This window comes from Zea mays, chromosome 8, assembly GCF_902167145.1.
Source record: "Zea mays cultivar B73 chromosome 8, Zm-B73-REFERENCE-NAM-5.0, whole genome shotgun sequence".
NCBI classification, from domain to species: Eukaryota; Viridiplantae; Streptophyta; class Magnoliopsida; order Poales; family Poaceae; genus Zea; species Zea mays.
This window is the reverse complement of record NC_050103.1, coordinates 127,952,629-128,023,751: the sequence shown is the minus strand read 5'-3', so window position 1 is coordinate 128,023,751 and position 71,123 is coordinate 127,952,629. Positions and strand designations below refer to the sequence as shown.

General features: G+C 48.1%; 4 protein-coding genes across 14 annotated transcripts; 2 read left to right on the top strand and 2 right to left on the bottom strand.

Moving 5' to 3' along the window:
- The first annotated feature begins 25,725 nt into the window (after positions 1-25,725).
- LOC100281266 (uncharacterized) lies at positions 25,726-26,614 on the top strand. The gene is given in 1 exon segment (NM_001154185.2): positions 25,726-26,614. A coding segment is annotated over 1 exon segment (765 nt). The 5' UTR covers positions 25,726-25,809; the 3' UTR covers positions 26,575-26,614.
- A 1,414-nt stretch (positions 26,615-28,028) lies between these two features.
- On the top strand, positions 28,029-29,085 carry LOC100280678 (uncharacterized). The gene has a single exon (NM_001159256.2). The coding sequence runs from the start codon at positions 28,156-28,158 to the stop codon at positions 28,942-28,944; it is 789 nt and encodes a 262-aa protein (NP_001152728.1). The 5' UTR covers positions 28,029-28,155; the 3' UTR covers positions 28,945-29,085.
- A 2,770-nt stretch (positions 29,086-31,855) lies between these two features.
- On the bottom strand, positions 31,856-44,537 carry LOC100194108 (uncharacterized). 11 transcript variants are annotated; one of them, XM_023300728.1, is made up of 12 exons: positions 44,163-44,537; positions 43,994-44,073; positions 43,409-43,526; positions 36,577-36,675; positions 36,406-36,471; positions 36,219-36,332; positions 33,211-33,285; positions 33,004-33,106; positions 32,855-32,902; positions 32,602-32,723; positions 32,292-32,499; positions 31,856-32,208 (listed from the first exon to the last, which is right to left on the bottom strand). In XM_023300728.1, exons 1-11 carry the CDS (start codon positions 44,226-44,228, stop codon positions 32,398-32,400), a joined length of 993 nt encoding a protein of 330 aa, XP_023156496.1. In that variant the 5' UTR covers positions 44,229-44,537; the 3' UTR covers positions 31,856-32,208; positions 32,292-32,397. The 11 variants fall into 11 exon arrangements, 10 of the variants coding, with proteins under 10 accessions (XP_023156496.1, XP_020397488.1, XP_035817193.1 ...); XM_020541899.2 differs by having other exon boundaries at positions 31,856-32,176; XM_035961300.1 differs by having other exon boundaries at positions 43,421-43,526.
- Positions 44,538-46,002: 1,465 nt separating this feature from the next.
- LOC100381528 (oxidative stress 3) lies at positions 46,003-46,908 on the bottom strand. Its single transcript, NM_001174357.1, has 2 exons — positions 46,597-46,908; positions 46,003-46,503 (listed from the first exon to the last, which is right to left on the bottom strand). The coding sequence occupies exons 1-2, from the start codon at positions 46,788-46,790 to the stop codon at positions 46,242-46,244; spliced, it is 456 nt and encodes a 151-aa protein (NP_001167828.1). The 5' UTR covers positions 46,791-46,908; the 3' UTR covers positions 46,003-46,241.
- Positions 46,909-71,123: the final 24,215 nt, after the last annotated feature.

Sequence of the window (71,123 nt, the reverse complement as noted above, 5' to 3'; positions counted from 1 at the left end):
TCGGGGGCTAAAAGGGGGGAGACCCCCTCTGCGTCGAATTTTCCCTCGAAAAAGGATCTCTTTTTAGCAGGATTTCTTTCGTGCTTCCTGACTACTTCGGAAAAGCGGGTCCTGGAAACGACGAGGTACACGTAAGCAGCCAAGGCTGACCGAGCCGAGGGACTCCTACGCCTCCGGGATACGGATACCTCACTCATCACCTTCTGCGATAAGTAACTTGCGCTCGGATAAAGCGACTCCGTGGACCGAACGAGTCATCACGCTCGGAAGCTCTCCTACCGAAGCAGTCCTTCAAGCTTTCTCGACTAAGTCGGCGACAGGGCCTCATGGACGGGTGAAAGTACGCGTAAGCCGCAAGGCCGACCGAGCCGAGGGATTCCCACGCCTCTGGGATACGGATACCTCACTCGTCCCTTCCGCGAAAAGCAGCTCTCGCTCACACAAACATCCCTGTTACCGACAGAGTCCAGATGCTCGAAACAAGAGGAAAAAAGACGCAGCTTTGCAAGCGCAGCGAGGGTGTGTTCTTCTGGCCTCGGCGGCCGCAGAAAGCACACGCTACAAGATGATCTAATCCTGCAGGCTCGGGTCTTCACGCTGAAGGGAGCCGTAGCACCCTCGGCATCGACGACGTCTTCAGCAAAGCCCGACCCAGCCTCGGGCGGCGCTGCGGTCCAGGGACTCCTCCGGGAATCCGGCCCGAGCAGGCGGCTCAACCGGTTACCCCTGGGGCCTCGGTCAACCGGCTTCCAAGGGCGCCAGCCCGACCCGAGGCCTCGACTGATCGACTTCGACGTCGGCTCCGCTGACGGACAACACGGCTAGGCTCCGGCCAGACAGGTTCCCATTTTCGAGCCAACTCCGCCTCTGTTCATACTGATATCGCTACCCCTGGCCTCGGTCCACCAAAGGGCGGCCGAGGGGTCTCTTCAACTAAGCTAGAGGAGCCCCATACAACAAGGCCGAATGGGCCGAGGGATTCCTACGCCTCCAGGATACGGATACCTCACCCGTCACCTTGACATGGGGCAACTCATGCTTGGTAAAGCGGTTCAGATAATCAACAGGCGAGACTTAATGCTCGAAAATGAGGAAAAAACACGGCTCCGTGCCAAAATTACATACACGTTCAGGCCTCGACAGCCACAATGAATGAAGAACACTGGCATTCGAAGTGCCATTACAAACGGAACTCCGGTTCCCCCTCCGCAGGTACGAACAACCCCACTCCGAGGGGGAAGGCCTGCGGAGCAACGGAAGGCCGACGAACGGCGCGCCGTCACCTGCTCCAGCAGCGGCGACGACGACGACTTCTGCTCCGGGGGGCCGAACAGCGGCAACGCTGACCTCAGGGTGGATGCCGCTGCCAGGAGGCCCCCGCCCATGCCAAAACTCGTGAGGCAAGGACGGGCAGAAGGCCGTAGAAGTTGGAGGTCAGCCCGTGGCCGGTCCCGGCCGCCGCGCCGGCGGAAGAACCTCTTCCAGCTGTCGTGGCAGACGCCGGCGCCGCAAGTGGCCCCGAAGCCACTCGCGACTGAAGACCAGGCACGCTGCAGCTGCCGGACGCCACGGGCAATGCCCGCCTCTCCCCCATCACTGAGTGAAGGAGCGGGCCACCGCCCACGCAGGGGCCGACCCCAACTCGGCACTCTCCCCTCCCCAGCCTTGGTGATGAAAATCCTTGAGGCTGAGGAAGGGGCAGAGGCCGCAGCCCGGCTCGCTTTCCCCCACCATCAAGCTGGAGGTCGCCATCTCGGGTGACCGCCGGTGAAGGGGCGCGACCGGGCTGCGTGATGAAAATCCTTGAAGCCGAACGATGGCTGAGAGGTACCAACTCCCATGGAGTTGCGTTCCTCCAACGAGGAGGCGGAAAGGCGGCGGATCCCCCCCATCCGGGGGCTTGGAAGATGGGAAGACACGACGCTTAAGGGAGAAAGAAGACATGGTTGCCTTACGAAAGGAGTCTCCCTCCTTTTAAAGGCAACTCTCCCTACGTGCGCCCCCAGACGCCGCGGGCTGAGTCTTCTCCAACACGCTCCAAGGCCCTCCCCTGCGACTCGGGGGCTGGGTCCCGCATGTCATGCAAGCCGGCTCAGGGCAGGAGAAGCCAAACCGCCGCTCGTGGTGCGCACGACCGTCCGGCGGTTACAGGCGACCCCCCATTTTCGCCCAGACCAACGGGCAGAAGGGGCGGGCAGCCATGCAGGCGGCATGCAACCGCGCCAGATGGACGCGCTTCTCCGACTTCTAACACGCCAGCTTGGGAACCCAGGCCCACGCGTCGAGCAACCGGTGCGTCAGTTGCTGCATGCAAGCAACCGCACCGCCACTTGTGCCACCATCACGCCTCTTCGGTTGCGGAGCCTATGCCGCGACTCGAGGCGACCCAACAGCGCCAGCCTGGCGCGTCGGTCAAAGCGACCGAAAGTGGGCCGGCAGTAATAGCGGTGGCAGACGGGCGGGCGCAGCGGTCACGTCGTCAGCCAGGCTCACGTCCCATCCTGAGACAGCAAGAGAGCCTCCTCTCACGGCGTGGAGACGGTGCACCCGTGACCCGTTCCTCGAACGGATCGCACGCGCGCAACGGCCGCCTCGCCAACCACTCGCCCCGTCGCATTAACTCCGCGGCGGGACACGCGGCGCCTCTGGCAGGAGGAGCGCGCGACGCTTCACCTTCGCTGTAATAACCGCGTCAGAAAAGGTACGCCACGTCGTCCGATTTCGTATCCTTTTCTGTTTTCCTCTTTCTCTATCTCTTGCAACAGGGACCGGGAAAGGGGGATACCCCGAAAGGGATCCTTCTCCGCGAAGGAACCGGGCTCCGAGCCCCCCATTACTGATCAGGGGTTCGAAGGCTGGCCCTCCTAAGGGTTCAACAGTCGCCTCAGATCGCGTGGGCCCGACACCCACTACTGGTCAGGGGTTCGAAGGCCAGCCCCCCGAAGGGCTCCATGGCCGCCTCAGGCTACTCGGGCTCCGCGCCCATTACTGATCAGGGGTTCGAAGGCTGGCCCCCGAAGGGTTCACAGTCGCCTCAGACACCGAGCGAGGGATGACCAGGGGTACGTTCGATACATAACCAAGGCTCGGGCTGCGCTCCCGAGGTACCCTAGGACATTTCCGAGACCAGCGGGAACGATCTTGTAACGGAATCCCATCGGAGGGAGGCATCGAGCCCTCGGACCCCGTCGCCAGGGGACCGGGTCCGGCAAATCACCCGCAGGTACTTTTGGGCGTGCCTCTGGGCCCCTAGCCGACCCCCAACGAACGGGGCACGGACGTCCACTCGGATTACCCGCTTGCAGCTCACCGGAGACACCATGTTCGGTGCCCATCGAGGGTAACATGGCGCACTCCCCCCCTCCTCCTTGCGGAAAGGCGACGTAGGGGCGTATGTAAAAAGTCGAGTCTGTCCCTGATCGTCCTCTCGCCCTGTGCAGAGGCTCGGGGGCTGCTCTCACAAAAACCGGCTCCGGCCAAATCGTTGACAGCGTCAACATACCAGCCCGAGAGCTTGGGCCCCGACCGTGCACCCGGGCTACGGCCAGTTCGCATGAGGGAACGACCAGACCAGCCGAAGCGTTAAGCGAAGTATTAAGACCTCGAAGGAGTGTAACCACTCCTCCGAGGCCTCGGGGGCTACACCCGGCGGGTGCGCTCGCGCGCACCCACCGGAACAAAATGCAACCGAGAAAGGCTGGTCCCCTTGCAAAAAAGTGCGACAAAAGCCTCCAAGCGAGTGCTAACACTCCCTTCGAGGCTCGGGGGCTACTGTTGGGGACCATAATTAGGGGTACCCTCAAGACGCCTAATTCTCAGCTGGTAACCCCCATCAGCATAAAGCTGCAAAGGCCTGATGGGTACGATTAAGTCAGGGATCAGTCCACACGAGTGACTCGATCACGCTTCACCCGAGCCTAGCCTCGGCCAAAGGCAGCCGACCTCGAGAGACTTCCGTCTCGCCCGAGGCCCCCTTTTTATGGCGGACACATCACCGGCTTGCCCGAGGCCTTGGCTTCGCTCAGAAGCAACCTTGACTAAATCGCCGCACCGACTGACCAAATTGCAGGGGCATTTAACGCAAAGGTGGCCTGACACCTCTATCCTGACACGCGCCCCCGGCAGAGCCGAAGTGACCGTCGTCACTCCACTGCTCCACTGGCCAGTCTGACAGAAGGACAGCGCCGCCTGCGCCACTCCGACTGCAGTGCCACTCGACAGAGTGAGTCTGACAGGCAGTCAGGCCTTGCCAAAGGCGCCACGGCGAACTCCGCTCCGCCCGACCCCAGGGCTCGGACTCGGGCTAAGACCCGAAAGACGGCGAACTCCGCTCCGCCCGACCCCAGGGCTCGGACTCGGGCTAAGACCCGGAAGACGGCGAACTCCGCTCCGCCCGACCCCAGGGCTCGGACTCGGGCTAAGACCCGGAAGACGGCGAACTCCGCTCCGCCCGACCCCAGGGCTCGGACTCGGGCTAAGACCCGGAAGACGGCGAACTCCGCTCCGCCCGACCCCAGGGCTCGGACTCGGGCTAAGACCCGGAAGACGGCGAACTCCGCTCCGCCCGACCCCAGGGCTCGGACTCGGGCTAAGACCCGGAAGACGGCGAACTCCGCTCCGCCCGACCCCAGGGCTCGGACTCCGCCCTGGCCTCGGCCGAACGACTTCCGCCTCGCCCGACCCCTTGGCTTAGGCTCGGCCACGGCAACAAAAGGCAAACTCAACCTTGGCTTCGGAGGAACCCCCACGTCGCCCTGCCTAGGGCATAGACCGCCACGCCAACAGGAGGCGCCATCATCATCCTACCCCGAATCGACTCGGGTCACGGAGAACAAGACCGGCGTCCCATCCGGCCAGCTCCGCCGGAGGGGCAATGATGGCGCTCCGCAAGCTCTGTGACGACGGCGGCCCCGGCTCTCTTACGGAAGCAGGACAACGTCAGCAGGGACTCGACCGCTCCAACAGCTGTCCCTCCATCAGGCTCCGCCGCACCTCCGACAGCCACGACATCACGCCAGCAGGGTGCCCAGATCTCTCCGACTGCCACATTGGCATGTACCTAGGGCGCTAGCTCTCCCTCCGCTAGACACGTAGCACTCTGCTACATCCCCGTTGTACACCTGGATCCTCTCCTTACGACTATAAAAGGAAGGACCAGGGCCTTCTCAGAGGAGGTTGGCCGCGCGGGACCGAGGACGGGACAGGCGCTCTCTTGGGGCCGCTCGCTTCCCTCACCCGCGTGGACGCTTGTAACCCCCCTACTGCAAGCGCACCTGACCTGGGCGCGGGACGAACACGAAGGCCGCGGGACTTACACCTCTCTCACGCTCGACTCCGGCCACCTCGCCTCTCCCCCCTTCGCGCTCGCCCACGCGCTCGACCCATCTGGGCTGGGGCACGCAGCACACTCACTCGTCGGCTTAGGGACCCCCCTGTCTCGAAACGCCGACAGGTCTGATCCAGTCAAGCTACTGTACCATGGCGAGCTCGGTTCAGACAGTCTGACAAAGCGATTTGCAGGGGAGTTTTCTTCCAATTTCATGTGGCAACAGGCCCAAGTCTCTGCACCAAAGTTGTAGTGCTACATACCAGCTACAAATCGACTATAGGGATTAAACCTATTTGAGCACTGGATTAAGGTTTAATTCACACTCAAAGTTGACCCTGTTACACTGAAAAGCCGAATTTCAGAATGAAACTAGCCTGACAGTCAAACTTTGAGCATAATTATATCCAATATTTTCTCAACAACATGGCTTGCACTCTTAAGCAAACTTGTTCTCCTATAATTGGGCTACAATTTTGATGTGGTGACCTAATATGAATTCTCACTATTTTGAAAGCTACACAGCCCCAAAGTTGGGCCTATAACCCTGATTTCAGACTTAGCATAGGAATCAAAATTGGGGTCCTTTTTGCAAATGAGTCCAAAACTTAGGGTTTGGCTTTCAAGTCCACATATTTGTGAACCAAATGACTTAAAATACTTATTTGACTTGGTTTTTGCACTTTAGCCCAAAAGTGGACTAATTTTGCACAGAGGCCCCTAGGGTTTAGTTTCAGGGTTTTCCAGGGTTCCAATTAGGGTTTTTAGTATCCCAGGGGTATAAATGTGATTCAACTTTGTTTTTGGGGATATTTTATAACTATTTCCCTAAAGTATTTAGGTTTTCTCAATTTGGGTTAGGTTTTACCCCTTTAATCCCTATTTAGGGTAAAGCTTCCTATCCAGGGTCCTATTTGCAAAACACTTAAACAATACAACTTGCTTGAAATTTTTGCCTAGTGAATGCATTCTAGGTGTATCAAACATATGCAATGCCAATGCTTATGATGCCATGCTCAAGTTTTAGTTACAGTAACACCAGGGGTGTTACATCCTTCCCCCCATAAAAGAATCTCGTCCCGAGATTAAAAGTCCTAGGGTAAGTAATGGAAAAGGAAACGCGGAATACTTTTATTTCCTTATTTCTGGTACAAGGCAGGGGTGATGTGGGGGTCACTTCTGTATTACACAGTTATACAGGCTTTAAAGTTTACAAGAGGCTAAAAAGCCTGGGAAATTCTTATCTAAAAAGTCTTGAGTTTCCCATGTAGCCTCATCTTCAGAATGCTGGTTCCACTGTACCTTATAAAACTTGAGAGTTTTTCTCCGGGTAACCCTGTCCTTTTGATCCAAGACTCGAATAGGGTGCTCAAAGTATGTCAAGTCCGGTTCAAGGACAACATTTGTTACTTCAATGGTTCGATCGGGAACCCGAAGACACTTCTTCAATTGTGACACGTGGAACACATTATGCACAGCAGACAATGTTTCGGGTAGTTGGAGTCGGTATGCCACTGGCCCATATCTTTCAAGTATAGGAAATGGACCAATGTACCTGGGTGCAAGCTTCCCTTTTATCCCGAAACGCGATACTCCCTTCATTGGTGAAACCTTCAAGTAGACGTAGTCTCCTTCAAGAAAATACAAGGGCCTTCGCCGTTTGTCTACATAACCCTTCTGACGAGCTTGTGCTTTCTTCATATTATAAATAATTTTTTGAACCTTTTCCTCGGCCTCCTTCACCATATCAGGCCTAAAGAAGTACCTTTCTCCTGGTTCAGACCAATTTAGCGGAGTACGACATCGTCGTCCATATAAAGCTTCGAAGGGTGCCATCTTGATACTTTCTTGATAGCTATTATTATATGAAAACTCCGCCAAAGGCAAACATTCATCCCATTTCGGTGAGAAGTCCAGAACGCATGCTCGCAACATATCTTCGAGTATTTGATTAACCCTCTCAGTCTGTCCACTTGTTTAGGGATGATAGGCCGAACTGTGGAGCAACTTAGTACCCAAGAATTTGTGAAGTGCTTCCCAAAACTTGGCTACAAATTGAGGTCCACGATCCGACACTATGGTCTTCGGAACACCATGCAGACTAAGAATACGAGCAATGGACAATTGGGCGTAGACAGTAACCGGGGAATCTGTCTTGACCGGCAGAAAGTGAGCAATCTTTGTAAGTCGATCAATTATAACCCAGATAGAATCATACCCTTTTGCCGTCCTGGACAGTCCCACAGTAAAGTCCATACTTATGTCTTCCCATTTCCATGTTGGGATTGGCAAAGATTGTAATGGACCAGCAGTTTTCATGTGTATGGCCTTGACACGCCTGCAAGTGTCACACCTAGCCACATAGCGTGCAATTTCGATCTTCATCTTTGTCCACCAGTAATGTTGCTTTAAGTCTTGGTACATCTTAGTGCTTCCGGGATGAATAGAATAACGACTAAGATGTGCTTCATCAAGAATTTGCTGGCGGAGTTCTTCGTTCTTTGGCACTATTATGCGGTTTTTAAACCATATCACACCTTGATCGTCTTCCTTGAAACATTTGGCTACTCCAGCCCTTATCTTCTCACGAATATGTCTCATGCCCTCATTATCCTTTTGGGCATCAATTATCCTTTGCAAAATGATTGACTCAAGCTTTAGCTGATTTAGAGTCCCTTGTTGGATTATCCCCAGGCTTAACTTTTCCATCTCTTGACACAAAGTGTTGTCAGAGGTCTTCACCATAAGACAGTGGCAGGAAGCCTTACGGCTTAGTGCATCTGCCGCCACATTGGCCTTTCCTGGGTGATAATGGATCTCCAGTTCATAGTCCTTAATAAGCTCAAGCCATCGTCTTTGCCTCATATTTAATTCTGACTGGGTGAAGATGTACTTCAAACTTTTATGATCTGTATATATGTGACAGATATTTCCCAGCAGATAGTGACGCCAAATTTTCAGGGCATGAACCACAGCAGCTAGCTCCAGATCATGAGTTGGGTAATGCTCTTCATATCGGCGCAACTGCCGTGAAGCATACGCAATTACTTGGCCCTCTTGCATTAATACACAGCCGAGTCCACTGCCTGACGCATCACAATATACATCAAAAGGCTTAGTGATGTCCGGTTGAGCTAATACCGGAGCAGTGGTTAATAATGTCTTCAATTGCTAAAAGGCTTCATTACACTTAGAAGACCAATTGAACTTAATGTCATTCTTCAATAAACTTGTGATTGGCTTCACAAGCTTAGAAAAATCTGGTATGAATCTGCGATAATATCCAGCTAGTCCAAGAAAACTCCGGACTTGGTGAACAGTGGTTGGGGGTTTCCACTCCAGAATATCTTTGACCTTGCTAGGATCTACCGCAATTCCTTTAGCCGATAACACGTGCCCCAAAAATTGAATTTCCTCCAGCCAGAACGCGCACTTGCTGAACTTGGCATACAACTGATGTTCCCTCAGGCGCATCAATACAATCCATAAATGCTGAGCATGGTCCTCTTCATTTTTAGAATATATCAAGATATCGTCGATGAAGACCACCACGAACTTGTCCAACTCGGGCGTGAACACCGAGTTCATCAAATAGGTGAAGTGGGCAGGAGCATTTGTGAGCCCAAAAGACATTACCAGGTATTCAAACAATTCATACCGCGTAGTAAACGCGGTCTTCGGTATATCCTCGGGCCGAATACGGATTTGGTGATAGCCCGACCTGAGATCAATTTTGGAAAATACCCTCGCCCCAGTCAGTTGATCAAATAAGATGTCGATCCTTGGAAGAGGGTACTTATTCTTGATGGTGACCTCATTCAGGGGTCGATAATCCACGCACATTCGCAAGGTTTGATCCTTCTTCTTAACAAAAATGGCGGGGGCAACCCCATGGCGATGAGCTTGGCCGGATGAATCCCTTATTCAGTAGATCTTGTAATTGAATCTTCAATTCTGCCAACTCATTAGGGGGCATACGGTACGATCTTCGGGAGATGGGAGCCGTACCGGGCTTTAGCTCAATTACAAATTCTACATCTCTTTCAGGGGGCAGTCCAGGCAAATCTTCCGGAAATACATCTGGAAACTCACATACTACCGGAATGTTCTTGATCTCCGGTACAATGGCTTCATATATTCTACCAGAAGCTTTGGCTGGATTGGTTACGGGGAGAGACAAAAGAATCTCTTCTTGATTATAGCTCAACCTGACGGTTCTGAGTTCAGTGTTGAGAATTGCCTTGTGTTGGGTTAACCAATTCATACCCAAAATTACATCTATATCCTGGCCTTTCAGAACAATCATGTTAGCAGGAAAGTTCCGTCCGGCCATTGTTACTGGCACTTCATAGGCCACTTCTCTAGTAAAAATGCGTCCCCCAGGTGAATGAATTTTAAATCCCTCTTTTGATTCATGGCATGCAATATGATGTTGCTCCACAAATTTCTTGCTAATGAACGTATGCGAAGCACCAGAATCAAAAAGAATAATTGCAGGGTGACTGGCCACGGGAAACGTACCCATCATCACCGGCTCTCCTTCCGGTGTAGTGGCCACTTGGGTGTAGTATACACGCCCCGTCTTCTTTGTATTTTTCCCCACAGTATTTCCTTTGGGCCGAGCTGATCTCCCAGATCCTTGCGGAGCATTTGATTGATTTTGCTTAGGATATGGGCAGTCTTTGATGAAATGTCCCGACTTGCCGCAATTAAAACACCCAGTTGAAGAGCTGGGCAAGGCAGGGAATCGAGTGCCTGGGGCACCCGACTGATTTGGGGTAGTGGGGGTATTGTTGGGGCGAATAATGATTGGCTGTTTGAAAGGGAATGAGGGTGGACGAGAAAAAGTGCGATTTTGGCTTGAAGGCCGGATCACAAACCGTTGTCTCTTCGCCTGGCCCTGATTAGGCCTCTCACCACCGAATCCCTTGTTCTTCCCAGAACTTGCGTATTTTGCTTCAACAGATAAGGCTGTGCTGACAGCCTTTCCATACGTCAAGTCAATACAAGCAGCCATTTTCCTCTGTAGCCGATCATTTAGTCCTCTCATAAAGCAGTTCTTCTTCTTTAAATCAGTATTCACCTGGTCGATGGCATACTGCGACAGGTGATTAAACTTGTTGAGATACTGATTGACGGTATCTCCTCCTTGTTTTAACTTCATAAATTCTTCTTGTTTCATATGCAGCACACCTTCGGGTATGTAGTGCTCACGGAAGGCTGCTTTAAACTCTTCCTAGGTGATTTGATGGTTGACAGGTTGAATAGCCACAAAATTTCCCCACCAGGTACTGGCAGGACCACTTAGTTGTTGTGCTGCGAATAACGGCTTCTGCGTTTCCGAACAGCGGAGAAGACCAAACTTTTGTTCAATAACCCGTATCCACTCATCGGCTTCTGGTGGATCTTCAGCTTTCACAAATAGTGGTGGACGGGTTTCAGAGAAGTCCAGATAGGTGGTTTCACGGGGGCCTTGCTGATAACCCCTTCCCGCCTGCTGCTGGAATTGCTGTTGACCCGCCATTTCCCTAAGAAAGCGGGTATTGTCTGCGGTGGCATTTACCAAGGCGGCAATCGCCTCGGCCAATGTGGGAGGAACCGGAGGTGGGTTTGGGGTAACATCCCTTCCCCCAGAAGTTCCTGCTGCGTCCTGTCCTCGAGTCCTGGTCGGCATCTGTGGCAAAGAATATTTGAAATAAATATAAAATGCCAAAGAAGCCTTCCATTTTACATTACCAAAAGTAATGTTATAGACTCAAGACTCTTACAACAGGGTACAATACCTAGTATACAATAGCATTACCTATTATACACCAGTACAACCTACAATACACTACTCTACTTTTATTACACCATTAGTCCTGCTTCCCATTACTCTTGGCGGCCTCATCGTCAGGTGTGGGAGTCCAGACGTCGACCAACCTCATGGAAGGAGGGGGCTCAAAAAGGTCTAACTCCCCACCCAGCGCGCGTCCCGCACCGTGAGAGGGTCCGGCTTCCGCCTCAGCAGGGTGTGCAGGTGCACTAGGGTGTAATTGCGAGTATAGTACATGGACTTCCTCATGCAACGTATTGCAATAGACCTGTAGGTTGTCGACAGTTGAGCTAAGTTCTTTAATTCAGGCCTGAGCCCTTGCTTCCTTAGCACATGCCAGCAAACGGGACTGTACTGCCCAGTCAAGTGCTAAGTCCCGATCAGCAAGCTGATCCTGCAGGTGACGGATGTCCCTTCTTAGTTCATTTATTCTATCTCCGTCTGCGACCCAAGCATCGGTCCTGTGTTGCAGCGCCGCTTGAAGTCGACTCACTCGGGCTTCAAGATCTCCTATGGGGTCATTACTCCCACTGCTACTGCTTTCATGTCGAGGGGCCAGTTGATGCCGGGGCACACCGATTGGTCCCGTTGACTTGCGTGCCGTTAGCCTTGTGCGTGGCGGCATCTTTCTAAGGGGGAAAATGTTATTAGTATAATTCTTAGCATGATGCATGTGTGAGTACAGAATCAACCTTAGTCGATTCAACCTTCTATACATTGCACTCTTCCTATCTGGTCTTTAAGATAGACTCTTCAGAATACTTAGGTAAGAAGAGAAAAGAGTTTTTAGGTAAGACTTTTGAAAATCCTTTTGAAGATGCCTCATAATATCTGCAAAGAAGGGCTACGCTCCGATACTAGCTGTGACGGAACCTCCCAAGTAATTAGGCCCACCTACAGTTGTCCTTGTCCAACGGACCTCAGACAACCCTGTAGGTGCCCCTGAACTACTTGACAAGCTCGGTATCTTTCCTTACCTTACCAGGAACGATTCACCCGTCTTGCAGACATTACAGAACATCGGAGATAAAGAATTGCGGAAGCGATTACATAACTTACATTTATTTAAAAACAAGCTCAAGTTATTTTATTACAGACCAGAACTAAAAGCGAGTGCAGAGTAGTAATATTATACAAACCAAGGGAGGCAAAAACTCCTCTCGATAAGTTTTAAGCAAAAGATCCTATGTGGAGGACCAAGTCCTCCCGCACTTCAGTCTTGCTTTTCCTCCTTAGGAACCACCTTGGCACAGAAGCAACAGAAATCTGCTACTTCCTCACCTAAAAACAACGAAGGGATAAACCCTGAGTATGGAATTACTCAGCAAGTCTTACCCGACTAAAGAAAAGACTCTCAAGGGTATGCTGGTTATATGGGAGTCAAGGTAAGGCTTTTCAATAATCAAAGACTCTGTTTTGCAGAAATGCTTACTAAAGTGGATCCTTAAAAATCCAATTTTATTTGTCAGGTTAAGTACAATTACCTGCAACTAGAGTTCTTTCTACCCTAGTTCAATCACTGGTCCTGTACTAGCCAATTTCTTAACAAAAACCCATCATCTTTAGTGGAATGCTACGTGTAAGTCAGTGGCCAAGTCTCCATAACCGCGGAGGTACGGCGATCCGAATCGATTATACTCAGCTGAGGATCTCCAATCACACGACATATGTAGCACTTAACCCTTGCATATGTCAACCCGCCACCGGGGTTCTTAAGACCAGATCAGGTTCACGCAAACCGAGAGCACAGATACACCACCGTCCAGCCTCTTGCCACGGAGGGTACACGCTACTCTCGCCACCGCTCCACGCCCATTTCGTGTTATCTTATTCTGGCCTTAGTCCACGCGAGGCAAGGCTTACCCATGACGAGGCATGTGACCAGTTAAAGGGTCCTCGGTCAGCAGGCCTACATCGAGACGGTCCTTAATCAACTCAGACGGAGACACTACACCGAGACTCTCTTCTCGTGCAAGTCACCCGCCCGGTCTCAGCTTAATCTTTTAACCCAAAAACTTGGTACCTGGCAGAGGTACATCTTTTCCGATGTTGAATCCATCACGGCCGTGATGGATTCACCATCAAGTTTTATTTTCAAAAACAACCCTCCCACTTTGCCAAACATCATTTGTAAAACAAATCCTTTTATTTTTCTAGAGCAATACTAAGCATAGTAAAACCTTTTTGTAAAAACAGGGTTTCAAGGAGGGTAATCAAGATCAAGGAAGGTAATGCAGGAATTGTTTAATCAATCAACTCCTATCACCTAATGCAGCAAGCAAGTGAAAAAGATTTTAAAAACATCAAGGAAGGTGGCAAATGTTAGAAATATAGGCATTTTCCGTACCATTTTAATTCCATAAATTAACATTATGATGATGACATATAATAGATAATCAAACATAGAAAACATGATCTCAAAAATATCCATAACAATATGGATCATGAGAACACAAAGCATATGAAGCATGTAAATCATATAAATAAAATAAGTATATAAACATGGTTCATGGATTATTGCGGAACAACTGGAAATAAACAGATAACAACATAAACAGGATGACTGTAAAATTAAGACAGACAGATATAACATATTATAATACGATAGAACAAAGCTACATATGACATATATAATATGCAGAATATAAAACTGTAATGAACTGAATTGATCATACCCTCCCATGCGCTCCGAGGATCCTGATCCTTGTCCAATTCTCTTGTCATCCGATCGAGGTGAAGACGCCAAGAATCAGCGATGAAGACAACGACAGACGTTGGGCAGTCGCGTAGACGCTCCCCAAAAACCTAATTGTCGATCCCCCGTGCAAGGTCTCGAACGGCACCGGCTTCGGAGGCACCTGCCCTCTCGCTTCTCTGTGCGTGCAGATTCACGAGATGGAAATACCCTCACTCGGCTGCTGGACTGTGAGACTGAAAGTGTTTCTCGCGTGTACCGAGTGATAGGGGTGCTCCTCTATTTAACCTCTCGCAGAGGGAAGCTGAAGGAGAAAAGTCACCGAGTCACGCCAAGAGTCGGCCAGCTCTAGCCGAGTTATGCCATGAGTCGGCCAGCTCTCGCCGAGTCACGCCATGAGTCGGCAGCTGAAGGAGAAGGGTCACCCGGCTGGCTGACGAAGAGACAGGGTCACTCGGCAAACGAAGAGACAGGGTCACTCGGCTGACGTACGCGGTTAGTGAGTGCTAAAAATTAACACAACCACACCACGCCCGCTCGCCTGCCTGCCTGCCTGCCTGCCTGCCTCGCCACGCCACGCCACGCCCGGCCCGGCCGGCGGCGACGGCGGCGCGCGCGCGCGTGTGGCACGCCCTTGTCCATTTCTTGACTTCTCAAGTTAAGTGGAATAAATCCCACCATATAAGTCAAGGCAAAAGACCCTTGGACTTCCAATGTGGTACTATTGGTATTCTCCACCATTACACACCATAGAGTTTATTTAATAAATGGGCCAAGCCCATAAAAGATCCAACAGCAAATGCACCGGGGCTTGCCTTCGTTAACAGGTGAGTCGGGTTCGGATCCACAAATATCGAAGTAGAAGCAGTTGCCTGCTTGAGAATCCGAGGGTGGTGGTGTCCTTTCTTCGGTGACTTCTATTTCTTCTTCACGTTCTAATCATAACCATACATATGTATAAGAATGGATGCCATGGGATGCTCATGAGGATGCAAAGATAATATAAACTTATTATCTATGTCTTGAATACAACTTTCCTTCACGGAACTCCGAGAACTTAGGGTTTCCAGAGTCGGTAAAGGAGTTCAAAGGGCAGGGGGGATGGTTTTGGGTTCTAGTTATCAAACATGGTTCAAATCAATTAAAACTCTACCCAAGGCTTCTAAATATTGTTTTAAGTTCCCATAAAAAGTTTGGGCATTTTTGGACTTACCAATTATTTTCTAAAAATCCATAACCAATACTTTTAACTACTTTAAATGCCCTAAAATTTCTTATTTCCACTAAAAATCACAAAACTATTTTTATTAAATTCTAGGGAAAATAACAAGCCTAGGAAAATTGGTTTCACAATTTTACCATTTTTCTACATTTTTTTATAATTGTTTTGGCTCTGGAAATAAAAGAAAAAGGAAAACAGATGAATAGTACTGGGCTGATTTCAGTCCAGTGGCCCAGTTCAACGAGGAAAGCGCGTGCGTGCGCCCGTGCCCTGGCGGTTTTGCAGAACGGCCCTCGCGTTATTGAATAACCTGAAGAACTCCAAACCCTATTTAAAATAGTCGCTGACACTTCACAGAAACGCCCCCGACTTTCTATTCCTTCACACAGCCCGGTCCACGACGGCGCTCACGCGCGACCGAGCTCCGACGAGCTCGCAGACCGACCGATTGGGGCAACGGCTAGGGTTCCCAAGCAGCGGACATGAAATCGGGGCTACCTTGACCATTTCCCCCAACCTAATTGCAGCTAAGACTAACTACGTAGCTCTGGCCACGGTGGCCGTGAGCATGGCGGCTAAAGTGTTGCGTTCCCGGCGATCCCAGGCGGTTCGGTTCGATTAAAGGGGTCGGGGAGCATCACCAGCCTGTAAGGGTGCTAGAACAAGAACGAGAAGGGAATGAGCAGACCTGGGGAAGGCTGGCCGCGGCGATGGGTAGTTTGCGGTGGCGGAGAGTCGATTTGGGGCGAATCCAAAATTCGCGAGTTCTAGCGAAGGACTGCTAGCGATTAGCGGTGGCTGGGTGCGCGATGATGTGGTGAAGCTCACTGCAGGGTCAATTTATAGATCCCCGGGGCGGTGGCGCTTAATTTGAGCGGACAGTGGGGGCGGCCGGAGATGAGGAAGAAGTCTGGCGTCGTGGTTACGTGTTCCCAGCCGTGGCGAGCTCATCGGCGATGATGGGACGGCAGTAGGGAATCACGGCGGTGCCGTGGAAAGGCTCGGACACGCGGCGGGCACAGAGATGGCACGACGGCGGCGAGCGGCTTTATCTACGGCAGTGAGCAAAGGGGAGGGGTACCGTGGCCGATTGGGGTGGCTTCCAGCTTGACGACGATGAGGATCTTTTACCCCGAGAGGTTATCCACAAGTCCGGTGCACGAATCCAAACGCCGGCGACACGAATCGCGGCGGAGGGATCCGTCGGCGGTGAGGACAGCCGCGCTGGCGGTCTGATCCAGTCAAGCTACTGTACCATGGCGAGCTCGGTTCAGACAGTCTGACAGAGTGATTTGCAGGGGAGTTTTCTTCCAATTTCATGTGGCAACAGGCCCAAGTCTCTGCACCAAAGTTGTAGTGCTACATACCAGCTACAAATCGACTATAGGGATTAAACCTATTTGAGCACTGGATTAAGGTTTAATTCACACTCAAAGTTGACCCTGTTACACTGAAAAGCTGAATTTCAGAATGAAACTAGCCTGACAGTCAAACTTTGAGCATAATTATATCCAATATTTTCTCAACAACATGGCTTGCACTCTTAAGCAAACTTGTTCTCCTATAATTGGGCTACAATTTTGATGTGGTGACCTAATATGAATTCTCACTATTTTGAAAGCTACACAGCCCCAAAGTTGGGCCTATAACCCTGATTTCAGACTTAGCATAGGAATCAAAATTGGGGTCCTTTTTGCAAATGAGTCCAAAACTTAGGGTTTGGCTTTCAAGTCCACATATTTGTGAACCAAATGACTTAAAATACTTATTTGACTTGGTTTTTGCACTTTAGCCCAAAAGTGGACTAATTTTGCACAGAGGCCCCTAGGGTTTAGTTTCAGGGTTTTCCAGGGTTCCAATTAGGGTTTTTAGTATCCCAGGGGTATAAATGTGATTCAACTTTGTTTTTGGGGATATTTTATAACTATTTCCCTAAAGTATTTAGGTTTTCTCAATTTGGGTTAGGTTTTACCCCTTTAATCCCTATTTAGGGTAAAGCTTCCTATCCAGGGTCCTATTTGCAAAACACTTAAACAATGCAACTTGCTTGAAATTTTTGCCTAGTGAATGCATTCTAGGTGTATCAAACATATGTAATGCCAATGTTTATGATGCCATGCTCAAGTTTTAGTTACAGTAACACCAGGGGTGTTACATGATCTTTTAGCCGTAATGCTTAGAGGTTAGTTTTTTGTCATTTTTGCCCATTATGCTCTGTGGTTATTTCTATGTCCTTTGTTGTATCAATAATTATAGTTTATTTGATGTCAACAAGATAAAATGATGCTACATTATTTACTTATTTGTTTGTTGTGCTGACCTGCACTAATGACTTTTGTTCAGGTTGAAGCGGAAGAACAACCTGAAATATCAGAGGCATATGAAGTTACAACGTTTCCATATTTTGTTTTCTGCAAGGTATTTGCAATTACAGAATAATATAATTTGTCCTTGCTTCTTGTCAATTAATATGGTGATCCCCTTTATATGAATAATACTTATGATAGAATCATGGTATTTGTCATCTTCGTGGAAGTTGAATAACCGCATATAATTTCTTATTGCCAATCTAATATCATGAGTACAATGTTTAATAAATAAGATCCGCTCTTTCGTTAAGGCAAGTAGTTAAAATTATTTGGATCCATGTCTTCATTTTCCTCATCATACTTGTATCAAAACCAATAGTTATGTAATTGGTATATGGTCACTGTCCGTGTAGGAACTGGAGGGGAGAGGAGTTCAGCATGGTGTTTTTACCTCTTTATCCCTCATACACATTCTTATCCAGTAGTTAATCCAAATAGTCATGTCCGATGAGTACTTTTGTTGTTTCTGACTATCAGTAATCTCTAAAGTACTCTTGTTGTTTAGCTATGAAAACTCATTTTGTTGGTATTGCAGCTTCATCAATTTGTTGAGTATACATCCAGTTTCAACTTAGTTTGTGCGCCAGGGGCTTACTTGTTGTGCAGCAGCGTGAACAGGTTTGGTGCAGTGTGTTCCTCGTCGCACCTGAGTACACCATCCACGAGATCTACAACCAAAATGCCAGTGACATTTCTCTTAAGGGTCTTTACAGGTTGGTCCACACACCGACACTCTCAATGCACGACTCACCTTACCTGGCCATTCTCACCTTTTTTTGGCCTCCCATTGTCGGCATTCGAAGAATTATGTGTTTCTAGAGTAGTGGTGTGTGCAAATTCTAGCAAAATTACCTTAATTATTAGCTGAGCACACCTCTGTACACCATAATTATCCGAGACTGAGTTGAATCTGTATGTAGAACCTGCTATGGGATGGCACTTCTTGTGACTATGTTAGCAGTAGATTCATGTTTGACTGTAGTAGTAAAATAAATTGTTGATCCCAATGGATTGTTCTACAACCTGTATCTATTTTATGAGTCGGGGGTTACTCAATTTTCCACTATCAACTAGAAACCATGAAATGAGAAGTAAAATCAGTATCCATATGTCCTTTTTTCTCGAAGGCACGACTGTGCCTTAAATCTACACTACTCTTTAAGGGAATACTGTAGGCGTCCACACAACCTTGTAATGGAGAGAGTACATATTAAGAAAAGGTCCAACACTCAAAAGGTAAGAATCCAAATTATTTCCAGTAGAGTTGCATGAAAAAGAAACATTGCTGCCTTTGCAAGTGTTGATTTCTTATATGCAAATTTTTTGTGTACCAGTTCTTTTTTTACATGACATTTTCTACTTCAATGGTCCTCCCCATTTGACAAAAGCTGTATTTTCCTTTTTTATACAGGATGTTGCTGGTGAAATTGCTGCTGAATTACAAGGTACTCCAGACTTCATAATTGGAAACTACAGTGATGGAAATCTTGTGGCATCGTTGCTATCTTACAAGATGGGAATTACCCAAGTATGCCCTGTTAATCATACTTGAGGTCTTACATTTGTTTTGTTACTAACCATATATGCATGGTCCTTGCAGTGCAACATTGCTCATGCTCTGGAAAAAACTAAGTATCCAGATTCAGACATATTTTGGAAGAATTTCGATGAGAAGTACCATTTCTCCTGTCAGTTCACTGCTGATATAATTGCTATGAACAATGCTGATTTTGATCATCACCAACACATACCAAGAAATTGCTGGAAGGTTTTTATTCTGTTTCCGTCTTGTTGGCCACTGTAGATTTCTTCTAGGACTTAGCATTCACCAATTAATTTGCATGCACACTGAATCATGTTTACCTCGCTCATGCATATACTGTTCTGATGTTAAGTTACTGTATTGATTGTAATTATGGTAACATGCAATCCATGCTTTTTCATGCATTAATCTTGCATGGACTGTGATCACATATGGATAATAGCTATTCTTAATTTCATACAAGACGCTCATATATATACTTATTCTATTTTTTTCTCTCAGCAAAAATATTGTTGGACAGTATGATAGTCATTACGGCCATTACTCTGCCTGGTCTGTACCGAGTTGTCCATGGGATCGATGTCTTCGATCCAAAGTTCAATATAGTCTCTCCTGGAGCTGACATGTCCATATACTTTCCACATACCGAGAAGGCCAAGAGACTCACCTCTCTTCATGGTTCAATCGAAAATTTGATTTATGACCCGGAGCAAAACGATGAACACATGTGAGTACTTTTTGCTATCCTGCCTGGTCCTTTGAGGCCTTTTGGGTTGTGACATGGACGTCATTCGCAGTATTCTCTTCTAATTCGATTCGACCTTGGAAATCTCTGCTGATGATATTGTTATCACTAATTCGCAGTGGGCATCTGGATGACTGGTCAAAGCCCATCCTCTTCTCCATGGCAAGACTCGATAGGGTGAAGAACATAACAGGCTGGTCGAAGCTTTTGCTAAGTGCGCTAAGTTGAGGGAGCTGGTAAACCTTGTTGTCGTTGCTGGGTACAATGATGTCAAGAAGTCCAACGACAGGAAAGAGATCGCGGAGATAGAGAAGATGCATGAACTCATCAAGACCCACAAATTGATTGGGCAGTTCCGCTGGAATGAGCTATGTTATGTAATGCTAATACTTAACATAACTACCTCACATGCCTAATCTATTAATATGTGCATTGTATATGTTTGGTTTTTTGTTTGCTTTGTCCACATTCAGTTTTTTTTAAAAAAAATCTCATGAAATGAGACAATTAGTGTGGACATAGGATTGTATTTTGTTGGTACTTGTTCTGATCTCTAGATATATTATTGAACCATCTTTCCCCCCCTTTGTTAATAATTTCTATTTAGAGTCATTAATCTGGGACACCTGTAACATTATCAAGTTACTCCTTGTGCTGATGACTTTCTGTATTCTGATTTTTGCATGCTTAATGATATTGGTGTTACTCTAATGACTACAGAAAATGGCATCGGATTTCCTAGGTACTTCTAGATTTGGGTTGATGCGACTTGGTTTGTCTGTACAATTTTGATCTGGCAGGGTGTTTTTGATGATAGAGCTGCCTAACGCCAAGGGTGTGAAGCAGAACTTAAAGCCTAAAGGCCATTTCAACTTGTCAGCTAAGGGCTCAGATGACTCGCCCTGCGAGTTTGATCTCGAGCTGTTTGATGTTGTCTATTTAATACATGTTGAATGAAGCGTTTCAGATTTTGATTGTATTGGCCTTTCTATTTGCAGGAGTGCAAAGCAGTTGTTGTCCCAAGAACCATATGCTACCAGAACAAGAAAGATGAGAGCGGTTGGTGGCCAAGGCTCCTGAAAAAGGACCTGTGTTCTTGAAGGTTGACTGGACAAATGGTAGGATGAGGATGGCGAAGATGTTGGATGTTAGTATTTCACTTTTGGTTGATTATATTTTTTCTTATGCGCCTGACAAATCTAGATATGCAACCAGACATGCTTTATTCTTGTTCCTATTTTGTTTTCCTTATGTATTAATTTCTTAACTTGTAATGCACATGATATTTTCCTTATGTATTAATTCCTTAACTTGTAATGCACATGATGTTTTTCTTATGTATTAATTCCTTAACTTTTAAAGCACATGACGAAGGCTGGTTGTCGGGTAAGTTCTCTTAAACTTTGGTAAGCTTGCGTACTTTTGCTATGGATCTTTTGAATCAATTACAAGGTAATTCATTTAAAAATCGTAGTAACACACATGTACCTAAATATCATATATAAAAGTCTGTATAGTACTGATGGTTGCAATGTAGTGGTGAAACAACTAGATTAAAATAACAAAATTTATGTATGGATAGGATCACAGATGTATTAAGAAACCTTTTCTTATAGCAGTACCGTGGCATTATGTGTTTCTGTTGCAACGCACGGGCACTCACCTAGTGTGTATATTAAGTTGCATATACCAACTAATACAATACATAAGCTTGAGTCGATAGAAAGAGACAGACAATTCACTTATATTATATATTCTAACACTTTCCTCACGTTGAGTCATTATTGTATCTCTGACGTGGAATATAAAAGCGAACAACAATTACTCGTCTACTTTTACAAACACCTTGTTTACGTGCAGCGGCCAGCGCAGCGTGGGAACGCCGGCCGACGCCGCCTCCATCACCGAGTTCCACCCACAGTGGGTCATGAACGCGCCCGTCGCCACCAGTGGCGGGCTCAGGGGTGTTTCATGGGTATTCATTGAATACCCAAGTTTTGGATGATCTATACTAATTTGTTAATAATGTATTATATAAAATAGCGTTAGAACACTAATTTCTTTAATCTTTTGAATTTTTTGAATACCCAATCTCAAATGTTTAGACCCGCTTCTGGTCGCCGTGTGCCGCAGCACCTCCACTCCACCAACGGCGCCCACATCTTCACCACCATCCCCTACCACTCGTCCGCTCCTTTTTTTGAAATATTCGGGAGGGGAGACCCCTACTGAGATTTTATTGAATAAGAAACTAAACCTGATTACAATAATTAGCCGGAGTGATCTAATTAAGCAGTTACAAGGATTGGAGTGAGTAAAATAACTCTTATGTCTGCCACAAACTCAACCAGTTTTGGATGGAAGTGTCAAAATTACCACGCGCTCTGTGGATGATCAACCGAAGCTCCTTACAGAATTCCTGCGTGCAGTGATGAACTGAGGGATCTTTATTTGCAAACAGCCATTCATTGCGGCTTTTCCAAATGCTCCATGTCATGAGAATAATAACCTCCATAGAAAAAGGAACGTTAAGTTGCTGTTTGAGGTTTGTCGAGGCCTCCTCTGGATTAGCAATTCTAGGGGGTTATTCCAATTGAGTTCCAACAAGCTTTTGCAAAGTTGCATCTGAGGAACAGGTGATAAAGAGTCTCCTCTCTTTGCCATAAACAATTCTCACATGAGTATGATTCTAGAGTCATGTTTTTCCTTCTCAACATATGTCTGGTATTTAGTCTGTTTTTAAGCCAAAGCCAATAGAAAACTCTATGCTTAGGTTGACATTTACTCTTCCATAAGTGCTTGTAGATATGGTGAACCTGTGTCTGCCCCATTAAATGTCTGTAAGCTTTTTGAGTTGAGTAGCTGTCAGAGCCCCAAATGTATCTCCATCGGTCTTGTACAGTACTGAGGATAATTTGTTCCCAGACCACCTGCAGCTCCAGGTATTGTTCATAAGCTTGCTCAGAAATAGGCAATTGGAAAATACCAGAGAGATGATCATGTTCCTTGACCTCTGCGATAGACAGTTTTGTGCTTTTGGCAAAAGAGAATAATTCTGGATATTGTTGTCTTGGAATGTTCTGGTTCCACTGATCTTCCCAGAAATAAATTGATCTGCCATTGCCAATGATTGGGTGCACCAGACCCTTAAAGTTATGAAGTAGTTTGATCATACTTTTCCACCAGAAGGAACCAATGGTTCTATGACCAGGGAGACCGCGGGACGAATAATATTTATTCCAGATGAGATTAACCCAAGGTAAATCATAGCTATTGAAGAACTTATGCAAGAATTTAAGCAGAAGAGCATCATTTTGAGTATCAAGGCGAAGCACCTCCAGACCACCATTCACTTTTCTCCGAGTTACCAAAGCCCAAGCAATCAGAGGCGGCTTCCTTGAGCTTATGTCATTCCCTCTCCAAAGACAGTGCTTCCTGAAAATGTCTATTTGCTTAATGATGGTTTTAGGAATCTTGAGCGTACACATAAAGAAGGTTGGCAAAGTTGAAAATACTGAATTTACCAACTCCAAGCGCCCCGCCTGAGATAAAAAATTTGAGAAACATGACAATCTCTTTTCAATCCTTTCACTTCTCCGCTCCTCCAGGAAAACCCCTCCGGGAGCAGCGAGTCCAAGTCCAGCTCGGGACGCGCGAGGAAGAACTCGGTCGGGTCCTCCGGGCTCCGCAGCACCCACAGTAATCGACGCCCGGAACTCTCCAACCCACGAGCGATCTACTTCATCCGCTCCGCGGAGACGGCGCCTAGGCTGCCGAAGCAGAGGAACACCACCCTCCGCTCCGGCTATGCTAAAAATCTCGATTTCTTGGCTGAGGAGGCTAAAAATCTTTTTTTTTCTTTCTATTTTGTCCTTGATGTGATTACGTAATGATGTTTTCTTCTTATGACAAAACATAGTTTCCACTATTTTAATAGTTTGTTGCATTTGATTTGCGTTTTTTTACTTATGGATATAGGGACGCAGAGTTTATTGGCGAGTGTTTGGTTCCGGAGCAACTGTACAAATAACCATAACTTTCTACGGTTTGTTATAAAAGTTGTAGGAAATTTAAAAACTGTAAAAAGTTTATATTTTTGGTGTAGTGAATATATAGATAAGAAGGCCGTTCTACGCGTTCGGCCAACAAAGAAACTCCAGTCACCCGCTAAAACAAAACGACCAAACAAAACGGCTCGAAAAGCGACGCAACAAGCATCACCTATTCATCGTGTGATGCGATGGTTTCCACCCGCCTACTCACCGTCGATGTATTGTTCAGTTCAAATATGGAATTGTACGACGATAAACTCATGTTACATGCATAATCCCTTTGTCTATTCAGGCTGAGGGCACCTCCATTCTATACATTTTGATCAATTGATCAAATGATCATGGACGAGAAAGATGCAATCCGAAATGGACTCTATGCATTGGAGCTCTATTGAATGATCACCATATTGAATTGAAAAGCCGGTGACTTGCATCAGGCTTAGTGCAAATTCTTTTGGTTCGTCAACCTCCACCAAAAAGCAGGGGGCATATGTTGAGCCCAGAAAATGACCTCGTGGATGGTCTGGCCCTAAGGACGGACGGTGCGCGCGTACACATAATCAGTTAAGGTTTCAAGTTTCTTACAGGATTTGTTAGCTAAATTTGTGGGATTAACTCGGGAAACGACTTGTAACAGCTCCACTCCTCCCCCTTTATATAGATGAAAGTCTACGACCAAGTGAACCCCCAACAATCGATCAAATCAAATCTACTTATCGTTTTTACCTTATGCATTAGGAGTAGTTCTAGTTTAGCATTCCTCTACCTCAAACATTCACCTCTCTTCGGCTCTACGTTGACTAGAAGATGTTTTAGATGGCCTGCCGACGCCAAGGCACACCCTAGGATCTCTCCTCCCCGATGGAGACCCTCTCGGGAGACGAGATCTAGGCCTGCTGCGAATAAGACCCTATGTGTCATCGCGGACCGTTCTGACGTATGCAGAGGAAGAGTCGTTCCTGCGCGAGGCCGTGGACCGTCCGACCCTATGTCACGGACCATCCGCGGATCTGCAGAGAGCACTGCCAGACGGTCCGTTCCAGTGTTTGGCGCTCAGATCGCCGCCAACAGTGATAGCTGTCTTTGTGGTTTGCAGCAAATCAGGAACACCAAAGAAGGACCTAAGATATCTTACTGATAAGGTATACACGGTTTGGGTTTGCAGAGTTCTCGTGGATGCATTCCACAGCAGCAATGCGAGTAACGATGTCATAGATGGGTATTGGGTTGAATGGCTACGATGTTGAATATACAGCACCCAAGGCGCGCAAAGCGCTGATGTTCTAGTGGTGCGAGATGATTGCAAGTGGAAGATGGACCATGGAAAAGGAGCAGATCAAACGTCTAGAAAATTTCGGTGAGACGAGCCGGATTTTTTTTATATATATTCGAGTCGAAGGCTGTAGTTAGTTACTGAGGACTTTGCGTCCAGAAGAATCTTCCAGTTTGTTTCCCCAGTTCATACAAAATTAAAGGAGGAACGCTGCTGAACAAGCAACAAACTGTGGCTAGCCAATGTGAATTGACAAAACGGACAGCGTGATTGCGATTGCATACCTCGATCGCCGTTTCCACGGCTAATCGCTCCGGCCTCAGGCTTCTTGCCTGGTACTTCTAGATTGATAGGAGAGATGCACACTCACGCTCACAAGTCGCCACCACAGAGACAGAAACCTTGTCCACCTTGGATTTCCTTCCTTGACCACAGATGATTTTTTGATACAACATGTGAGACGCATTCCATTCAGCAGAGCATCTGCTGCATCGTCTACGGTCATCGCGAATTTTTACACTTGCATTGCATTGGGCCAAGTCAAGCGGGTCAAACCCGGCATAGAACATGTACCGGCCGGCGTTCTACGAATTCCGTAACACCACGTGTAACAAGACCAATACCCCAACCCAACAGTGGCGTGAGCCAGAGCTGAGCTCTTCATAGGACCGTCCGTGTACCAGACGAAGCAGACGTTGGTTCTACTGGTGTACAGACCGCGTGTGCGTGTGGCCTGCGGCCTGCCTCTCTTGTCCGCCGGCCCTCTTCCATGGCGGCCGCCGGGGCGTCGAGGAGCGCGGAGGAGGGCAAGAGCGACCAAACGAGGCCCCTCGCGCTGCCTTCCCCAACAGTCTACCCGGCGCCGTCGGCCAGCGACGCCGCCGCCAGGGCCAGGTGGCGGTCCACGCAGTACCTCCGCAAGCGCCGGTGCGCGCTCTGCTGCGGCGGCTGCTGCGTGAGCGCCATCGTGGTCGTCGGCGTCATCATCCTGGCGCTGGCGCTCACCGTGTTCAGGGTCAAGCAGCCGCGCCTGGCCGTCAACAACGTCTGGCTCACGGCCATCAGCGCCGGGCCCGGGACGGGGCCGGGGGCCGCCGCCCCCGTGGCCGCCAACGCCACGCTCACCGCCGACGTCTCCGTGGACAACCCCAACGCCGCGGCGTTCAGGTTCTCGCGGACCGAGACGGACGTCTACTACGAGGGCCGGACGGTGAGCGTGGCGTACGCGCCCGCCGGCCGCGTCGGCGCGCGCGGGAGCGTCCGGATGAACGTCACGGTCGACCTCCTCGCCGACCGCCTCGCGCGCGCCGTCAACGGCACCGGCCTCGTGTTCGGCCAGGAGTACCAACTCCACACCTACACGGCGATCAACGGCACGGTCAATGTGCTGGGGATCGTCAAGAAGCACATCCAGATCAGGCTCAACTGCTCCACCGTCATCCAGGTTGGGGGAGCGGCTGCCGCGCTGGAGTACGGGGCTGCGTCCACAGTGCAGAGCAAGGGCGTCGATTGTTTAGCAGATGTCACCCTGTGAGTTGTGACTGTGAGTGAGTAGGTTCAAGAGTGGCGAGCAGATAGTTTTCTATTTTGAATCTCTTTAGCAAGTATTTGGTGTATTTGTCTTGGCGGATAAAGTTACCTTCATTTACTTGATTTGAAAGCTAAAGAAAGAAAGTAAGCTCGATGATCATCGACATCTCGAACTCTTTTGACATCAACTCACCAAACTCCTTACAATGACCTTCATTTATCGAGCCAAAGATTTAATTGCCAACATAAACTTGATAGAACTTGAGGGATTTTGACCAACGTTGTGATTCCTCGAGGGATTTTGACAAGGGTGTGTGAAAGCAAGAGAAGATCATTCTCCTTGTGTTATTGAGCACTTGATGAAGCCCTAGTCATTTAGTGCGTTAATTAATTAATTAATTAATTAATCATAGAGCTTAACTCCTAGAAAACTAAATGTTGCCCAGGATAGGATAAAAGGAGTGGGTCGAAAAAAACTCCACAGCCTTTATGATGACGTCGGAATGGCCGCTTCCAATACACCTGCATCCAAGGCAATGATTGATCATATCGAAGGCAGAGAGCTAGGGGAAGCACCCGAAGGTCTCAAGAGAATGCATGACTGCCAATAATGAATGTTGGACAACATAGAACTGTAGAGCAGCTAGGCCGGCACCATCAGCAACTCGAGGAACTTGATAGCTGCAGGAGGTAACGATGGCCTCGCACTCGCTGATAAACAAAGTACGATGTTATGTTCATTAGTTCATACATGAATATGATAATTTCTCTCGACTCTAGCACACACTTGGGGCCGAAACTCTAAAGTTGGGCCGGTGTGCGAGAGCAGGCCGGGCCTGATATTCTTGGGCTTGAGGCTGTCTGCCTTGAGTCGGGGCGCTGCTAACGGTCATCTATTTCACGCTCCATCCATATGCAGGGGCCGGGGGGGGGGGGGGGGGGGGGGGACGGTTACCGCGGGCGGAAATGTCCGTACTCCGTAGGCTCCCTCCCGAGTCAGCTGATGCAAATTTTATTTTAAGGTGCACGGAAGTATATGCTCTCTTTAGTACCAGGATAAATATATATGTCCAGGTGCCTTGCCTCTTCTCAGGGGCATGGCTGCTGGATCCACAAGAGTAGTGATGCAGCTGTGTACGTGTGGGTGTCCCGTACTGCGCAGCAGACCACGCCGTACAGCAGCGCAGCTCGAAACCTCACCGGCCCAGCCGCAAAAGCGCCCGGTGGCCCGCCCCATTTCCTTCGCCGAGAGGCCGCGACGTGGCGAGCAACATGCAGCACGGGCCTCCACGCCTCTCCACGTAGTCGCCCCGCGCCAAACCACCTCCCCACGACGCCACGCCAGCCTCCGATAGCTCGGCAACCAACAGAGCCCTCAATACCGCCCATGCCGGTTGCCGGATACGATACCGCCCCAGCCCAACCCCTATAAAACCCCGCGCCACCAACCCTACGGTTGTTATATCTCCTCAAGGCACGTTCACCACAGTCCTCTCTTTCCCCGGCACCACCACCACCCAGGCTAACCGGACTGGACCGAGTGTTGAACAACACTGAGGGCGAGGCAGATAGAGCGACGGCAGGCATGGTGAGCCGTGAAAATTTGCACCTGGTGCTGGACCCGGCGTCTCTGGGCGCGCCGTGGGCCGACCCGTCCGCCGCAGAGATCCCGCCGCAGCTCCTCGCCGCGCTGGGAGAGTACCTCTCCTCCACCCGCGCCGAGGGCGGCGACGTCGCGACGGAGGCGGACGACGAGTTCATGATGCACGAGTTCAAGGTGCGGCGGTGCGCGCGCGCGCGGAGCCACGACTGGACGGCGTGCCCCTACGCGCACCCGGGGGAGGCCGCGCGGCGGCGGGACCCGCGCCGCGTGGCCTACGCGGGGGAGCCGTGCCCGGACTTCCGGCGCCGCCCGGGCGCGGGCGCCGCGTGCCCGCGCGGGGCCGCCTGCCCGCTCGCGCACGGCACCTTCGAGCTGTGGCTCCACCCGTCCCGCTACCGCACGCGCCCCTGCCGCGCGGGCGCTGCCTGCCGCCGCCGCGTCTGCTTCTTCGCGCACGCCGCGGCCGAGCTCCGCGCCGGCGCCGGCGCCGGCGCCGGCGCCGCCAAGGACGGCTGCTCGCCGCTCGCGCTGTCGCTCTCGCCCAAGTCGACGCTGGCGCCGCCCTGGGAGTCGCCGCCGGTGTCGCCGGTGGAGGGCCGGAGGTGGGTCGACGAGCCGGCGGACGCCGAGGTGGAGGAGCTGTTGCTCGCGATGCGGGAGCTCGGATTCAGGAAGGCCAAGGCGTCGTCGTCGGCGCCGGTCCTGCCTGCGGCTGCGGTCACGGAGGACGACGGGCCGGACTTGGGATGGGTGTCGGAGCTGGTGATGTAGGCGTCCAAGATGTGGTGGATGCCGATCTGCGATCTCCTTCGCTCGCTGCTGCCGGCGTCGTCAACGGAACAGCTTCGTTAAGCAATATTGATCGTACCATTTTCTTTCATGAATTTGCATCATTCTTCTTGTGGATATAAACCAAACCTGGTGCAACTATTAATACTGCAATCTGTAAGCGTGGCGTGCTGCTGTACATGGTTCTCGTTCGTTCGATCATTACTACCAGTGTATATACAAAGTGTAGTTGCCTTCGCTGTCAGTACACTGCTGCCTTCTGGAATCGGTGTTCAGCTAATCTGCAATTAATCGGTGTTCAGTCGTGGAAGTACGTGTGTTCCATTCATCCGATCACTGCAGGGGGATTGGTCTTGGATGAAGGAAATGCGGTAGAGTTTCTGCAAATGGGAAACCAACATGGCCGGGCCGGTGATGACGACGATTCGCCATTGCCGCCATGACGCCGTCAGTGAGGCGGCCGGACGATGAGTACGACAAACATCCCCGGGGTTAAGAGGGGACGACGAAGTTGCGACCTTCCAAAGATGAAGCCCTAGCCCCTGGTCCAGAACATACTCTGGAGTCTGGACCGAGGGAGGTCGCAGTAAGCGGCGCGGCGGCACACAGCATAGGGCGATGCGATGCCAAATGAAGCTGCGCGAAGCCTCTTCTTTTCTCTTCTCTAAAAGAAGCGGACAAACCAATTCGCAAGTGGCAATTGACTGTCCAGTCCACTACGGCGATCCACGAAATCATTTGGTCCGTATTGTCCTTATCTGTTCGTTGGATCTGCATAATAATCTTCGGTTCCCCGCACGATTCATCGCATCGGCACCGAGGACCACGGTCCACGGGCACGGAAGACAAATCGGAGCCACGAAAGCGAAGCGCCCGTCGGATTGCAGCAAAACAACTAGCTTTAGCACTCCAACTTTGCTCCGCCCGGAGGCCGGAGCCCAGGACGTTTGTGCGCCGTGCGTGGCTGCCCAAGTTTCGCTCGCCCGGGCTTTTTCGCTGGGTTTCCCTCCTCGGCCGCACGCCACGCGACCACGGGTTCGGGCTCTCGTCTCGTCGCACCAGCTCCGCACGGGCAGAGGAAAAGGACGGGGGCCAAGTTGGGCTCCGAAGCTGCGGTTTTTATTGATCTCGCTGCAAGGCGGGGCGGAGTGGTGTCTCGCTTTCGCTCTCGCTTTCTCCCCGTCTCGACGCGCGCGGCTCGGCAGTATCTGGTGGTTGGTGGCTTGGTGCTCGCCTGCTCGGGCAGGAAGAAAAGGTTGCCTGGTTAGACCAACTTAACCAACTCCAGCAGACTCCCTCTCCGTATCCGTATTTAGCACGGCCAACAGTTTCTCTCTCCTCTCCGTATCCGTCCCCGTTTCCAGCAGACTCCGTATTTTGCACTCCGCATGCAGTCTATGACAGCTGGGGCCCGCGAGCAGCCGCGAGCACATGCAGTCAGCTGCGGAGAGGAGAGAGAAACCGTGGAAAAGGGGAGTGCAGGTACAGGGCGTGCGTTTTAGGGAGACGGATGCGGAGACTGCTGGACTGATGAATAGTGTGCTCCGCTGTGTAAAAAGGGGATACGGAGCCGCATGCGGAGTGCTGCTGGAGTTGGTCTTACCAACCTTTCGTCACTGCACGCGTCATTGCAGTTGCAGCTGTTGCAACTCTATGCGCGTGCATGGTTTTATGAGCGAGGACCTAAGTTACTTGCCTTTTCTGTTTCAAGTCCAGCACTCCACATCATACACTGAGATCTTCTGAAATGGTAGAGAGAATAACAGCGCTGTCACCGACGGTCCAGTCCAGTCTCACGGTAGAGAGAAGCAGAAGGGTTTCTCCTTGGCCTGCCTGGCCATTGTTACTACACTACCTACTGATCCATCTACAGCTGATACACTGAAGAAGCTGCAGTCAGGCGAGGTGGAGAAGCACGCTGGTCGCAAGCGCCGAGCCAATGTCCGCATCTCTGGACCAGAGTAGGTGTAAACTGGACACTGTGTTGTGCTTCCTGATGTGTGTGGCTGATGTCAGTGCCAGCGGGTATAAATAATGCGTTATGTTATTAGGAAGGTATGCTTGTAATGAACAGAATTCTGAATCTCTAAGAAATCTCCGTTACCTCTGCCTGTATCCTTCTTCCCGAAGCTACCTTCTGCTCCTCCTTAGGTAGCTAACAGCCATTCTTGGTCTTCATCCTTGATGCGACATCAGAAGAACGTAAGAGGAGAAACTGACGGCTCATCTCGATCGCGCATCTGCTTTGAACACCTTTTCTGGAATTTCTCGTCACGATTGCTGACATTGCAAGAATTTACCTTGCATCTTCTTTACCTGAGATTTGTTGTCTTCCTTCTGTTAGGAAAGTAGTGGATCTTGAGCTCTGCACAATTCCTGGTCAGGGTTCATAACGAGGGAATCGCATGGCCTGCCAACAGCCTACCATCTGTCTTTAAACTCTAAGCTAGGCTGTTCACAACAATTTATCCACCTGCCTGAGTTTCTTAACCACACACTTCAAGCTTTCAGCTGTCCTGGTGGACGGGGCAAACAAAGGGAGGGATTGGTACAGGCTGCTCAGGTAGCCACACCATCATCAGAAGCAGACGCTGGTCAGGCAAGACTTAGGGGCAGATTGGTCGAAGAAGTTCGCCACACGCCGCTGGCACCCGTTGGCTAGCCTATGCTACGGGCGTCACTTGACCTCCTTAACTTTGGACAGTCTCGACCCTAAAACTACTAAGTACTTAAATTATTTCTCAAAACATCTACTCCCTCCGTTTCTTTTTAGTTGTCGCTGGATAGTTCAATTTTGCACTATCAAGCGACAACTAAAACGAAACGGAGGGAGTACACATCATCAGGAACACAAGAATAATGCACATCCAACTAGCACAGAAGGATCTGCCAGTTTTGTATGCAACTTTCAAGGTGCCATTGTGCCTAAAGAAAAGGCACGGTAGTATAGATAGGTGCAGATCAGATAGATCATCAGCCAAACGCCTAATAACTCCTTATATTCTGCAGCAAATACATGATAGATGGAGCCTCCAGGAAGTAGATTCATATTCATCAAATAGGCAAATCTATTTTGAAAATAGAAATGATCGAGTAGGAAAGATAACATAATCACTACGAATTAATACATGGCCTGCCAAACCAAAGATCAAATAATACCCACGTAAGAAGACCCTCTCCTGGCTTCTCTCTTCTCTCGATTTCCTGTGCTCTCCTAGTTTGATCAGGTCCAAGCATCAGGCATGTCTGAAACTGGAAAGGTGAAATGTATTTAACGCGCAGACAACAGAGTTGAGCGTCTGTGTTCTCTGCCAAATGGGGAAACGTACCTGCTCTTAGCTGTCTGCCGAGCAACTCCAACAAAATTAAGTCATTGTCCCAACCGACTACGCGCAAACAGGAAATCATGTGTAGTGTAAACAAGATCAGGAGATGTTATATTGTTGGTCCTTGAAGCACTTTGACAACTTCCTCTGCTCTAGCATGTATCTCTTTTAGATACTCAACCAGTATGCGTTGTTGGTAAGAACCACCTTCCTGTAGAACAGCGTGTGAGAAAGGAAGAACATATGTCAGTGTGAGAAGATGCTCAAGAAAAGGCCCTGCTCCCTGTAGAATCCAGATGTTTGTGGATCTCACCGTACGAATCAAGACTCTCTCAATTCTCTTGTTAATAACGGCATACAGATCATCTGGCGAAACGTCTCCTTTTCCTACTGTAAGCCCGTCAAGCAACACCTTATTCCACTCGTTCTCAGGAGCTGAGTTGCACAATATCCATTGATCAGATATGATGACTAGTAGATGCAAGAGAGAGAGTGTGTGTGTGTGAGGGGGAAGGGGAGGGGGAGAGAGAACGAGAACTCGAGAATCTCTACGTGGAAATACAGACCCTGTATTACACATTCGAGAAACTTTTCAGGAACTACAACTTGCCCCCCTGAAAAAAAGGAAGGTGCTCATGAACTAAAATGGAAGTGTAATTCTGACTCAACATCACAAGTCGAACACCAGTAATGCAAGAAAGAAAAAAAAGACTACCTTTGTATGCATAACTACGTTTTTGGAGAGATTTAGAAGCATATAACTGCAACACCTTTTGCAGCATAGCCTGAAGCCCTGGCTTATCTCCGTCTTGTTTAGCCTAAACACATATAAAGATAACTAATAACATGAAAATAAAATTTAATACATGTTGGAACACAAATAACCAACTCGCAAGAACAAAATGCAGAAACTAACACTTACTTGCCTCAACTGAGCACTAACTTCTGACAGAAATCCCTCATCAAGTTGTCCTTCTTGTTCTCGGCGTGTTATTTCCTGTGAATTTCATGATGGCATGTAATAAAAGCATTTTAGAACAGGCGTGTTATTTTCTGTGATTTTCATGATGGCATGTAATAAAAGCATTTTAGAACACTGGAAGCACATTGGCATTTTTAGATACACAACGTGGCACATGAAATTACATATAATCAACTGAATAACTGCAGTCCAAAAGAAATATCAGTTGAAAAGTAGCAAAAGACAATAATAGACACATCTAAATCATAATTTGAAAGGAATTGCTGAAGAAGAGATGTTCGGGTATTTTACCTGACCAACACATTTGTTAATTATTGTAAATGACAGTTTAAGAAAGTTCAGTTTTATAGGCACTGCAAATGCTAAAAAAACTCGGCCGGTAGGTAAAAGACCTCCCCACAGTATTATATTAAGAAGCTTAATCGAAGCCCAGACCGAAGCTGCCCCCTGTAGCATGAGGGTCCGCCCTCTATTTGAGCCCTCCCAGCTCCTACACGAGGATCCGCCCCCCATAGGACAGTCACTCATTCCATCTCGCGTGCACACAACCAGGGAACCAACGAATGACCTTTTTTAACCCCAGCCTGAAATTCGCTATCAATAGGATTCGAACTCAGGGCCTGGTGAGTGCTACACATACCACCTAACCAACTGCAAATGCTAAGACCATGATGGTGGAATAGGCCATGTCAATCATACGGTGGGCAGCAGTGTTGCTTATTTAGCCCCTAATCTTTTTTTGACTGTCCCTAAGAGGATTTCCAAAAGGCGTACAGTGAGTCAGGCACTCTTAAACAGATATCAGGGGAGCTCAAACTGTTCCAGTTCTAACAGAATTTCTCAGTATCTGGGAGCTTGTTGAGGGTACTATCTTACATCCAGATGTCCCAGATCAGTTCTGTTGGAAGCTATCTTCTACAGGGCACTAGGGCAGTACAGCAGCAAGACAGCCTACAATTCAATGTTTATTGGTTCCATTAGATTCTCACCCTGGAAGAGAATTTGGAAAACTTGGGCTCCTCCTAAGTGCAGATTTTTCATTTGGTTGGCAATCAATGGCCGCAGCTGGACTGCGATCGCTTGGCTAAGAGAGGGCTTCCACATCATGCTGCTTGTCCTCTTTGTGATCAACATATGGAAAACATCAGCCATATTCTAGTTTCCTGTGTTTTTCCCAGGGAAGTCTGGACTATAATACTTCATAGATTCATTGCGGTTGTGAGACCTCCCACTGCTACTAGCTTCTTCAATTCCTGGTGGTGCCGTGCAGCCAGGTCCTTGCCCAAAGAGGAGAGGAAAGGTGTTAAACTGTTAATTCCCTAGTAATCCTAGTGGCTTGGGAGCTTTGGAAACACAGAAATGACATTGTTTTTCAGGGTGTTAGGCCAGATATCCAAAGTGTGGTGTCTGCAGTGGTTATTACTGAAGGGCAAATGTGGTGCCTGGCTGGGGCTTCGGCCTTCCAGGACCTGGCCCTAAAGGCTAGACCACTTAGGGTTGAGCTAGGGCCCAATAGTTTTTAAGTGTGTTGGAATCCACCCGTTCCCCCCTGGGGGTGGCTAATCCATCAGAGGGACCCCCACTTTCTTTGTTAATGATAGAGAAAAAATGTTGTTGAAGTGCATAATTGGATTGACTACCTTCTCCCATTAGCTTAAGCTTTTGGGTTAAACTGATTAGTGTGTCCACTTTAACATGGTATCAAAGCCAGAGGTCTCGTTCGAATCCTGACAGAGGCTTTATTTGTGCCTCCACCCATTTATTTTCATGTTTGCGCCTTTCTCTCTGGCTGCAAGTGAGTGGGGGTGTTGAAGTGTATAATTAGATTGGCTACCTTCTCCCATTAGCTTAAGCTTTTGGGTTGAACTGGTTAGTGCGTCCACTCTAACAGATGTCATCAAGGGTGTCCTTTCTGCTTATGTGAGTATCTTATTGTGTGGGATTTGGTAGATACTTGGCAGTTGCAGCAAGAGGTGGCTGATCAACATATATGGAAATTCACTGAAGATGGTTCTTACTGAACCAATTCGGCTTACACTGCTTTTTTCATGGGAACAATTCAGTTTGCACCTTGGAAGAGAGTGTGGAAATGGAAATCCTGCCCCCCCCCCCCCCCCCCCCCCCATGCAAGATGTTCATCTGGTTGGTTCTCAAGAATAGGGTGTGGACTGCAGACCGCCTTGCAAAGAGAGGCCTCCCGCACAATGTTTTCAAGTCAGACGACTTGCTGGTCGTTCTGGCTGACCGACGAGGGCGATTAATCACGATTAGTTGGACGACTTGGGACATGATTGGTCCAAACCGTTTTGGACAATTAATCGCGATTAATCGGACGACTTGAAAACATTGCTCCTGCATCCTGCAGCTTGCCCTCTCTGTGCCCAAGAGGCTGAATCAATACAACATCTATTGGTCTCATGTGTCTTTGTCAAACAAGTTTGGTTTATGTTACTCGTTGGCTTGGGTCTGTCCTTTTTGCGTCAACTCAGGAATGACAGCTTTATGAAGTGGTGGAGTAGTTCGATCAAGTTGGCACCAAAGGAGCTACAGAAGGGTCTCAACACTCTCGTTTTTCTTGTAGCTTGGGAGATCAGGAAGCATCGAAATGCCTGCGTCTTTGAGGGGGCTGCCCCGGACGTTTCGGTGGTGCTCCAAAATATTGCCAATGAGGACTCACTGTGGTGTACGGCTCGAGCTAAGGGGCTTCGCTACCTGCTGGAGGGGGCAGTAAGCAAGCTAGGATAATTCTTGGCTGTCCCAGTCATGTATTCCTTCTTTCTTTCATGTAAAGGTTTTAGGCATGCTGTACTCTGGGGTTCTTTCCCCTACTACTTTTTTCTTCTTAATGAAATGAAACGCAACTCTCCCGCATTTTCGAAAAAAAGGACCATGACAAAATGCAAGTCTGTAAAAAGCATCTAGAAAAATAGGTAGAGATGTGGTGTTACTTTCTCCATCAATTTGAGTGTATCTGGATCTCTTGGTGGCCACTTCACATCTCCTTCATGCATTGCAGGACTAATAATTGCCTTCAGCACATCAGTTGATTGTTCAATCTTTTGCTGCATAACATAAGGGTAAAATTAGCAGCATGCAACAATATCTGTAATCCGTATGATGGAACATGGTTCTTACATTAGTCTTGTGAACAAGCCGGTCAACAATGTTCATGACATTTTCCGCCAGCTCTTCATAATCTTTCTGAGAAGGCAAAAGAGAGAAACCAACTGCAAAGTTAGATTAATTTGAGATAAAAGATAACACCATCCATAGAAAGTAAAATTTTCTACATATGTGAAATCATGCTTTATCATCATCTGATTTGCAGAGATCAATTCTAGCTGCCAGTCGAACCCAGAAACCTGCGTCGAATGCCAGAACATTTTCAACCACTATTTGATCAAGCTGTTTACAAAAAAAAAGGTGTATTAGTACTTTAATCTGAACTACTATTTAAAAATAAACAATAAAACGAGCAAGGATTCTTCCAGTTCATTCAGCAGAGAATAAGGCCTTCATTTAAAGAGAGAGAGAGAGAGACATGACACATTTGTCCAATCTAGGGATACCTTTTAGACAAACCCAAACACTGTGCAAGCATGTAGAAGGTGTAGAACGGGATAGTAAGAAGACAAAGAAATAAGTCAAAAGTAAAAGAGGATATCGAGGCACTTTTTTTTGAACGAAGATATCGAGGCACGAGGCACTTAAATCCATCCTTGACGCCTTCAGCAAAGTGTCAGACCCATGTAAACTTTGCTAAAAGCTCCATCCACCCAATTCGTTGTGAGGACATAGACCTTGATCAAGTGATCTCACCTTTCTTGGGAGCCAGAGGCACTTTTCCCTGCCGCTACCTTGGGCTACAATACATACCAGGCCTCTCCAAAAAGTGCATGTGCAACCTCTCATGGAATGTGGCAGAGACTTCCAGGTTGGAAAGTGTTAGTCAGTTTTGGTAAGCTAAAATCAGGGCTAGACATATGATTACCTTCCCAATGTATTCTAACCAGAATAGGTAGGGTATATGAGCTGATTAGGCAAGGATCAATCTGTGATTGGGTATTTCTATAAACCCTGTGATCCTTGCCTATATATGTGTAACCTCTCTACCCTGTTATGCAATGAATCAATGCAGTTCTAGCCTCCTCATATGTTCCTACAGAAAGGAAAGCTATTAAACAAAGTCAGGTGTTTGACATTAGTCACCTCGGTTCTGTTGTCCATGTCTATATATCACCTCACCATCTTCCCCTCAAAATCTGAAGATCCTTTGGAAGGGGGAAGAGAACGCCAACGAAGGATACTGCTTAGTAAAGTGGCCAATAGTGTCCAAGCCAAAGGAGCTTGGAGGACTTGGGGTGTCTGACCTGGACAAATTCCGAAGAGCATATGCCTACTTTGATGCCGATATAGTTAGACCATAGGCCCAACCAAGAGAAATCGCTGCTTGGTGTGAAGAGGCAGCCACCAATATACCAAGGCAACGGCGGCGACATTTCAACGGGGTGGTGATATACACAGTTTGCAACATTTAGAAAGCAAGAAATAGGAGGATCTTTGAAAGCAGCTTGCTAGATGCACGGCAGGTGGCCTGTAGAGCCAAGGAGGACATTGACCTACACACGAGGGTGTTGAGTAATTTGCCTTAGTTGGGTGTGTGCTTAATGCTCGTGCGCCTATGGGAGCCTGTAGCCTTCGGAATTTTCTGTACATAAACTCTTCAATCTTAATTGAGAGGCAGAGCTCCTGCCATTTGTTCAAAAAAAACAAGCTGTCATCTAGCTCTATAGTCAAAGCAGTTGATAAAACTTAGGTCCGGTGATAGATTTGTCAATGAGTTCTTCGTTTGGCTCCGAAAATTCTGAACAGGCAACACAGGATGGAAGCTCTAACTGAGCACACTATAAAATCTGCAAAAATAAAAGTAAAGGGGGTCTAGGCATTAAAGAACAACGGAAACTGAACATTAGTCTTCTGTGCAAATGGTGGTGGAAATTTGAACAGGAGGGTACATGGCATGAAATTGTGAAAGCCAAATATTTACACAATCAATCATTATATTCTGTGAATCACAGGTATGATGCTTCCCCAATCTAGGATGACCTTCTCAAAGTCAAACCAATATACTTACAAGGTGGGAAATCAAGGAATGGAAATAAAACCAGTTTCTGGAAAGACGCCTGTCTCTATAATGAACCTTTGGCTAGTAAATTTCATACGATGTTTCAGCTCTGTGAACAGCAAGATATAACTGTGGCACATTGCTGGGACCAAATTTGTCATGATGTTACCGATTTCTATTTCTAGGATGGAGATGATCTAATCTGTTGGAAACTGGAAAAGAACAAGTTTACTGTGAAATTTCTTTATAATGCTTTGACAGCCATTCACAAAGGACCTTCCTATAAACATATTTAGAGGGAAAATCCCTCCCAAAATTAAAATCTTCATATGGTTACTGGAATAATGGTGTACTAACAAAGGACAACATGATTAGCAGAAATTGGCAAGACAGCCCTTATTGTTGTTATGAATTACACTACTGTCAGGGCCTAAGGAGGCCCATGGAGGGGCTGCGGTAGCAACAGCCATAGGCCCTCCAAGGGAGATTAGATAAGAATAGTTAGAGATAAGATTAGAAGATTAGTTGAGATTATTTAGGAGATTAGTTGAGATTATCTAGGAAGGTTATCAGTTAGTTTGTTGAGAGTTTTTAGGAGAGTTTTAAGGAGATAAGGATCTCTAGGTAGATAGGGGCGGCCAGCTGGCCTATTTATGTAATCAATGGATGAGAAATAAAGTAGGCAAGAATTAGAAGGGAAAAACTCTCCTCTTGCTCGGCCGTGGGCAGAGGCCCCCGGCCGGCGTTCCTGCCCATCGATACCCCTCTCCAATCCCTCACCGATCTAGCGACTCGAGGGCGAGCTGCTTGTCCAGGAGGGGTGTAGTGTCAGGGCTAGAGATGGCAACGGGGATTTCCCCGTCGGGGAATGGCTTCCCATCCCCGTCCCCGCGGGGAGAAAAATTCCCCGTCCCCGTCCCCGCGAACGTTCACGGGGGAGTTTTTTCTCCCATCCCCGTCCCCGTCGGGGAATTTATCCCCGTGACGAACCCCGCGGGGAATCTGTCCCCGCTAGAAGTACAATATTTAAAGATAAATTTAAATTGATTGTATCAAATTAATACGAATTTAACAAACAAGATTAAAAATTACAAGAGACATCTACTTTAGAGTTTAGTTTGCTATTTTATAACATGTCATGCACTGAGTTTTTACTATAATTTTAACAAATAAATTGACTAATATGGAATAAAAAAGTTTCGTGGGGCGGGTACACGGGGAACGGGGACGGGGGATGGTCCCCCATCCCCATCCCCGCGAACCCGACGGGGATTAAAATTTCCCCATTTAGATCCCCGTGGGGACTAAATTAGTCTCATACCCGTCCCCTAATAGGGGAATTCCCCACGGGGAATTGGGGATCGGGTCCCCGTTGCCATCTCTAGTCAGGGCCTAAGGAGGCCCACGGAGGGGCTGCGGTAGCAGCAGCCATGGGCCCTCAAGAGGGATTAGATAAGGATAGTTAGAGATAAGATTAGAAGATTAGTTGAGATTATTTAGGAGATTAGTTGAGATTATCTAGGAAGGTTATCAGTTAGTAGTTTGTTGAGAGTTTTTAGGAGATAATGATCTCTAGCTAGATAGGGGCAGCCAACCGGCCTATTCATGTAATCAATGGATGAGAAATAAAGCAGACAAGAATTATAAGGGAGAAACCCTCTTCTTTGCTTGGCCGTGGGCACAGGCCCCCGGCCGGCGTTCCTGCCCATCGATATCCCTCTCCAATCCCTCACCGATCTAGCGGCCATAACATCTGGTATCGGCTAGCTTGGGTTTCGATCTGATCACATGGCTTCTGCTGCCAATTCCGCGGCGACATCCTGGCAATCAGCGTCCCCATCTCCATGGACAGCGCCGCATGTCACCTTCGTCACGCCGTCCTGGCAATCGACGTCCCCATCTCCATGGGCTGCGTCGCATGCCACCTTCGTCACGCCATCCTGGCAACCGGCGTCCCTATCTCCATGGGCAGCATCGTCTGCCAATTTTGTCACCACATCCTGGACGCCGGCGTGCCCATCCCCAAGGACAACGCCAAATTTCATCACATCATCTTCGTTGATGGTGTCTCCGTCCCCATGCGCGACGCCACTAGGGGCAGCCACGACTCAGCAATCACCAGCTCTATCGATGGGGGATTTGTGGACCAACATAAGGGCTGATCTCACAAAGATGCAAGCCACGCTCCAGAAGGTTGAGCAAGGGCTGCTGCAAATCAAGGCAGCAGTGCAACATGAGCAACACCAGCTGGTGTTGTCCGCACGGCTCCGGACGTCGGCGGCTGTGGGCATACAAGCTGCTGCTCGTGGCTTCCTTGCACGACAGAGAGTGCGGGAGATGCGCCGGCAGATGCTTGAGGCGGCCTTGGTGACGGTTGACCTCGGCACACGGGGGCGCGACCTCACCTTGTCGGACGGCCATCAGCAGTGGCACCGGGCCGCTATCTCCAAGTGCGAGCATGGTACGTGTCCCTCGGGCGACGAACGTCAACTCTACGGCAGCGGCGGTAAGGAAGGCACTCCCCTCGTCATCGGCAAGGGCGCACTATTTAGCGCCACCACATTCCGCTATCGGCCGCCACGAGGACGCCTCCGCTAGTTATTGTTGCGACCTATTCCAGGTGCCCGTCCATGTGCTCCCCTTTCGTCTAGATGGCGTCCATGGGATCCAGGTGGCTGCACACGTGCAAGTCCAATGCGCGGAGGGTGTCCACCTTATCTTATGGGGTCAAAAAATCAGATTCAGAATAATAAGATAAGTCGAGATGTAAAAGGCTTGTCTTCTAGGTGTCTGGTTTTGGGTCAAGTAGACTCGGTCTTTGAGCACCCGTCATGCTGCAGTTCGAGGACGAGCTGCTTGTCCAGGAGGGGTGTAGTGTCAGGGCCTAAGGAGGCCCATGGAGGGGCTGCGGTAGCAACAGCCATAGGCCCTCCAAGGGAGATTAGATAAGAATAGTTAGAGATAAGATTAGAAGATTAGTTGAGATTATTTAGGAGATTAGTTGAGATTATCTAGGAAGGTTATCAGTTAGTTTGTTGAGAGTTTTTAGGAGAGTTTTAAGGAGATAAGGATCTCTAGGTAGATAGGGGCGGCCAGCTGGCCTATTTATGTAATCAATGGATGAGAAATAAAGTAGGCAAGAATTAGAAGGGAAAAACTCTCCTCTTGCTCGGCCGTGGGCAGAGGCCCCCGGCCGGCGTTCCTGCCCATCGATACCCCTCTCCAATCCCTCACCGATCTAGCGACCATAACAACTACATTTAATATGAGGGCACTACGTCTGAATATATACATTAGTCCGTGGAGCTTGGACTAATGTTGCAACCGGCTCCACTCTGCTTCCTCAGAGGCCATCTTCTGCTCCTTCCAAGCACGGTGGTAACAGATTTTTCTCACAGTTGGTTGGCTGCTAGAAGTTTTCAGTCATGTCTCAGATCAATACTATTCCTATCAATATTATTTTTGATGGTCAGAATTGCCCAGAGTGGGCATTTTGTGTCAAAACTGCTTTAAGGGGTCATGACCTTTTTCATTTCACTAATGATCCTCCTTTGCTTCAGAGTGATCAGAGTAATGCTGCTGACGTCAAAACATGGCAGATTAATGATGGGAAGGTCATGGCTGCCATGGTCAACAGTAATAAGTAACCTATGATTATGAGTCTCTCCAAGTGTAAAACATCCAAGGCTATCTAGTCATGCTTGAAGGAGCAGTATATTCACGACATCGGTGCTCTCTTGCACAGTCTTATGCAACAGACTCGTGTTATTGAGCAGCAAGACATGTCTATTGATAAATACTACTAAGTTTTTGGTCGTCTGATGGGATCATTGACCTCTATGGCGCCTGCGTGTACAACTGTTGATTGTCCATCCCACAAATTTATTGAGAAGTTTCTTACTTATTGTTTTGTCATGAGCAGAATTTGATTCCCTATGGACACATCTACGATATATGACATCTTCCATGCAAGTGTTTCATAGTGTATTGGCTGCTTCTCAGAAGTTTAGCGCACAAAAAGGTGCCTCTCAGGAGCCTTGTCCACATTATGGCAAGATTGGTCATACTCCAGGTAACTGTTTTTTTGCATAGTCCAGAGAAGTTGCCTGAATACCATGCTTGTCAAGCTGCCGGTACCACTCGGGATCGTGGTACTGCTTCCACTCCTAGAGGCTCTATGTCAGTTGTTACTGCCTCTCCTGAGAATAAACTAATCAAGAACCCTGCTGAAATTGTTTGTTATATTGTGCTCATATGTGCTACTGGAGAGGTCTGTACCCAAAGAAAAAGCAAGAGATGTGGTGGAAGGTGTCAATAATGTGCTAAAGGTGGCCACAAGACTGCTTGCTAGTTGCTACAGCTGCTCTGACAAACCTGGCTGGCTGGCTCCCCTACAACTGGAAGACATCCGAGAGGGGGGAATATGAATAGAACTAATGGCTGGACGTGTCCCTCTGTGACCTCTGTTTGCATGTTCTGGTTGGCCAGTTTTGCTGCTCTTTGTATTCTGATTTCTGAATGTTATGTAATGAGCAGGGTCCTGTAGGAGTAGAAGTAATGTGGCCTTTTAATGTAATGACAGTAGTCTGTGCACCATTCCTCTGCATCTGTGGCAGTAATCTGCGGATCACTATTAACAGGTGGAAGGATTTCAGGCTTCTGTCTCTCTATTTCTTATGCCTGCTCAAACATCTGTATTTCTGTTTTGCTTAATCGAAATTGGGGTCTCCTTTGTTCAGAAATAGTACAAACTAGTGGGTTTCAAATTGGAGATCTATAGTGTGAAGTGACTCGTCTGATTAATCGTGATTAATCGTCCAAGTCAGTTTGGACCAATCGCTATTAATCGCTGAAGTCGTTGATTAATCGTGATTAATCATCCAAGTCGGTTAGCCAGCAAGTCGCCCAACTTGAAAACAATACTGAAGTCCAAATCGAAACGTGGGACAGAAACCACAGTTCAAAGGGATAATGTGATCTAAATACCAGCCAGACTTGAGAAAGAAATCATACATTCACATTTACCTCTCTAGGATTTGCGTCCCTCAGCATATCAATAAGCCTATCCACTTCAATGGTCTTCTTGAGGGATTCTTCAGGAGCTTTATCAGCAGCGCATAATAAAGTGCTCCTGTTTAATGAAATCTTAAGTCCTTAATTAAGAATATTATCTAGCCACATTCGCATCAAAATTTAAGATAGAAAGATATATCCTGGTGAGTGCAGGGTAGTATTAACATTAATCACAAATTTGTGTCAGCAATTTGGCACCTCCAAAGTTGACATGCACATCCAACTTTCTAATAATAGCCATGCTACTACTTGATTGATTACAATTCCCAGGCCCAGGATCACATTTGTTCATCAACCACAGACACACAGCGGCAGTTCTACTGCAATGTTCAGTTATAAAATTCACCCAGCTCATTATATTTCTTAATCCCGCGCACAGCTATGCCACAGCATGGCTAAGGAGGTGATAGGATAAGTCCCATTGTTCGTAACCAATCGGACCAAATCGTGCAATTGGGCAAAGTTAAGGCCGAGCGCACATGTGAAATTTAATTAAAATACGGAGAGCAAGGATAGAACACGGACCGCCTCCGCCGTTCAGCATGGAATGCGCTCCGCCCGGAGGACTGCACCGGGATTCCCCAACACCACCGACGGGGCAAACTCTGATTAGCATAAACGCGGATGATTAGATGACGCTATGAGTCCGTTATTGAGGAAAATAGATTGAGATGAACAGGGTGAAGAGTGTAACCGCGATGCGAGGTGGGGACGGTGACAGCGGCCGGAGCGACGTGGATGCGGCGGCGGTCGTCGCCATCGCCGGCCGAAAACGGAAGCAGGGTGGAGAGGGAGTGGGGGAGTGGCGTGGGAAATGAGTGTTGGATAGATTTTTATCTTATGTTTGGATATTGGGGTGGAGAAATAAAGACGGATTGGCTCGCAGGTCGACGGAGCCGCTGCTCGCCTCGCGTGCGCAGGACGCCGGTGAGTCCGCTTGCCTCGGAAACAGCCGCGGGCCACGGCGAGGTGCCGTACCCTCGTGAGCCGTGAGGAGTGGGGAGTGGCTAGAACCAAGACGGCCGGATAAGAAAGGATATGTTTGCAATTAGTATACAACACTGCACGATGGGCTTCGCTAGAATAGACATCATGCTGAGAATTTTGACACAGTAGAAACGGAGACACCGGCAAATTCGCCCGTTTGACATGCTCCCACCATCTATCTCGTCCCTTGAGCTTTGATCGACACACAGCCCGTCACCATTACCGTCCGTCGTTCACACGCCGTCCTCACTACGCCGTCACTGCACAGCTCCCGTGGCCTGTAGCTGTCGCCACGGAGGGGAGTTCGCCAGAGAGCTCTGCAGTGACGACGGTCGTCCGGTCCAGCGTGTCCTGTGCACCGCGCGCTCCGACTCAGGAGTCCAGCTGCTGAAATATGGCACTTCTATTACTCGGACACTACTTGGTCTCCAATTCAGTGATCCAGTTGCTGAAATATGGCACTTCTTCGCTGCGGGCTGTTAAAAATGTTCGGCAAGCTCAACGCGAGATGCCTTTCCATGCAGAGCAGAGCTCGAACCCAACCTGCTCAGCTCAGCATTGTCTTATGACGAATCCAGTGAACTGTCAAGCAATGCAAGAATTCAGAGCTCAACATCATCTGACGAAGAATCCAGTGAAGCATCCTTTCGAGGCCATGCTCTGCTACCATTGAGTTTGTTTTACTTTGCCATCTAAATATGCTGTCCAGACCAACAAAGCCCCGCTGGCTGCGCCTAGGTGTAGCGATGCATTTTGTTTGTTTTACGTTGTCCAAGCGCTAGTTGGTTCGCCACAAGCCCATCATGAGGAAACTCTCCTGCGAACCATCTCCTGGTCCTGGCCATTGTTCGAACCTGGTAGATGATTTTGCTATGGTGGCTTTCGCGTCTGTATTTCGCTCTTACATCGGCAGAGTTTAATTTAGTGGCATGAGTTTGCTGTTTGCACATCCTGCAGAATTATTCTCTCGGGACAGAACTGTATGGTCTGGCCTGTGGGTGGCGTGAGAGATTTGGCTATCGGAGATCTGACCTGAGTATTGGTGTAGAGATTGCGAGAGATCTCAATGTTTTCCTTGGACGTGCTGTCTCTCGCGCAGGGGGCCCACTGTCGCCTGGCGAGAGGGAGAGCAAGAGTGACGGATGAGAGCGACGTGGAGGTTTTTAATTGGTCCAGCCGTTGCAACTAGTTATTTTTGGAGTCCGAAAAATTCAAAAAATGAAAAAAAAAATCACAAATTTGATCATCAATCTCTATAAATACCCCTACTAAAGACCATCGATCTCTCTGGAGCTCTTTCCACACACTATTTCATTATGTTATACGATTTCTGAGCGAGCGCTGAAATAAACTTGTGTGAATTCTAAAAAAACTGAGCTATATAGCCTTCTATGGTCTGTACACTGAATCAAAGTTGAGTTGAGAGCTTATGTGGTAGGTGCGGGAGAGGATTCGGTTAATGGTCACTCCAAAGGAAGGAAACAGTCGATCATTATTTTCTGCCAGGACTGCAGTGCTTCGTATTTACCCAAACAGCAGTTTGTTTTGCCGAGCAGCAACAGTGCAGAACGGTCAATTATGTTGTGAGTGAGTCCCTCTAGTGCTCTACAGGTACTCCGATAGCAGAGCAAGCAACAGTTCACACCACCTCGTAAAATTCTCACAGTCAAGTCAAGTCAAGCCCGTGAAGGAAATCCCGCAGAACAAGAGTAGAGAAGTAAAAAAAAAAAAGAGAGAACGAAAAAACAGTTGCAGTGCTCTCGTCGTCTGCCTACAGGCTACAGCCTCACTGGTGGTACCCGTTCTGAATTGGGGCCGTGGGCCGTCCTGAACCCGTTGGCGGCGGCGAGGCCGAGGTCGGCGCAGGAGCTGGAGGCGGGCTTCTTGGCCACATCATCCCTCCCAGTCCCAGTCCCAGCGCGCCGTAGCTCTTGTTGGTCCTGTGCTTGTAGGGGCTGCCCTTCTTGCGCAGGTCCTCCAGGCAGCGCACCTCCGACATGCACGCGAACGACTGCGACTTGCCCTCGTAGTACCGCGATAGCCCTTTCCTGCAAGCCAGCCAGCCAGGTCCCCGATTCATGAGCAAAAATACCGTGAGGCGTGAGAAGACAGACCATGGGTGCAGGCGCGCGCGCACTTACTTGGCTGGGAGCTGCTGCGACACCATGGACGCCATGTCGTAGATGCTGTCCGAGTTCATCCTCCGCAGCGGCGGCACGAACGCGCGGCGCTCCTGGTCGCACGAGCCCTCGCCGCCGGAGACGGACGGCGCCGTCTCGAACAGCTCCTCGTCCCCCTCCTCGCGGTCCGCCGCGCCTCCAAGCCGGTAGCTCATGTCGCTCTGCTCTGCAGCGGCAAAGCCTCGCTCCGTCTCGCTCTCGCTAGCGGCTCACCCGAACAACCCAGGAGAAACGCTTCTCCCTCTCGGTCTCTTCCGCTTCGCTTCCTTGGGCTCCCTCTGCGCGTCGGCCTCCGCGGTGCGCGCTTTTATATAACTCCCGGCGCCACGCCGCGGCGAGATAACGCGCCCCGCGCCTGCCCTCCCCGCCCGCTTTCTCTCCGTCGGTCCATTGACGGATTGACCAACGCAAAAACCATCTGTCCATCTCGCGTCGCGAGCGAGTAACGTGCGAAATTCGGTGCGGAAACCATTTGTTTTTGCAGCGGTTCGTGGTCGTGCCCTCGCATCTCCCCGCCTGTGGCACTGTGCCGAGTGCCGTCGCGTCCATGGCACATCGGGTCCTGCGACCCACGCCGACACGTGGGGTGTAAATCTGCGTTAATAAAGGCGTGTTGGCTCGGGCTGGCCACTGCGGCGCTGCCACGCATGGCTTTCGCTCCGGAATCTGTTCTCCGATCTTATCCTCATCTCACTCCGGGTCCCGCGCGCACGAGGCCAGGTTTGGTTCGCAATCGCACCGGGTGGGGGTGCTGGCCGGTGGCCGCCAATCTCCGGGTCCGAACGCTCGGACTCGACCGGTCCGAAAGCGTGAACTCTGGTTTTGTTTAGATTATATCGTATATAAAATAATTTGAAATTTCTAACGATAAAAAACTTTTGTATCCGTAGTGTCTTGTGTACTGGTCTGGGTTACAACCGAAAATCTTTACGACCAAGCGTTTCGGGACAATCGAACCAAAACAGCCTATAGGAACTAGCTGGCTTATGGCTGGAGTAAATGGATAGCTTATAAGGAATTATTAAGATAAACTTCATTGGTATAAAAAGCGTGAAATCAAATACTTCTAAATACTTCTCCATCCAAAAATATAATATAATTTGTTTTAGACTAAAGATACATTCATTAATTAACCGGGGTCATGTGCTACTTCCAGATGGTAGATTGCCGCATCAGCTTGAAACTCACCTCCTTCTGTTTTTTTTTTTTTTTTTGCTTGAATCTGAGGGTTTTTTTTCTACGGTGTCATTATGTTCAGAATCATATTCAGAACTTACATCAAAACTAATGTTATACTCCAGGTTCGATTCGATTATGTGCATTGCGCTTGGGTTGAAACACAGGAGAGGTTTCGCTCTCAGGGATGTGTGCTTATGTGTACTACGTGGCGTCTGATTTGCTAACTTGCGGCGAGACTAGATACATATGTTTTTCCGTTTCAAGAAAAGGTGCTCCCCAAGTCAGGATTGATCGGTTCGCTCTCAATTCATATAAATTAAGTGGGATTGAGGCCTTGTTCGGTTAGAATAGATTGAGCAGGATTGAAGAGATTTAATCTATTTTTATACAAATTTGTATATGAGGGGATTTAATCCTCCTCAATCCACTTTAAACCGAACAAGATATGAGTGTGTTTAAATACCAAGCAAGTCAAACTTCTTATGGCTTGTTCGTCTTACTCTCAATCCATATGTATTGGGTGGGATTGAATGAGTTTCAATCCCGAACAAGTTGTTGGCACCGATCCAAGCACCAATCACTGCGATGATAACCGGTAGCGGTGCTCTCTGCGGAGGCGCGGACGGTCCGTGGCCAGGGGCCGGACGATTCGCGACCTGGCACTGAGGCTAGTGTTCATGCCTTACGAGGCGGACGGTCCACGCATGCGCAGGGGCAGCGGAGTTTGCCGGCAGCGCCTTAATCTCGCTCCCGGGAGGGACCCTGGCGGAGAGAAGAGATCCTAGACTTTGTCTTGGGATCGGTAGGCCGCCCAAGACGCCTCTAAGCGACGTAGAGCCGAAGAGATGTGAAGATTTGAGATAGAGAGAGGCTAAACTAGGGCTAAACTAGAACTACTCTTAATGCATAAGGTAAAAACGAGATGTATATTGATTATTGATTTGATTGTTGGTGTTTCAATCGGCCATAGTCCTCTCTATATATAGGGGATCTGGACCCGTTACAAGCCGTCTCCCAAGCTAATTCTACAGATTTAGCTAACAAATAACACAAGAAACTCAGAACCCTAACTGATTTTGCGCGTGCGCTGACCGTCCGGTCTTAGGGCCGGAACCGTCGGCTCGACCCATCCTGCTACTCAGCACAAGTCAAAATTCTTCATATTTTTTTTCAGTCACATCTAATTCAAATGAATTCAAATGAGATAGGAATAACCGATCAAGTCCTTATTTTTTTAAATCACATTCAATCCTTAACCGAATAAAGTCTTATATGGTAGGTTTATTGCACGTGTTTATTTGAGATGATTAGTAGGCTGCATGGGTTCGAGTGGGGATGATGAGAGTTGTTCGGTGGTTAGGCACCATGTCATTTTCCTATGATCTATCGTCGAGAGTTCACGAACGAAACGAGCGTTTAGGCGCGGTGTCATTTTCTCACATAATCTATATACTAAAGATCCTCTCTTCTTTTTTTTTTTCTCCTTTCCCTGAAAAGCATCTAATAAGTGAGACCATTTATACCTTGTTCGGTTAATCCCGTTATCTATGAACTAGATGAGATTGGAAAACATTGTAAAGAAATTTAACTTATTTAAGATTTAAACTCACTCAATCTCACTCAATCCACATGGATTGAGAGCTAAATGAATAAACCCTTAAGTGCAGGAACCACGGAGACCAATCCAGCTCCGTCAGCATACCAGGTCTACAGAAACGTGCAGGCGGAAGTGATTCTAAAGTCCAACAACGTACGTACATGCCTTGAAACGCATCATTCGCCGTGGTCACAACCGCATGGATCTCTCATTCTCTCGTTTCCCTTTTCCGTGAGAACAACCGAACAGAACAGTATCATCTCAGTCGTACTCGAACCGCATTGCTGTACTGCAACTGCAACGCGACGTCATCTCTATAGCCCAGTTGACAGAAGGCGCAGAACATCTGGCACGGGAGGCGACGTGCCGCGTTCTGGTCTTCTGGAAGTGCGTGTCCGACGGACGGACGGAGGCGGAGCCCGGCGATCCTGACACGCCGCGGGGGCGGGGCTTGATTGGCGGCACGTAGGCCAGCCAGGGGCCGGGTGGGAAGACCCCGGCGCCGTTTCCGGGGACACGGCCACGCGAGACCTGGGACAGGCTTTCAGCTTTCTTGTGGTCGTCGCCGAGCACGATGCGTGTCCACTGTCCACGCTGCCAAATGCGCCCCCGGTTCTCGCCTTTTCGGCCACCTATCGCTAGCGCGGGTCGAGTGCCCGTTAGAGATGGCAACGGGTACAAACCCGTTGGGTTTTGCTTTGCCGTCCCAAATCCGTACCCATGAAAAATATCTATGCCCATTAAAAAACCCGTGCCCATGACGGGTTTGAGATTTTGCCCAAACCCATACCCATCGGGTTAGCGGGTACCCATGGGTTACCCGCGGGTTTCATCTCAAATATACTTGTTCTTCTCATAATCAATAAGAATTATAATGATTAATGAGATCATGACCCAAAATCTATGTAATGAACAACGAGTTCATGATTTGGTATAAAAATTATTAGTAGAGAGAATGAAATACAAATAATAAGTTGTATAATTAAGTGACCTTGCACTAAGTTATCCATCCACCACATATATAACGCTAGTAAAAACTATAATAGCAAGCAAGCAACACTCTCACCGACTACTGATACATTCACCAATTAATAAAAATTATGAAGTAAATAAGGAATAACAATTTTGTTGGTCGTTTATAAAATAAAATGACAATATGCACTAGGTTTGGTCGGGTTTTAAAAAACCCACGGGTTCACGGGTTTGGGTACTATAGGAACAAACCCGTACCCATAAACCCGCCGGGTATAGATTTATGCCCATTAACAAATCCATGGGTATAAAAATTGACCCAAACTCGTACCCTAATAGAGTAAAAACCCATCGGGTTTCGGGTTTCGGGTATCCATTGCCATCTCTAGTGCCCGTCCTCATCTCCAGGAGTATCAAGCATCGGTGATGCAGAGAAAAGAAACACGTATTGCGTCTCTGATAGGTACGGAGATGAGTGACGCGTACGCGTCGCTGATTGAAACAACAAAAAATAAACTAATTAGCCTTTTTTTCTTTTTTTTATAGCCTGTTGCTATACTGGCTAGCTCTAGGTGTCTCGATAGGAAGCCGGAGAGAGAGATAGTCAGGGGCACGTGTGCGTTGGACCATCTGATCCGATGCGATCCAATAGGCTCGCGACGTTTCGTTTTTACTGTACGTAGAATTGGAAAAAGGAGCATATACTGTTTGAGTATGAATAATGAAAAGTGAATCGTACGTACTATTGCATCAGTATTGAAAAGTATTTATACATCCTGAATAGATACATTGCGTCTGTTCGGCCGAAGCGATAGCCGCTTGACCATTTAATCACATGTACATTATACTTAATTAGGATTAAAGGGAGATGTAATAACTGCTACTCTTCTGGAGACTTCTTGTTACTTTCGGATAAGATCATTGTCGCCTTTTTGTTCTTCAACACTCCCCTTGATCGAATCTATCCCATTACATCATCTAGGAATACAAAACTATTCAATATCTATCCTATTCTGAGTATTATTATCTTACAAAAACATTCCCTGTGTTGATATTACATCATTAAAAACTTTATATGGTAAAACCTCTTCGAGGGAAAATCTATAGAAAGAAAAGAGTATAATATAATGTCAACTAGGTTATATTCTGGACAGTGATACTCCCCCTGATTCATGCAAATCTCTAAATCGTCTCATACCTGTCCCTTTAACAAACTTCGAAAATGTGGAATATGGTAATGACTTTGTAAATAAGTCACCAAGATTATCACACGACTTAGTCTGCAAAATGTTTGTGTTGGACACCAAAATGAGCGGACGGTCCGGCCCTTGGGCCCGGACAGTTCGCGTGCCCCGAGATTAGATTAACTCGGGTGTTTATCCTTATCTCGTGCGTGGTTATCCATCTAATCACGTGGGAGTTGTTGGCTATCTCTTAGGAAAAGGTCCAGGCCTCCTCCCCTATAAATATAAAGGGGTACGACCGATTGAGAACCCCCGAACACATTCTAATCGAACTAATTACTTTACTTACTTTTCCTGCCCTAGGAGTAGATGTAGCGTAGTTCTAGTTGTAGCCTTCCACATATCCACCTCCACCCCTATTCGAGTCTACGTTGTCTAGATCTGTCTTGGGTGGCCTGCCGATTCCAAGACGACCCTAGGATCTCACCCCTCCCGGGGGCAAGATCTAGTTGTCCACTCAAGACCTCTTCCTCGAATTGATCTCTTAATTACTAGGTGACTCCACGTTGTTTCGGGACGCCCCGGGTGACCTGTCGACCCGGAGCACCTTAAGATCTCTTCCCCAGGGGACGAGATCTAGATTCCAGTAAGGAGGAGGAAGACGACCTTGTCGCCAGGTCGCTGACCGTCCGGCCCAGAGCTGTGGACCGTCTGGTGTGACGCAGGGAAGACACCGCTCCTGCGCCCAGGTCGCGGACCGTCTGGCCCAGGGCTGCGGACCGTCCGCACCGCCGTAGAGGGCACCGCCAGGCGGTACACCACTGTCGGTGTTTCGGACCTGGGGGACCCTCAACCGAACCGACTAGTGAATTTTAGTGCCGCGTGCCCCTGTCCAGATGGGTTGATGCAAGATGGAACACAAGCGAAGGGATGAGGCTTATATTATCTTGCACCTAGGGGTGCTTGCAGTAGGGGTTACAAGCGTCGCGAGGGAGAGCGAGAGCGAGGGAGAGAGAGAGAAAGAGAGGGTTCGGCCTTGAGGTGAGCTGTCTGAGGCTGCCTCTACCGCGCTGAAAGGGAATTAGGCTTACACCTATTTCCTAATTGATTTTGGTGGTTGAATTGCCCAACACAAATAATTAGACTAACTAGTTTGTTCTAGTTTATAAGTTCTACAGGTGCCAAAGGTTCACGATAAGCCAATAAAAAGACCAAGAAAAGGGTTCAATCAAGAGAGCAAAGGATTCCCCTGAAGGCACCCTGGTCTGGCGCACCGGACAGTGTTCGGTGCACCACCGGACAGTGTCCGATGCACCAGGGGACTCCAAGCTGAACTCTTCACCTTCGGGAATTTTCAGAGGAGCTCCGCTATAATTCACCGGACTGTCCGGTGCACCACCGGACAGTGACCGGTGCTCCAGAGGAGAGCAACTCTGAACTCGCCAGCTTCGGGAATCCGCTCCGCTATAATTCACCGGACTGTCCAGTGAGTCACCGGACAGTGTCCGGTGCACACCGGACTGTCCGGTGTGACAGCGGGGCAACGGCTACTTCGAGCGCAACGGTCGTCTGCAACGCATTAAATGCGCGCCAGCGCGCGCAGAGGAGCAGAGCACGCGTGGGTGGCACACCGGACAGCCTACAGGGCCTGTCCGGTGCACCACCGGACAGCTAGGTGGGCCCACAAGATAGAGCTCCAACGGTCGGAACCCTTCGGCCAGGTGACGTGGCTGGCGCACCGGACAGTGTCCGGTGGCGCACCAGACTGTCCGGTGCGCCATGCGACAGACAGTCTCCCAACGGCCACTTTTGGTGGTTGGGGTTATAAATACCCCCAACCACCCCACATTCAAGTTATCCAAGTTTTCCACCTTCCAACTACTTACAAGAGCTCTAGCATTCAATTCTAAACACACCAAAGAGATCAAATCCTCTCCAAATTCCACTCAAAGCTTTAGTGATTAGAGAGAGTGATTGTTGTGTTCATTTGAGCTCTTGCGCTTGGATTGCTTCTTTTTCTCATTCTTTCTTGCAATCATCTCAATTGTAATCAAGGCAAGAGACATCAATTGTGTGGTGGTCCTTGCGGGGAAGTTTGGTTCCCGGTTGATTGAGAAGAGAAGCTCACTCGGTCCGATGGACCGTTTGAGAGAGGGAAAGAGTTGAAAGAGACCCGGTCTTTGTGACCACCTCAACGGGGAGTAGGTTTGAGAGAACCGAACCTCGGTAAAACAAATCCTTGTGTCTCACTTCTTTAATCGCTTGCGATTTGTTTTTACGCCCTCTCTCGGACTCACATTATATTTCTAACGCTAACCTGGCTTGTAGTTGTGATTAACTTTGTAAATTTCAGTTTCGCCCTATTCACCCCCCTCTAGGCGACTTTCACGCGCCCCTCCTACTCTGCCTGCCTCCGCTCGTCTGCGTCGTGTGCCCGTGTGTTCGTACGTGCATTTTTCCCCTCTCGTCTCCCTCTTTCTCTTCCCCCTCCCTCCGTAGGAAGGCCCTGGACATCCCTTTGATAGATACAAGGAGATGCCCAGTTGTACAATGGGGGTATAGCTATGTGCTAATGTGGTTGGCAGGGAAGTGCCTTGAGCCCTGTATAGGTAATAACGTGGCCGTCGGAGAAGTGCCTTGAGCCCTGTAGATGTACTAACGTGGCCGTCGGAGAAGTGCCTTGAGCCCTGTAGAAGCATAGCTGGCGGTGCGGCATGGACCCTGCTGACGTTTCCTTGCTTCCGTAGGGGGTTGAGAGCAACCGACGTCATGGGCGCACGCGGGGAACCATCATTACTTGTTACCGGAGTAACTTAGATGGGACACCGGTCTTGTTCCTTCGTAGCCTGAGGCGGCTAGCTAGGGGTAGGGTAATGATGGATCCCCAGTAGCGTAGTTGATACGAGGCCGAGGTCGGGCGAGGCAGCGACTCCTCCGAGGCCAAGGCTGAGGTCGGGCGAGGTTGTGACTCCTCCCGAGGCCGAGGTTGAGGCCGAGACCCAGGGTCGGGCGAGGCGGAGACCTTCTCTCGAGGTCGAGGTTGAGGCCGAGGCTCAGGGTCGGGCGAGGAGGAGACCTTCTATTGCGCCCGAGGCCGGACTCAGGGGTGGTCGTGACTTGCTGTTGTCAGTGTTTTCCTGGTGGATGGCACAGTTGCCGAAGCAGGATGAACAGTGCTGTTGTCCTGTCAGAACGGTCAGTAAAGGGGTGAAGTGACTGCGGTCAATTCGACCTTGCCGACTGAGGCGCGCGTGTCAGGATAAGGTGTCAGGCGATCCCCGCATTAAATGCGCATGCGATACGATCGGTTGGTAAGGCGATTTGGGCGAGGTCACTGCACGACAAAGTCTGCCCGCGCTGGGCTTCGGGCGAGCCGAGGGTGCGTCTGCTGACTGAGGGGACCCTCGGTCGAGGAGTGAATCCGTCCAGGACTACCGTCCTTGCCCGAGGCTGGGCTCGGATGAGGTCGCGTCCCTTAGTAGACGAGGCCTGCGCTTTATCAGTCGTTTATGGTTTGTTCTGAAGATGTTTTCCAGTCGGATTAAGGAGCATTGGGGGTACCCCTAATTACGGTCCCCGACAGTAGCCCCCGAGCCTCGAAGGCATTGTAGGTTCTCGCTTGGAGGTTCTGCCGGATTTTTTGCAAGGGGACCGGCCCTTCTCGGTTATATTTTGTTCCGCCGGGTGCGCGCGAGCGCACCCGCCGGGTGTATCCCCCGAGGCCTCGGAGGAGTGGTTTGACTCCTCTGAGGTCTTAATCCTTTTTTGCGATGCCTCGGTTAGCCTTGTTGTTCCCTCATGCGGCCTGGCCGTAGCCCGGGTGCACGGTCAGGCTCCGAGTTTTCAAGCTGGTTTGTTGACGTGGTCAACGGTTTGGCCGTAGCCTGGTGCGAGAGCAGCCCCTGAGCCTCTGCACGGAGCGAGAGGACGATCAAGGACCGTCTCGACTTTTATTGTACGCCCCTTCGTCGCCTCTCCGCGAGGAGGAAGGGGGGGGGGGGAAGCGCCATGTTACCCTCGGAGGGCACCGAACATGGTGTTTCCGGTGAGTTGCTAGCGAGTGATCCGAGTGGACGCCCGAGCCTCGTTCGATAAGGGTCGGCTAGTGGCCCAGAGGCACGCTCCAAAAGTATCTGCAGGTGACTTGCTGGACCCGGACCCATTCGATAGGGTCCGATGGCTCGGTGCCTCCCTCCGGTGGGATTCCATTACAAATCGTTCCCGCTGGTCTCGGAAATGTCCTAGGGTACCTCGAGAGCGTAGCCCGAGCCTCGGCCATGTAACGAACGTACCCAGGGTCATCCCTGACTCTGCGTGCTGTGGGGCGGTTGTCGAACCCTTCCGAGGGGCCAGCCTTCGAACCCCTGATCAGTAAAGGGCTCGGAGCCCGAGTGCTCTGGGGCGGTTGCCGAACCCCGGAGGGCGCAACCTTTGAACCCCTGATCAGTAGGAGGGCTCGGGGCCCGTTTCCTTCACCGAGAAGGATCCTTTTCGCAATGTCCCCTTTCCTGGTCCCTGTGGCAAGAGAGAGAGAGAGAGAGAGAGAGAGGAAAAGGAAAAGGATATAAATTTAAATAATGTGGCACACCTTTTATGACGCGGTCATCATGACGGAGACGAAACGGTGCCCGCTTCACCTGCCGGAGGTGTCGCTTGTCTTGCCAAGGAGTTAATGCGATGGGACGGGCGATTCGCGGGGCGGCTGTTGCGTGTGCGCGAGTCGTTCGAGGAACGGAACACGGGTGCGTCGTCTTTTATGCTGTGGGAGAGGGCTCCCCTGCCGTTTCGGGAGAGGATGCAAACCTGTAGGTGATTGGACCGCTGCTTCCGCACGCCTGTTGCCGCAATTACTGCCGGTCCGCCTCTAATCATATCGACCGTCGTGCCTATCTCCGCGGCTGAGTGACCCGTGATCGTCGCACTTAATGGGCACTGTTGGGTCATGCGCAGGGCTGCCTTGAGTCGCTGCGCTGGTTCTGCAGTCGAGAAGACGCAGCATTGGCGCGAGTTGCGGTGTGGTTTCCTTGCACGCAGTGACCGGCGCGCCGGTTACATGACATGTGGGACCGGGCCTCCGTGCTTGACCACCGGATGCGACGAAGCTGAAAGGGTGCACAATCGTGGTGCAGTTGCATGCTCCCTGCGTGGCGGCTCGCCCTTTCGACCGCTGGTTTCGGCGAGGCTGAGGGAACGCTTATAACCGCAGGGCGGTTACATGCTTCACGTGCGGCGGTTTGCCTCCTTCGCGTTTCGGGTCAGCTCGCATGACGTGTGGGACCCAGCCCCCGTGTCGTAGGGTGGGAACCCTGGAGCACGTCGGTGGAGACTTTGCCCGTGGCGCTTAGGGGTGCGAGTGAGGAGATCCGCCTTTAAAAAGGGATCGACCCCCTGGGCGGTAGCCATGCCTTCACACTCCTCGCATCCATCGCGCCCTTCCGCCTTACGAGCCCCAGATGGGGTGTGCCGGTGTCTTCTGGCCGTCCTAGACCACCGACATTTCCACGGGCGCAAGCTATCTAGTCGGTCCAGTTGAGGGCCCCCCGGGTCCGAAACACCGACAGTTGGCGCGCCAGGTAGGGGTTACAAGTGTCGCGAGGGAGAGAGAGAGCGAGGGAGAGAGAGAAAGAGAGGGTTTGGCCTTGAGGTGAGTTGTCTGAGGCTGCCTCTACCGCGCCCCTCCTACTATGCCTGCCTCCGCTCGTCTGCGTCGTGCACCCATGTGTTTGTACGTGCGTTTTTCCCCTCTCGTCTCCCTTTTTCTCTTCCCCCTCCCTCCGTAGGAAGGCCCTAGACATCCCTTTTATAGATACAAGGAGATGCCCAGCTGTACAATGGGGGTGTAGCTATGTGCTAATGTGGCTGGCAGGGAAGTGCCTTGAGCCCCATACAGGTAATAACGTGGCCGTCAGAGAAGTGCCTTGAGCCCTATAGATGTACCAACGTGGCCGTCGGAGAAGTGCCTTGAGCCCTGTAGAAGCATAGCTGGCGGTGCGTCATGGACCTTGCTGACGTTTCCTTGCTTCCGTAGGGGGTTGAGAGCAACCGACGTCATGGGCGCACGCGGGGAACCATCATTACTTGTTACCGGAGTAACTTAGATGGGACACCGGTCTTGTTCCTTCATAGCCTGAGGCGGCTAGCTAGGGGTAGGGTAATGATGGATCCCCAGTAGCGTAGTTGATACGAGGCTGAGATCGGGCAAGGCGGCGACTCCTCCGAGGTCGAGGCTGAGGTCGGGCGAGGTTGTGACTCCTCCCGAGGCCGAGGCTGAGGCTGAGACCCAGGGTCGGGTGAGGCGGAGACCTTCTCCCAATGCCGAGGTTGAGGCCGAGGCCCAGGGTCGGGCGAGGCGGAGACCTTCTGTTGCGCCCGAGGCCGGACTCAGGGGAGGTCGTGACTTGCTATTGTCAGTCTTTCCTTGGTGGATGACACAGTTGCCGGAGCGGGATGAACAATGTTGTTTTCCTGTCAGAACGGTCAGTAAAGGGGTGAAGTGACTGCGGTCACTTGGACCTTGCCGACTGAGGCGCGCGTGTCAGGATAAGGTGTCAGGCGATCCCCGCATTAAATGCGCATGCGATATGGTCGGTTGGTAAGGCGTTTTGGGTGAGGTCGCTGCACGACAAAGTTTGCCCGCGCTGGGCTTCGGGCGAGCCGAGGGTGCTTCTACTGACTGAGGGAGCCTCGGTCGAGGCGTGAATCCGTCCGGGACTACCGTCCTTGCCTGAGGCTGGGCTCGGATCCCTTGGTAGACGAGGCCTGCACTTTATCAGTCGTTTATGGTTTGTTCCGAAGATGTTTTCCAGCCGGATTAAGGAGCATTGGGGGTACCCCTAATTACGGTCCCCGACAACCACCTAGTGATTGGCGCTGCCCAGATCGGTGCCAACAGTTTGTTTCCCCGTTCTTTTGTAACTCATGAGGGTAAAACAATTTTGGAGCAATATGTTTTGTGATACTACTTTTTAATAACCAGTCTCCATCTGAACAACACATGCAGCATTATCTTCATAGATAATGGTTGGTGAGTTAATTGAACCAATGCCACATGACTGTGTTATGTGGTTTATCATTCCGCGAAGCCAAGTACATTCCTTAGAGGCTTCATATAATGCAATAATTTCAGAATGATTAGTGGAGGTAGCTACCAAAGATTGTTTGGATGATTTCCAAGAGATAGCAGTTCCACCCTGTAAAAATACAAAATCGGTTTCTGATCTGGCATTATGGGGATCAGATAAATAGCTAGCATCAGTATATCCAATTAAAGTTGGATCTTGGCTTCTACTATAGAAAAGACCAAGATCTCTTGTGTCGTTAAGATATCTAAAGATATTCTTAATTCCTGTCCAATGGCGTTTTGTAGGAGCTGCACTATATCTCGCAAGTAAATTTACTGCAAATGCAATGTCCGACCGGGAATTATTTGCAAGATACATAAGTGCTCCAATAGCACTGAGATATGGAAACTCAGATCCCAAAATTTCTTCATCTTCATCCTTTGGTTGAAAAGGATCTTTATTCATATCGAGAAATCTTACAACCATAGGAGTTTTGACTCGATATGCTTTATCCATATTGAATTTCTCTAACACTTTCTGGATATATGCCGATTGATATATAAAAATTCTTGAAGGTAAATAGTCAAGTTGAATACCTAAACAAAATTTGGTTTGACCCAAATCCTTCATCTCAAATTTCGTCTTTAAATGATGACGTGCTTCATTTATATCTTTTTCGCTTCCAATAATATTGAGGTCATCAACATATACTGAAATGATACAAAATCCAGTGGAGGACTTCTTAATGAACACACATGGGCAATCATCATTATTAGTGTATCCTTTAAGAGAAAGGAAATCACTTAAGCGATTGTATCACATTTGTCGATGGATTCGGTATATTTATTCCATCTGGAACTTTCATATAAATTTCTGAATCCAGTGACCCATATAAATATGCGGTTACTACGTCCATCAACTGCAAAGATAGATGATTTTGTACTGCCAATGAAATTAAGTATCGAAATGTTATGTCACTCATTACTTGTCACACCCGGTTTCAAGGAACAAAGCCAGGTGCATCTCATATATACGCCAGAGAAGACAACACATATAATAACAGAGTGCATAGAGATAAATGTCATAAATATCATAAAGGTACTTATTACATAGCGGAAGTCTTACAAAAATAAATGATAAAATAAAATGAACTAAGTATTATTCCCTAGTGCCACAAAGCTGACTGGAAGACGCCACCTAGATCAAGTCGAAAGCCTCAGTGTTAGGCGGCTCCTCTTTGACCACTTGTTCTTCTCCTGTGGCGGGTGTGAGACAACAAGAGTGAGCTCACATACGTTCATAGCTCAACAAGTCGTGGGGAATAATGTGCATGAACTCACCAAAGGTGGGAGTTTATGTGAAGTGTAAGGCTGATCAATGAAATAAAGGCTGAAGCTGAGCATTGCTTTTATGAGTTGGTCAAAATTTTATTAGCAATTACTAAGTGTAAGTAAATACCAAACCTTAATGATAATAAAGAAAAGTAATAATAAAATAATCCCAAATACGATGCAAATGTCAAATTGAGTTTTAATTCCATAGATTAATCATGTGAGGGTCCGAGCTACTCATGACCGTGAGCACGGCTAGTATACCAGTTTTACACTCTGCAGAGGTTGCTTTACCCACAAGTCATGTTACCCATCTGCCAAGAGACGACCAATCCCATACACCTCTACCGAGGAGTGAAACTCTCTTGTGGGTTTTGGTGTTTGGATGACAACCCAATTAAAGGACTAATAAGTGTGTTAAGTGTTGAACAGGTGCTGAATGCAAAGCTAACAGGGTTCAACACAAGTAAACAGGTGTGATGGTCCAAAGACGGAATTATCTATAGATAATGGACATCACAAGAAAGATGGACACTGCTTAAGTGAGACTTGATGTGCATAACTTGGAGACAACGGATCAAACCAAGGATGGAAGCAAGAAGAGCTTCGAGGTACCGAGTGCACGGGAAAAAGTCAATGAGACTAGGAACCCAAAGCCAGGGGTGAAGAAGGAGACTTGCGGAATCAAGGTTGATCGAGTTAAGAAGAGTTATGGTGCATCAAGTAACACTACATAAGGACATGACATACAACCAATGAGGTAACATCTACAATTATGTGGTGTAAGTCATAAGGCTCAAGACCAAGCTCAAAAAGTGAACAAGGTCACTGGAAGGAGAACCAATGTCAAAATCAGAACCGGAAGCAGCCCAAAAGAGCTAAGTGCACCTTGACCTTTAGTTTGAGTTGTTCCTATGTTTGGAGATATTCTGTGTGACCTTTGCAGGATGTTGGAGCTCAGAAATGTCAATCTAGATCAAGTCAAGCCGACTAGATGGTTTATGAGTCCAACATCAATCTCAATCATGCCAAATGCTAAAGAAGTGAAAATCAAAGAGAAGGTATGTTTCTAGACTTAGTACATTGGTTTTTGTGTACTAATATATTTGTCTAAGTATTAGAAACAGAGAAAAGAAGAAAAGAAAAGGCTTGGCTGTGTACAACCAAGACTCAGCTCAGTCTGGCACACCGGACTGTCCGGTGGTGCACCAGACAGTGTCCGGTGCACCAGACTGAACTCCGGTGAACAGGCCGCTCTCGGGAGATGTTTGGTGGAGTACAGGTATAATTCACCGGACTGTCCGGTGGTGCACCGGACTGTCCGGTGAGCCAACGGTCGACAACGCGATTAGCGGGCGACGCGTGGCCTGAGCCAACGGATAGTTGGTACACCGGACTGTCCGATGTGCACCGGACAGTGTCCGGTGAGCCAAGACGACCGTTGCTCCAATGGTTAGCTGAGCCTGATTTGGAAGGAGATCGCGCACCGGACAAGCTACAGGACCTGTCCGGTGATGCACCAGACTGTCCGGTGCGCCACCCGACAGAAAGCAAGTATTGCCTTGCAAAATGGATTCCAACGGCTCCTAGGCCCCTTGGGTCTATAAAAGGGACTCCTAGGCGCCTCCAACATGAATATAAGTGCAACCAATAATTGTATACATCACTTGGATCGATTCTCTCTCTCCCTCTCGTGTATATCTCTCTAGTTTGTGTAGAGGCAAAGCTATAAGCCTTGAGAGAGAGGAGAAGTGCTGCTAAGAGCTAGAGCATAGTCTTGAGCGCATCGTTACTCTGCCGGAGTGCTGTCAAGAAGACTGTAAGCAGCCGCGGCTTTGCTGTAACAATCATCAACATAGTGGAAGGCTCTATCTGTCATACTGACAGATCTGAGCAAACAGAGGAAGGAGTTGAAATAGACTCCAAGCCAAGGTGTGGCTAACTCCAACGAGGACTAGGCAAGCATTTCAGGCTTGGCCGAACCTCAGGATAAATCCCTGTGTCTGTGTGCTTCGCTTTGTATTGTGTGATGTCTCTTTGTTCTATCTACTCTTTATATCTACACTTCAATACTTATTTGTGGTACAAGTTATATTTGAAGTGCAGGGCATTTTGAGACAGGATCTTCTATTCCACTTCAACTTACTCGAAGGGTCATTCATTCCACTGCGATCTGGTCTTCGAGTAGAGCAAGAATTTAAGTGTTAAAGTGATAATTTTTATCCGCCTATTCACCCCCCTCTAGGCGACATCCAGATCCTGTTCCCGGGCAAAGGGAACTTTCAAGGAGGCGAGGAAGGGTAACACTACGAGGCCTTTACAAAGTTCCTCTAGCTTCATAAATCCCGCTACAGTTTATAGGAAGCTCTAGTGCAGGAATCCCTCGCCTGACCGCCATCGCAGCAAAATCAACCCAAGGACCTCCCTACACTGACCACTCCCCTACTGCCCTTGCCCCTTTCGGGTAAGGAAGTCATCCACTAACTTTCCTAGTTAATCAGCCAAGGGCGTCCCATTAAACCCTTGTGGTAGCACTGTTTTCCCAGGTGGTCGCTCCATGTTCCCATTAACATAATGAACTTAATATGAACAGTAATAATAAAAAGATAATAAAAGTGTAATTATGAATAGTGTATCTCCATACCCAAATCAATATAAAGCAATAGCAGGTACTACCTGAAAATATTTCAGTGGTAAACAAGGTATAAAGATAACCAAAACTGGGGTAACCTATTGGATCCCATCAAAATTAACCTATGCAAATTATTATAATTATTAAGAACATGGCTGGGAAAAAGTAAGTGATCAAGGGCACAACTTGCCTTCAATGAGCTCCTGTTCAGCTACTTCTACCTGTTGAACCTCATGATCCACAGTGGCTTGCTCGTCTACTCACATCAACACAATACATACATAGTATAGCAAAAATTAATATCACACCAAACATATAAATAAAATACATAATAAAAATCTACACATTAAAATAAGATCCTAGGAACAGGAATCATTACTTTTAGAGTTATAGATTTTAAGTTATGAATTTCCAAAGGTTTAATGTGCTTGAAATAGGATTAAATGAGAAATTAATTTTCTTATTGTTTTCATGTCAAAACAGAGACACTAACTGATAGATAATAATATTACAAAATTTTAGAAATTGGAATGGATCAATTTGGAGCTAAAATGAATTTCCTATGCATTTTATAAGTTTCTAGAATTGTTTTTGTATTAAAAACTAATTTCTATAATTATTTCTCGGTTTTTATCATCCTCTGGACTGGGCGTCAATTTTTAGAAAGTGCAAGGACACTGGCGTAGACGTTACTAAGGCTCAGGCAACACACAGGGTGGACTGCGGGTCATTTTGACATAAACCGAGGGGCTTCCTTGCAAATTACTCATCCACAGAGCGCTAGGGTTCACCAGGGCTATTGGATCTTGATCGGACGTAAAGGATTAGATCTAAACGATGACGAACCAGTACGTAGCGCGAACCCTCGGATTTCAATCCGACGACCCTAATTTAATGAGTCCTAGCGTGGGTACTCACCATCCGATCCCGATCGGACGACCATCGTGTATCAGGACGGATCGGTATGCGCGGTCTGATCTAAACCGCCCAGGGGACATCCAATGGCCCACGATCGTCTTCTACTCTACACCCTCGTTCACCGGCGACAGACGACAGAAACCCGAGCACCGCCGCGGCGCCATTGCCGGCTCACGCGATACGACGCTAGCGTGACCTAAACTCGAATTCAATCTGCGCTACACGATGCACAAGAAAAAGGGAAGAGTTCGGATAGCTGCTCACCGACAATCGCGACCCGTAGTGCCTTGGCCACGAAGAGGTGCTGTTCTCCGCCGCGGATGCGTTCCGGTGAAAAATTCGCCGGTGCCAGACGCTCCCAACCCGATGCCGATACCGCGGAAACAATTGCCGAGTTGAGGCGGAGCTCCCCGACCAACTCGCTCCATGCACAACACTTATCCCAGCGAGATCCCACACGTCCACTCACGACAGCAATGGTGGTGGCGATTCCCTTGCGAAGTGGTGAACTACGAACGTAGGGGGTGTTAGGTTAGGAAAGGGGATAGGTCGTGGCGGCTCAACTCCTTTATGGTCACGAGATGGTGCGCAGGTTCAGGTAACGGAGCTCCGAGGCCCGCGGCCGCTTCCACCATGGTCGGGATTCCGTTGGGACGAACGTGCAGAGCGGATGGGCAGCTGACAACACTGGCCCACGCGGCAGTGAGATGGTGAACGGGCCCGCATGACAGCCACGCGCGCGACTGAGCGAAGGGAACAGGGTGGCTGACAGGGGGCCCGGCTTGTCGGCGCGGAGTGGAGGTAACAGGTTGCGTGGTGTAAATTGCGTGTTGGGCCGAATTAGAATCCGCGGCCCAGGTTGGCTTCTCCCCCCTTTTCCTTTTTCTTTTCTATTTTCCTCCTATTTGAGTCTCAATTTAAATTTCAATTTAAATTCAAACTTTGTGGCTCTTCATTTACAACTATATTTGTGCAATAAAAATACCAAGTCTGAAGATATTTATTTATATATATTATTTATTTATTTGTTTCCTTCATATCCCTTCTCTTTTTCTTATTTCCAAACCCTAATTTCAATTTAGGGTTTAATCCAACCTTTGGAGTTATTATCTTATTATTATTATTATCCTTATTATTTTATTTAGTGCACAAACATATAAAACTCCAACAAGATGCACTTCTATTTTAGTGTCATTGGTTTAATTTAATCATTCTCAATTTTATGTATGCTCTTTTCATGATTCAAGTAAGACACATAAAATAAGGAAATCCAATATAGTATTATTGTATATATTTTGGGTATCACATTACTTGAGAGTATGATTCATTATAATCAATGCTAGGCTTTTGCGTAAAGCCTTGTGCTACTAACCTTGCTTTATATCTTTTGTTTTCGTTTTGCTTACGAACGAAAACCCACTTGTATCCTAGTGGGAAGGTGCCTTTAGGTGTTAACATCACTTCCAAGAATACTTCTCTTTTATAAAGCGAGGCAATCACTTTTTCAATAGCTTCTTTCCACTGATTCCAGTCTGAGCGTTTTCTACACTCTACCATGGATTTAGGATCTAGATCATTAAGGATGTCAACAACTTTTTTAGAGAAATAAGAGTCGACTACAGTAGCCTTGCGGTCAAATGTTTCGCCAGTTTCAATATAATTGGTAGCAAGTTCATCTACCCTTAAGGACACATCAGCATTTCCTGTATCCATGGTCCTCGGGTTTTCCGATATTACTTCTTCGACTATGCACACATTCGAAGAGGGTTGTGTATCAAGTCCACATTGTGTTTCATCAACTTGTTGTTGATGTGCATTTACCGTCTTTATTTTCTTTAAAGGAGGTGAATCCTTATTGGTTGCCTTACTTCTCCCCCTTTTATTAGTAGGATTTTGAGCGGTTTGGTACCTCCACTCTTTCAGGTGCGTTCCTAGCAGGAATGAAAGACTTTGTTACACCTTTGTAATTAGTGAATGCATTAGGCAGGTTAATTGCAATATTTTGTAGACCAATAATTTTCTAAACTTGGAGTTCATTTTCTTTAGTACGAGGATCTGAGGAGGAGATACTCTTCGCAACCCAATCAATTTCTCGGCATTCTCCTTTCTGGTACTTGAAATCTCCCCTAATGCCGGAAAATGTTCCTCATTAAAAATACAATCAACGAACCGGGCCGTAAATAGATCACCTGTTAGGGGTTCTAAATACTTTATTATTGACGGAGATTGGTAACCCACATAAATCCCTAACTTTCTGTGGGGGCCCATAAAGGTATGCTGTGGTGGTGATATCAGTATATAAATGGCACACCCAAATTTATGCAAATGGAAAATCCTAGGAGGGTCCCCTCGTACTAACTGCAAGGGAGAGGAGTCATGATATGCAGTTGGTCTTATTTGTAGTAGGTCGGCAGCGTGTAAAACTGCATGACCCCAACATGACGTAGGCAAAGAGCAATTCATTAGTAATGGACGTGCAACGAGCTTTATTCTTTTGATTAAAAATTTGGCCAAACTATTTTGAGTGTAGACATATGGAACTGAGTGCTGAACATGAATTCCTAAAGCCATGCAATAATCATTAAAGGCATGGGAAGAGAATTCAGCAGCACTGTCCATTCGGATTGATTGAATCCGATGTTTAGGATAATGTGCCTTTAGCTTTATAATTTGTGACATTATTTTAACAAAAGCATGGTTTCTAGTAGACAGTAAACACACATGTGACCATCTTGTAGATGCATCGATTAAAACCATAAAATATCTGAACGATCCAAAAGATGGCTGAGAGCACCTAGAGGGGGGTGAATAGGTGATCCTGTAAAATCAAACACTGAATAGCCACAAATTTGATTGTTAAGGTGTTAGTGAAATCAAGTGGCTTATGGAACGCGCTCGTGCGAACAAAACAATCACAAGAAGCAACACACGAGACACACGATTTTTATCCCGTGGTTCGACCAAGTAACACTTACCTACTTCCACGTTGTGGCGTCCCAATGGACGAGGGTTGCACTCAGCCCCTTTCAAGTTATCCAATGATCAACTTGAATACCATGGTGTTTTATCTTAGACTACTCTTCCCGTTTGCGAGGAATCTCCACAAGTTGGAGCCTCTCGCCCTTACAAAGTTATGATCACAAAGAAAGCACAAGAGTAAGGAAGGGAGAGCAACACAAGCAAGACTCAAATCCGTAGCACAATCACGCACACAAGCCAAGACTTGAGCTCGAAACACAACACAGGAAGTTTGCAACTCAAACGGTGCTCAAATCACTAACACAGCGAATCAAATACGTGGAGACAGAGTCTAGGAGTCTTAGAATGTTTCTTGAAAGCTTGGTGTTCTGCTCTATGCGCCTAGGGGTCCCTTTTATAGCCCAAGACAGCTAGGAGCCGTTGGAGATCAACATGGAAGGCTATTCTTGCCTTCTGCCAGTGGCGCACCGGACAGTCCGATGCGCCACCGGATAGGTCATGTAGCTTGTCAGGTGCGCGATCTCCTTCCATATCGGGCGCATCCGACCGTTGAGCCGGCGGTCTCGTTGGCGCACCGAACACAGTCCGGTGTACACCAGACAGTCCGGTGTGCCCAACCGACCGTCGGCCCGGCCACGTGTCACCCGCAGATTTTGCTGCTGACCATTGGCCGCGAGCGTCGTTGGCTCACCGGACAGTCCGGTGCACCATCGGACAGTCCGGTGAATTATAGCCACGTCGCCTTTTCTTTTCCCGAGAGTGGCGAGTTTGTTACTGACGACTCACCGGACAGTCCGGTGCACCACCGGACAGTCCGGTGATTTATAGCCGCGTCACTCCCGAGAGCAGCTGGTTCACCGTCGGCTCGCCTAGGGCACCAGACACTGTCCGGTGCACCACCGAACAGTCCGGTGTGCTAGGCTCGAGCTGGTATTTGGCTGTACACAGCTAAGACTTTTCCATGTTTTTCTTCTTTTCTTGGCTCTATTTCTAGCACTTAGATAAACATGTTAGTATTCAAAAACCAATTTACTAAGTCTAGAAACATACCTTGGTATATGATTTGCACTTCTCACTTATTTAGCACATAAGAACTTAATCAAACGTGTTGGACATTTAATCACCAAAACATTATAGAAATAGTCCAAGGGCACATTTCCCTTTCAATCTCCCCCTTTTTGGTGATTTATGCCAACACATCAAAAAGCAACAAAAAGAAGTGCAATATCAATGCAAATGAAGACCAAATTCTTTTTACTCAAGATTTGATATATTTGAATCATTCTTTGCCACCACTTGGTTTATTTTTGCAAATCAAGTTCCTTTTCCTGTCTCTAAGTCAAACACACTTGTTTGGGCAGATAGAGAGATATTCCAAGAGTAACATTGATCAAGTGCCAAAAACTCCCCTTTTTCCCCATAATCAGAATTCTCCCCCATAAGAGACCAAATTTTGCAATAAGAGTATTTTGGACAAATCACAAATTCTAAATTCTACTTATTTTCAAAGTTCTCAAGTGGTTACCTAATCCATTTGCTTTGGCCTTAATTTCTCCCCCTTTGGCATTAAGCACCAAAACGGGATCATTTTTGGCCCTTTTAACCCCATTGCCTCACCAAAAATGTCAATTAAGAGCAAAAAACAATGAGAGCACAATGATGAACTTGGAATTAAATACACTAATACCGGAGTGCAGTGGAAGTCTTTGCATCGTCCAAGTTCGTTTTCTCTTTCAATGTACCTTCGAGACTACATCAAGTGTACTCAAACAAACAAATTAGTCTCAAAGGGATCAAGTTGTAGCACATCTCCCCCTAAATATGTGCACATCTGCATACGGACTTGTGAGGTCCAGGGATGACTTGTACAACTTGAGCACCATAAATAAACAATAACTGATTTAAATGCATAAGGTAATATGATCAAAGGCATAGAATACATGTATGCTATAGATCAATCCAAGTTACGCGAATCTAGGGCATTTAGCTCACTATGCAACCTGCAAAACCTTTTCTCATCTAAAGGCTTAGTGAAGATATCGGCTAGCTGGTTCTCGGTGCTAATGTGGTACACATCGATATCTCCCTTTTGCTGGTGGTCTCTCAGGAAGTGATGCCGGATGTCTATGTGCTTAGTGCGGCTATGTTCAACAGGATTATCCGCCATGCGGATTGCACTCTCATTGTCACATAGGAGTGGGACTTTGCTCAGATTGTAGCCAAAGTCCCGGAGGGTTTGCCTCATCCAGAGTAGTTGCGCGCAACACTATCCTACGACAACGTACTCGGCCTCAACAATGGATAGGGCAACAAATGTTTGTTTCTTGGAACTCTAGGACACCAGGGACCTTCCTAGAAATTGGCACGTCCCTGATGTACTCTTCCTATAAACCTTGCACCCGACATAATTGGAGTTTGAGTATCCAATCAAGTCAAAGGTAGACCCCTTTGGATACCAGATCCCGAAGCAAGGCGTAGAAACTAAATACCTAAGAATTCGCTTAACGGCCACATGGTGACATTCCTTGGGGTCGGATTAAAATCTAGCACACATACATACACTAAGCATAATGTCCGGTCTACTAGCACAAAGATAAAGTAATGAACCTATCATTGACCAGTATGCCTTTTGATCAACGGACTTACCTCCTTTGTTGAGGTCAATGTGCGCGCTAGTACCCATCGGTGTCTTCATGGGCTTAGCGTCCTTCATCCCAAACCTCTTGAGAAGATCCTGAGTGTACTTCGTTTGGGAGATGAAGGTGTCGTCCTTGAGTTGCTTCACTTGGAATCCAAGAAAGTAGGTCTGAAAGCTCTCTTGTGAGTTTTGGTGTTTGGATGACAACTCAATTAAAGGACTAACAAGTGTACTAAGTGTTGAACAGGTGCTTAAGGTAAAGCCTACAGGGTTCAACACAAGTGAACAAATGTGATGGCCCAAGAACTGGATTATGGATACATAATGGACATCACAAGTAAGATGGACATTGCATAAAGTGAGACTCGAGTGCGTAGCTCGGAGACAACTGATCAAGCCAAGGACGGAGGCAAGAAGAGCTTCGAGGTACCAAGTGCATGGGAGAAGGTCAAGGAGGCTGAGGAACCCAAAGCCAAGGGTAAAGAAGAAGGCTTGCAAAGTCAAGGGTGATCAAGTTGAGAACAGCTACGACACATCAAGGATCACTACATAAGGACATGACTTACAACCAATGAGGAAGTATCTATAGGTATGTGGTGTAAGTCATAAGGCTCAAGACCAAGCTCTAAGAAGGAGATCAATGTCACTAGAACGAGAACAAATGTCAAAAACAGAACTGGAAGCAGCCCAAAAGAGCTAAGTGCACCTTGACTTTTAGTTTGGGTTGTTCCTATGTTTGGAGATGTTCTATGTGACCTTTGCAGGATGTTGGAGCTAAGAAATGTCAATCTAGATCAAGTCATGCTGACTTGAGGATTTATGAGTCCAACATCAAAGCTCAAGCATGTCAAATGCTTTAGATGTAAAAATCAAAGAGAAGGTATGTTTCTAGACTTAGTACATTGGTTTATGTGTACTAACATATTTGTCTAAGTGTTAGAAACAGAGAAAAGACGAAAAGAAAAGAGATGCAAAATGCTTGGTTGTGTACAGCCAAGACTCAGCTCAGTCTGGTACACCGGATGTGACGGAACCTCCCAAGTAATTAGGCCCACCTACAGTTGTCCTTGTCCAACGGACATCAGTCAACCCTGTAGGTGCCCCTGAACTACTTGACAAGTTCGGTATCTTTCCTTACCTCACCAGGAACGTCTCACCCGTCTTGCAGACATTACAGAACATCGGAGATAAAGAAATGCGGAAGCGAATTACATAATCTTACATTTATTTCAAAAGCAAGCTTGAGTTATGTTATTACAGACCAGATTAAAAGTGAGTGCATAGAAGTAATATAATACAAACCAGGGGAGGCACAAACTCCTCCCGATATGCTAAAAGCAAAAGATCCTAAGTGGAGGACCGAGTCCTCCCGCACTTCAGTCTTGATTTTCTTCTTTTGGAACCACCTTGGCACAGAAGCAGCAAAAGTCTGCTACTTCCTCACCTAAAAACAATGAAGGGATAAACCCTGAGTATGGAATTACTCAGCAAGTCTTACCCGACTAAAGAAAAGACTCTCAAGGGCATGCTGGTTATGTGGGAGTCAAGGTAAGGCTTTTCAATATTCAAAGACTCTGTTTTGCAGAAATGCTTACTAAAGTGGATCCTTAAAAATCCAATTTTATTTGTCAAGTTAGGTAAAATTACCTGCACTAGAGTTCTTTCTACCCTAGTTCAATCACTGGTCCTGCACTAGCCAATTTCTTAACAAGAGCCCATCGTCTTTAGTGGAATGCTACGTGTAGGGTAGTGACCAAGTCTTCATGACCGCGAAGGTACGGCGATCCGAATCGATTATACTCAGCTGAGGATCTCCAATCACACGACATATGTAGCACTTAACCCTTGCATATGTCAACCCGCCACCGGGGTTCTTAAGACCGGATCAGGTTCACGCAGACCGAGAGCACAGATACACCACCGTCCAGCCTCTTGCCACGGAGGGTACACGCTACTCTCGCCACTGCTCCACGCCCATCTCGTGTTGTCTTATTCCG

Coding starts and splice junctions, on each gene's coding strand:
- LOC100280678 (NM_001159256.2), top strand. CDS start 28,156: ATGGTGAGCCGTGAAAATTTGCACCTGGTGCTGGACCCGGCGTCTCTG.
- LOC100194108 (XM_023300728.1), bottom strand. CDS start 44,228: ATGGCGACGACCGCCGCCGCATCCACGTCGCTCCGGCCGCTGTCACCG. Junction 36,676..43,408: donor CTAGAGAGGTAAATGTGAAT/GTATGATTTCTT, acceptor TTTTGTAAACAG/CTTGATCAAATAGTGGTTGA. Junction 32,500..32,601: donor AGAGAGTCTTGATTCGTACG/GTGAGATCCACA, acceptor GCTGTTCTACAG/GAAGGTGGTTCTTACCAACA.
- LOC100381528 (NM_001174357.1), bottom strand. CDS start 46,790: ATGAGCTACCGGCTTGGAGGCGCGGCGGACCGCGAGGAGGGGGACGAG. Junction 46,504..46,596: donor TCGCAGCAGCTCCCAGCCAA/GTAAGTGCGCGC, acceptor GCTGGCTTGCAG/GAAAGGGCTATCGCGGTACT.